Genomic DNA, 70,249 nt, shown 5'->3' with positions numbered 1-70,249 from the left:
ACTGTGAAACCATTCACAACTGGTCTCCTTTCAATGAACTCAAAACCACATCTCTTACAGCACACTGTGCTTTGGTGAATTTCAACAAGGTCTCATTGCCCTTGAACAAATTCCGTGTTAAAGTTCAAGGGGTGTGTGCGTGTATGTGGTATGGTTTCTCACAATTCATTCTTCGCAGTCACATGTAGAAGCAGGCTCTGAAACCGTTCACAATTGGTATTTAAAGTAGTCTTGAAAACGTTAGCTGTCATTTGAGGATTTGAGGCTCTTTTCATTCATGGGGGCAGTCGAATAACCTTACCGCCGTGCAATTCTTCATATTGCTTTAAAACACCTTAAAATACGACAGTTGTTTCATTTTGGCACTGCGTTGTATTATACTTTTCAGTGGAGTCCATGAGCTACAATATGCGATTAATTTTATTGATACCTGCTGTATAACCCTGCACTTAAACTGCCTTGTATCTGCAATACTTGAGACGGTGGTATCGGACCCTAATCTAACTGCCATATTAATTGTTCCAATTTGTTCTGCCCATTATTGAATTTAACCCGTATTTTCTCTTCTACTGGCTCGGTCTTTCTGAAGTTATTGAATATTATTGCAGTTACTGCGATTGGGTCTCAAGTTACCACACTTGAGCTCTTGTATAGCCTATAGGTTATATGTCATTTTCATTATAATTCTGTCATCTCTTGCATTTTATGATCAGCAGCTGAGGGCTATCAGCACACACAGACACCGTCAGGGTCATCGCCACCCAAGGGCTGTTGATGTACTGAACTCCTTGTAATACCTAGAGCTTAATATCTAGTGCCTGTAGTCTAATGTATTACACATAGTCACGGTAATGGAGGTGTAAATCCGTAGGCTGAAGAGAGAGACCGCAGTGGGATAAACACGCAAGTTATATGTCACGGAGAGAAGGTACAGTATTCATTTCCATTGAAGCTCAGCAGTGCCAATGAATTCATGGTATTGAAATATTGTGTTGACAAATGCTGGCTTCCAACTAGTAAACTAAAACACTGAAATGACCAATATTTACACATTCTGATGATTATGTGGTCAAAACGGGTTGCATGCCCCCTTTAACTAAACGTGTGTATTTGCTGATGCAATATTCAACGTGTCAAAAACCCCATTCCCACTGAAACGATTGCCGGCAATTTGGTGGCATTTTGTTGCTTTCAAAGTCTGTGTGAATCAGAATAGGGGCGCATTTTTGTGACCGCAACAGCACGAGGTCAAGCCACCTTTGAACAAGAACTATTGTCACACATATGGCATATGTTAAATACCATTACATCATGCAACATACAATATCTCAATACAGGCAAACGTGTTGCCCCCTCACACTGGGTTCGTTTCAAACGAAATCAGCTCGTTTGGAAACTAACTCGGGGTCGTTGTCGTGGTTCACTGTCGTGTTTTCTCAGGTCTCAGATCACTTGTGTTCATATTGCAATAATCAAGTGAGCTCGGATCGTTTTGTATTAATAAAACATGTGTACTTTTTACATGATTAGTGCACAAGAAATGGCAGCATAACGCCTACAATAACAAATACATACATATGACGGCAATGAAGTAACTGCAGTAGTCCAAACACATTTGACAGTCTACCTCTGTTACAGGCGAATAATAATACACGGGCGCGTCCGTCGTGGGCGCAGATCTGACCGGCAAAGCAATTCATTTTCACAATATGTGACGATTGCGTGTATCGTGAACGCATCCACTATTTAACACATACTGTATGCAGTTGCTGAACACAACAATAGGCTGCATATTATAATGAGTGTTGCGCTGCCGAATGCTGATTGGTTTGCCTATATACACATATACAATAACACAGTAGTGTGACGTCCCCTAAATATCCATCTAGGAGAATTTTACCGTTATTGCCATAACTTTAAACATAGTGCTACTTTAACTAATACATTAAATGCAGGGTTTTTATAGCAAGTCGTTATTTCTGACACTTATTGACACTGATCTGACACAAACAAACGTACAAAAAAGCCGCAAAATGATTGAAACAGGACTGGCTCACACACAGCATCTTTCTATTCAATTGTACACTCGGGTGTATACACGTTAACTTTAATTTGCATTCTACTCCATTTAGAAAACAATGAGAGAACAATCTTTTCTAACACCCTGGATGAGAGGAATCTAGCCCAATATCCAGTTGTTGTCAGATTACTGATGTTACCGTTAACAATAAGTACATGCATCAATGCATAAATGCGCGTGTTATCTAAACTCCACGTTCCTCTTCTTTCTGAATAAGAACCGAGAGCTCCCAGTGTCACATTCAAGTTTTTCCACCAGCATTGAAGTGAGTGTAGCCTAAATAATGAAATCGGCACAGCACAAAACCACGCTCACACAGCCGCAAAATCGGTTCCGTGGTCCCTGCTGGCTGCAGCTGTGCAGGACCCAACACACTGGACACGCTGGATCCGCGCCGCTGCTGGCGCTGCGCCACTTGTCGCCTCCTTTGATCAAGCCGCTCTCTCAGCCGGAACTCGGGCGCTCAGCGTGAAGCGAATTCCACGTGAAAATGTCGCGCTGTCTCCTCAGAGAGACGCGCTGAGCGGGATCATGTCAGTGTATAAAAGGAGGCGGTGTGGGCTGGGTAAGCATCGCGGATCTGTGAGCTAGCCTTGTATTGTGGCCGCAATGCTGCGTGCGAGGGTTTCGTGGTGTGGGCTGCTAGTGCTGTGTGTGGTCGCTGGGCTCTGCGACGCCGGGAGAGTTTCTAAGTGGGCGAGAGCCAAGCCTGCTGTCAGAGGGAAGCCTGCTGCCAGAGCCAAGCCTGTCGCCAGAGCCAAGGCCGTTGTGCGAGTGGACTCTTCTCTGTTCAAGCAGCAAGTCTCCCCCGTCGTGTGGGCGCAGTGTGGGGAGAGCGCGATCCAGGTGTCGGTGGAGAGAGACCTGTTCGGTACCGGCAGACTGATCCAGGCTGCGGATATCCAGTTGGGAGGCTGTGCGCTCAGCGGGCAGAACGACACGGTCCTGGTCTTCCAGTCGGAGCTGCAGGGTTGTGGCAGCGCCCTGTCGGTAAGTAGGGGAGGGGAATAAGGCTGCAGACTCGCACGGTGAATGGGTAAAACCATCCCGAGCTTAAGCGTTGCGCCTTTCACTTGTAGATGACCGAGGACGAGCTGGTGTACAGCTTCTCCCTAAACTACAACCCGTCCCCGATTGCCAACACTGGCATCGTGAGAACCGACCCTGCTGTTGTCCACATCGAGTGCGTCTACCTCCGGTGAGGACTCTGCCGCAGTACTGCTTCAGCCTAGCTGCTGTAGGATCGGTGTGTAATTGCTGTCTGCTCCCTAGGCTCCACAATGTGAGCAGCGATGCCCTGCAGCCAACCTGGGTCCCCTACACCTCCACCAAGTCTGCGGAGGATCTCCTGGACTTCTCCCTGCAGCTCATGACTGGTAGAGGCCAACCTAATGCAGCTCTAAGCCTCCCGTTTACCGGAGTGCTGCTCTGCTCTGCAGAGGCCTCATGCTGCTCCCTGTCTCGGCAGATGACTGGAGCTCCCCGAGACCCTCCAACGTGTACTTCCTGGGGGACGTCCTGAACATCCAAGCCTCCGTCAACCAGGCCAGCCACGTGCCCCTGCGGCTGTTTGTGGACAGCTGTGTGGCCACCTTGACCTCTGACCCGACCTCTTCTCCCAGTTATACTTTCATTGGGAACTATGGGTGAGTGAGATCCCATAGTCAAGCATGGCCAGTGTGCTTGCAGGTGTTGGCTCTCGACTCTGAGCGGGGCCATTATAATGGATTTCCTCCTGTGCCCAGTTGCCTGATTGATGCCAAGGTGACGGGCTCCAGTTCTCACTTCATGCCAAGACCTCAGGATGTCACGAAGCTGCAGCTGGTGCTTGATGCCTTCAGGTTCCACAATGAAGCCAACAGCTCCGTACGTCTCCCAGCCACTGTGCCTCTGTGCTTTTGTATCTTTGGCTTGTTTGGGCTCTGCTTTCTCAACCGTGTGGCTGCTTTGGCATTGAAGCAGCTCTCCCAAGGTGCACTAACCATGCCAATGTCTGTTCTGCTCAGATCTACTTGACCTGCCACCTGAAGGTGACTGCTGCTTCCCAGGCTGTGGACAACCTGGACAAGGCCTGCCAGCCTGTGGGCAACAGGTAGTGGGGTGGGGGTGGGAGGGTGCTCTAGGCCCTTGGTGTTCCCTTCCCGGTATCTGTACTGACCGCTGTATCCCTGTTGTAGCTGGAGCTCGGTGGATGGGAGTGATCAGGTCTGTAGCTGCTGTGACTCCAGCTGTAACCCTCTGTCTGGATCTAGGCTTATTGGGAGGTTTGGCAGGGACTTGGCTTTCAAGGAGGGTAAGGATGCTTTGCCTGGTTGTGAGTGTGGTACTGGGCTATAGAGTCTGGCTGGATCTAAGCCTCTCCACCTTCCAGAATGGGAAGGTGATGCCATGGTGTCTGTGCGTGTGCTGGAGAAGCCGCAGGATGCCGTCCCTCCAGTGGAGACGAATGCCCAGAGGTCTCCCCTGACTGCAGAGGACGGCAAAGCAGCAGGTACTGGGGCCTTTGCGTGGGGAATGTGCCTCTTGAATTGGAGCCAGAGGTTGTGGTCCCTTGCTGTAGTCTGGGTTTGACCTAAAGTGACTGACCTGTGCTTTCTTTGCAGGCATCTCTGCTGAGGTTGTGCTCCTGGCTGGTGTGGTGGCTGCTGTGGCTGTGTTGTGCATTGCTGTGCTGGGGACTGTGCTGTACAGGAGAGCAAGCCCACCCACGGCTTGACTGTGGTGTGACTGATCAATAAAGCTGAGAACAGACCATGACCCGTGTCTTTCCTCTTTGCTCTCCAAGTTCTGCATGATCTCAATCAATGGATGCTACAGATCATGTAAAGCTGTCCTTTAGCGCTCCGTTTGAGTGTTGCTGCTTTCCAGCATCTCTGCAGCTCTTGTGCAGAGAATTGGGCTCTGGAGGGTGAGACACGACTGCTTCGGGAGAAGGTTCAGTGTTTGGGAACATTGCACCCTAGTCACATGTGGTGGCAGGAAACTGTATTTTAGAACATGCAGGAGGAGGACGGGGATCGTTATGACCCCAGATGCCAGGGTTACAAACCATCACATGTGACCCTAAGCTACACGGTTAGATCAGATGTGTGTATGACGAATTCTTGGTCAAAAAGCATGGTTGCACGCTTAGGTATTCAATCCGAGCAAATGTGACTCAGCCTATGAGGGACTAACTTTCTGTTAAGCTAACGTCCTTGTATGGGAGAAACCTGTGCATCATTGTGCAATGAACAATGCCTGGGTCTGTCTGTGTATACCTAGAGGATGGTTTGATGCCATTATAGAGTGTTGGGTCTGTTCCGTCTAATCTGCTGCTTGATTTGAAGTGTATACATTTGTCACAGAGCGGCAATCCGAGCTAGGATTGTGTACCTTTGATTTAGGTGTATGTGGGGTCATAATGTTCTGATCCCAGAACTGTTCGTGCCTTATTTCTCTGCCGAAACACCGCAAATCCTTTGAAACTCCTGGAAACAAAAGGACGTAATGAAGATGAAACTGACATTGTCATTTTGGTACAGACTTCGGAGCCAGTGTCGTTTAAAATAGTCGAATCAATGTATTTTGACACAAACTAGTGAATATTTCGGGGTGCGAGCCGCATACGCCAGGCGCTCCTCCGAGCTGCACGAGTGAACCGAGGAGCGGTAAGAGCACTGCGCGCAATAGCCGCATTTCTCGAGGAAGAAAACCCCGTACAGGCTTTCTCTGAGGGTCATGTAGTTTGTAATGTACTCGTATACCATCCCAGTCACGACAGCAACAGGTGAGCGAGCATTCACTGAGTAGACGTTCATAATTGCGAGCACTCAGAACGGCCATTCCTCTCGTTGTTAATGTCTGACATTGCCCTGTTCACTGTTGAACAATCTCAGCGGCAGCCATTCTCGACTGGCATTTTTCCGGTTTGTGTTTCTCCTTGCTACGTTGTGCCTTATGCATTTATCTTCGATCAAGTGAAAGTTGTGGCCTTTTAAGGTCTAATCGGCTGACAGACTAAAAACAAACACTCTGTACACTAGGACAAATGGCTGATTTCGCAAGCCTGTAGCCCATGCTATGAAGACCCTACATAGGCGAGAAAGACATCGTTTGAAAGCTCCCGGTTTCTAGTTTCTCTATAGTCTCTAGTACATTTTGTAGTTTTGATAAACCTACAATTTACTACTTGGCTCGCGGACGATATGAAAATATTGGGGCGGAGTGTAAAGGGTTAAGTTTCACGTCAGTTAGTACGCATGTTACGGATGCTAAATAGTATGCGTTTTTGATATCAAAAATACAGTTAATGAAATCAACAATACAGTTGCTGATGTGAAAAATACAAATGTTGATATCACAAGTAGCAGATCATTCTTGATACCAACAATTGTATTTTTGATATCAGAAATTATGGACTAAATGTCACAGCGGCTTGCCATACATTTTCAGTGTGCACTCGGTGATGCTGGAAGTAATTGGTTCGTTGCAATCAGGGCATCAAATCGTGTCTCGTTACAAGGAAGACGTGATTTTGCACACTGTCCGTTTAAAGTATAACCCGAAGCTCAATTACAATAGGAATGTGTGAATCAACAGATAATCCATGTGGTTTTGCACTTCCGTTCTTTGGAAAAGCCAACACTGTCTCTGAAGAAAACCCGTTACAATGTCATGCACTTAATCTTCACTGCTACTGGTACGAGTGTCGCATGCAGACCGAATCTTCGAATGGTCGTATTCAATGTTTCTATTACTATTTAGGACCAAAAAACAAATGATAAAGGTATAGTTGTGCTCATTCAGCTTCACATGAGTCGGAACTGTCTCTAAAAAGCTGTGGAAGTCTTGGAGATGAGTGCTCAGTAGGTAGGGGAGCTGTGCGTTGAGAGCCAGGGCAGTGAAGTGAGCGCAGCGGGGCGCGGCGGGGTTGCCGACAGACAGTGATGTGGCATCTGACCGTGATTGTGTGGCAGCAAAGCGAGAGCTCCACCAAAGAGCCCGATTGGCCCGCTGGGGTGGCTGAAACCCTCGTGCACCCTGCTGCGCCAGGGCCAGCCCTCAGCCAATCAGGGCGCCGGATTATTTAAGGAGCGGAGCGCCGCTTCTCGGTAGTTCGTTGCCGAGTTGCACAATGGAGAGGTCTGGGATGAGCGTGCGGGTCTGGAGTCTTGTCTGTTTGCTGATGGCGGCTGCGGCGGATGTTTCTGTAGCCCAGGGTCAGAACTGCTTGGTTAGTGACAACGAGAAAATGGCGTGTGGTGCCCCTGCTATCAGTAGAGCCGACTGTGAAGCGAGTAACTGCTGCTTTGATCAGAGGGGAAGACAGCCCTGTTATTACAGCAATGAGGGTGAGTGTTCAGGGCAACATATCGTACAAAAGGCTCCTGAGCGCGTTGCTTTGCTAATCTTCTCCCCTCTCCCTCCAGTGACTGTGCAATGCACCACGGATGGTCAGTTTGTGGTTGTAGTACCCAGGAATGTGACCACGCCTCCGCTGAGCCTTGACACGGTCAGCCTGCTAGGGGGTCAGAGCGCCCCCTGCAGCCCTGTTGGCACCACTGCTGGCTTTGCCTTGTTCCAGTTCCCAGTCAGTGCCTGTGGAAGCACGCTGAAGGTGAGGAAGCGTTTCCCAGCTTTGCCCTGAGCATTGCAGCGCCTTGTGGTCATTGTCTCGGCTGCATAACGTGAGGGTCTGCCTCCCTCTTCCAGAGTGAGGGTGGCGATGTGGTGTACGAGAACACGATGTCCTCTAAACGCGATGTGCAGAACGGGCCTGATGGCTCCATCACCAGGGACAGCTACTATGAGTAAGTGGGGCTCCCCAGTGCCCGTCTCCTTGTGCCAGTACCCGACTAGGTCCAATGGCTGCCTGCTTCTCCTTCCAGGCTGACCTTCCTGTGCAAGTATTCGGGCAGTGAGCTTGTTCCCGTGGAGGCTGTAGTGTACACTGCAGCCCCGCCTCCTCCTTCAGTCGTGGCCCCGGGACCTCTCGGTGTGGAGCTCAGGATTGCAACGGGTACTGTGACGAGCCCTTGTACGTGGCCATGCTATGAACTGGTTTCCAATGCATGCTGGCTTCTTAAAGCTGCCTGTCGTTCCTCCTGTAGAAGCTGTGTATGACTCCTACTACGGTGATGGGGACTACCCCGTGACCAAGGTCCTGCGGGATCCTGTGTATGTTGAGGTTCGCATCCTGAATAGGACCGACCCCAACATTGTCCTGACGCTGGAAGACTGCTGGGCAACTTCCACCCCCAGCCCACTCGGCCAGCCCCAGTGGAGCCTGCTGGTTGCTGGGTAACTGGAGCCCTGTATCTCTTTCCGGCCGGCTCGTGTTGCTGGTTTAGGTAGACCTCTGAACCCAATTGTGGTGCTCTTTCCAGGTGTCCGTACAGAGACGACCAGTACCAGACCACCTTGGTTCCCGTGGCTGGCTCCTCAGGGCTGCCATACCCAACGCACTACAAGCGCTTCATCGTGCAGATGTTCACTTTTGTGGATGCTGGCTCCCAGCTCCCTCTGAAGGAGAAGGTAAGGGTCTATTGGCCAAGGAGTGCCATGGTCTTGACTGTATTCCCAATGGTGGCATTGTATTGTACTGCATCTCCTGCTTCCCCAGGTGTTCATCCACTGTAGTGCAGCAGTGTGCCAACCCAGTGCTACTGACAGCTGTGTCGCTCCATGCAGCCAGAGAATGAGTGAGTGGCTCGGTTCCAGTGTGAGCTGGAATGGCATCTTTCCCTAAGGCTCTGCCAGTGGAGGGCCTGCTTCTGTAATGCTGCTCTTGTCCCTTCAGGGAGAGCTGTTGCCCCGGTGCAGAGGGCCTCCAGGGAGACGGCAGTGGTGTCCAGTGGGGAAGTGATCCTGACTGCCTCTGAGCTCTCTGCTGTGGACAGGAGGGCTTCTCCCCGTGAAGGTGAGGAGGGGAGCTTTGACTGTCTGCTGGCGCTCCGTCCTCTGGTGTCTGCGCCCTTGTGAGCTCCCTGTCCCTCTCCTGTCTCCACAGTGTCCCAGGCCTTCGGCTATGCTGTGCTGACTGTGGCTGCCTTCACGGTGCTTGTGCTCTGTGCTGTACTGCTGGTGGCTGTGTGGAGATCCAAGCCCCACAGGCGGGAAACCCAACTGTAGCTGGATCAGGCTTTTGAATAAAACTGGACTGTGAAATATGTGACTCGATCAGTTTCTTATTGCCTTGCAAAGATCCTTCAGCCGTGTGCTCCACAGCCTGAGTCCAGGCCCTTGGTTCAGTGGGTGCTCTTCCCTCTAGTAAGGCACTCCAACAGGTGTGTAGTACTCCTGGCCCTACTGTACGTTTCACAGTGGTGGCCAGGGCCTTTGCTAGTGTGGTGAAAGGTGATGACAATTATAGGGGGCCCCACAACATCCAGCAGTTAGCCTATATATATATATGTGTCTATATACACCTGTTCTGTGAATAATTCTATTTTATATTAGTTGTATGCCTGAGAATTGAATGAAAACCACACAAACATGCAATTTGGTGACAAGCTTTCCAAGTATCTGCTCCTCTGCCCTCCCGAAAAATGGTTTGGCCGATCCGACGTTGTTATTAATTATGCAGTGACAAACAGCAGGGGGACCCAATGAATTGTAAGTCCCACCCCAGCTCGTGAACTGATCCAATCAGAGCTGCTGAGGTTAGCGGTGAAGTTAGTGGATGAGCAGGACACTGACTGACTGAAAATGTCTGGGAAAGGAAAACCTAAATCAGGGTACTAGTAACGCCATGAAAAGAAGGGGAGAGAGAGGCCAGGAGAATTGCTGTATCCCAGTCTATCAAGACGTTCTTTAAGACCGGTTAGTGTATTGTCATTTCTCTGCCAGATTTACTTTCGTGGGCATAGGAAAACTACCGGTCAGTATTGTCACATAATTTTCCTTACCGGCGCACACCGCCACCAACAGAATGATAATGTGGTTGAAATCCCCGTCTTTTTTACGCTGTTGTGAATAGAGTTGGTTTGTATAACACAGGGAAAATGGACACGAGTCACGACGCATGTCACAAGCATTACCGACCTGCCGGCTTTTGATGTATTTTAATACAGTCACGAAAACACGAATACAACACACTGCTCTTGGATGGATGTATTCGCTTTAATTAATATATTATGCAGTACCATATTATCTTCATTCAAAATGAACACTGAGTAATTTTAGTGGTATTTTTTTTAACATTTGACTGCATTCTTGTTAATTTCTGAATGTTTACTTTTTGATTTATGATTTATAACAGACTGATGGGAATAACTATTATAGGCCTATTGCTGGTCCATTTTTAAAATTGGTTTTGTAATTATTATTTAATAATTTCTTGGCTTTTGTTAGTTTTTAATTAGTTTGTATTGAATAATGGTATGAGGACTTTAAACAGTGTTTCATAAGTTATGGCTTAATGGCATTCTTTGGATGTAGTATTTATATAAACATTTAACTTTTAAAATTAAGGTTTACTTAAATTTAAAAGACTTAGAAGAAGGTCAGATTCACCCAGCTTGCCACTCATTAGTGAGCAAATATACACAGGATCTTACAGCAGGCTTTGAGAATGAAGTGAGGCATCTTAAGTCTGTGTATAATGTCATATTTGCAGACTGCCAGTCTCCTCTCGACCTGCTGAATTCAATCTACAGGATGCAGCTCCACAGCATTTTTGGAGAAGTGTGTGTTGCAGTGGGCATCTTCTGCACTCTGCCTGTCTCTGTTTCTGGTGCAGAAAGGGCTTTCAGCAAGTTGAAGCTTGTCAAGAAATCTCAGGTCTAACCAAACTCAAGAGAGGTTTTATAACCTTGCCTGACTTTCAATTGAAAGCCAGCTAAACAGACAGCTGGACTACAAAGACATCATAAGTGACTTTGCCAACAGAAAGGTCTGACAATGGGATTTTGGTTCATCCTACGTGAAGGGACGTGAAAGGTCATCAAAGGTTAAAGATCAATCAAACCGATATACATATACTAATGATTCGTATAATTTTCGTTGTTATTTAAATGTGCATTGCTGATTGAAATTTGTTTTAGTGTTTGCTATGTATTTGTTTTTATATTTAATGTTATATTTGTGTATTTTGCTTTTGCCGATGTTCAGTAAAGACCTTTATTTGCATTCATGTATGTTATCTGTTTTGTTATTTTGCAATAAACCCATATTAGGTTACAGTATACAGTATATGATATGGGTGGAGGGCGGTGGGGGCCCCGAATCCTCTTGCTACGGCCCTGGTGGTGGCAACAAGTGACCCCTCCATGTCTCCCCTCCCCATCAAACTTCCCTTTCATTTGTGAGGGGTTGCTGAGAGTATAGTCCTGACGTGGAGTAAACGTGGTCTCTTGCTTGCTCTGTATTGATCAGCATGTTGCCCAGATCCAAAGAAGAAATGCCAATAATGTTCCTGTAGCCAAGGAGGTGCCCTTGGCGCTGTAATGCCATGATCTGCTGTAGTGCCCAAGTACCCCCAGAAGGGGGAGGCAGCGACTGTCCTTTCTGTCGCTTGTGTTCACAGATACACTTGCTCACTGATACCCCGTTGCTCTAGAATCACTAAACGACGCTACTACGAGCTCGCTGAGTGGCACTCTACAAGCCGGCAGCCACATGGCCGAGGTAAACGGACTGTGAAACCATTCACAACTGGTCTCCTTTCAATGAACTCAAAACCACATCTCTTACAGCACACTGTGCTTTGGTGAATTTCAACAAGGTCTCATTGCCCTTGAACAAATTCCGTGTTAAAGTTCAAGGGGTGTGTGCGTGTATGTGGTATGGTTTCTCACAATTCATTCTTCGCAGTCACATGTAGAAGCAGGCTCTGAAACCGTTCACAATTGGTATTTAAAGTAGTCTTGAAAACGTTAGCTGTCATTTGAGGATTTGAGGCTCTTTTCATTCATGGGGGCAGTCGAATAACCTTACCGCCGTGCAATTCTTCATATTGCTTTAAAACACCTTAAAATACGACAGTTGTTTCATTTTGGCACTGCGTTGTATTATACTTTTCAGTGGAGTCCATGAGCTACAATATGCGATTAATTTTATTGATACCTGCTGTATAACCCTGCACTTAAACTGCCTTGTATCTGCAATACTTGAGACGGTGGTATCGGACCCTAATCTAACTGCCATATTAATTGTTCCAATTTGTTCTGCCCATTATTGAATTTAACCCGTATTTTCTCTTCTACTGGCTCGGTCTTTCTGAAGTTATTGAATATTATTGCAGTTACTGCGATTGGGTCTCAAGTTACCACACTTGAGCTCTTGTATAGCCTATAGGTTATATGTCATTTTCATTATAATTCTGTCATCTCTTGCATTTTATGATCAGCAGCTGAGGGCTATCAGCACACACAGACACCGTCAGGGTCATCGCCACCCAAGGGCTGTTGATGTACTGAACTCCTTGTAATACCTAGAGCTTAATATCTAGTGCCTGTAGTCTAATGTATTACACATAGTCACGGTAATGGAGGTGTAAATCCGTAGGCTGAAGAGAGAGACCGCAGTGGGATAAACACGCAAGTTATATGTCACGGAGAGAAGGTACAGTATTCATTTCCATTGAAGCTCAGCAGTGCCAATGAATTCATGGTATTGAAATATTGTGTTGACAAATGCTGGCTTCCAACTAGTAAACTAAAACACTGAAATGACCAATATTTACACATTCTGATGATTATGTGGTCAAAACGGGTTGCATGCCCCCTTTAACTAAACGTGTGTATTTGCTGATGCAATATTCAACGTGTCAAAAACCCCATTCCCACTGAAACGATTGCCGGCAATTTGGTGGCATTTTGTTGCTTTCAAAGTCTGTGTGAATCAGAATAGGGGCGCATTTTTGTGACCGCAACAGCACGAGGTCAAGCCACCTTTGAACAAGAACTATTGTCACACATATGGCATATGTTAAATACCATTACATCATGCAACATACAATATCTCAATACAGGCAAACGTGTTGCCCCCTCACACTGGGTTCGTTTCAAACGAAATCAGCTCGTTTGGAAACTAACTCGGGGTCGTTGTCGTGGTTCACTGTCGTGTTTTCTCAGGTCTCAGATCACTTGTGTTCATATTGCAATAATCAAGTGAGCTCGGATCGTTTTGTATTAATAAAACATGTGTACTTTTTACATGATTAGTGCACAAGAAATGGCAGCATAACGCCTACAATAACAAATACATACATATGACGGCAATGAAGTAACTGCAGTAGTCCAAACACATTTGACAGTCCAAACACATTTGACAGTCTACCTCTGTTACAGGCGAATAATAATACACGGGCGCGTCCGTCGTGGGCGCAGATCTGACCGGCAAAGCAATTCATTTTCACAATATGTGACGATTGCGTGTATCGTGAACGCATCCACTATTTAACACATACTGTATGCAGTTGCTGAACACAACAATAGGCTGCATATTATAATGAGTGTTGCGCTGCCGAATGCTGATTGGTTTGCCTATATACACATATACAATAACACAGTAGTGTGACGTCCCCTAAATATCCATCTAGGAGAATTTTACCGTTATTGCCATAACTTTAAACATAGTGCTACTTTAACTAATACATTAAATGCAGGGTTTTTATAGCAAGTCGTTATTTCTGACACTTATTGACACTGATCTGACACAAACAAACGTACAAAAAAGCCGCAAAATGATTGAAACAGGACTGGCTCACACACAGCATCTTTCTATTCAATTGTACACTCGGGTGTATACACGTTAACTTTAATTTGCATTCTACTCCATTTAGAAAACAATGAGAGAACAATCTTTTCTAACACCCTGGATGAGAGGAATCTAGCCCAATATCCAGTTGTTGTCAGATTACTGATGTTACCGTTAACAATAAGTACATGCATCAATGCATAAATGCGCGTGTTATCTAAACTCCACGTTCCTCTTCTTTCTGAATAAGAACCGAGAGCTCCCAGTGTCACATTCAAGTTTTTCCACCAGCATTGAAGTGAGTGTAGCCTAAATAATGAAATCGGCACAGCACAAAACCACGCTCACACAGCCGCAAAATCGGTTCCGTGGTCCCTGCTGGCTGCAGCTGTGCAGGACCCAACACACTGGACACGCTGGATCCGCGCCGCTGCTGGCGCTGCGCCACTTGTCGCCTCCTTTGATCAAGCCGCTCTCTCAGCCGGAACTCGGGCGCTCAGCGTGAAGCGAATTCCACGTGAAAATGTCGCGCTGTCTCCTCAGAGAGACGCGCTGAGCGGGATCATGTCAGTGTATAAAAGGAGGCGGTGTGGGCTGGGTAAGCATCGCGGATCTGTGAGCTAGCCTTGTATTGTGGCCGCAATGCTGCGTGCGAGGGTTTCGTGGTGTGGGCTGCTAGTGCTGTGTGTGGTCGCTGGGCTCTGCGACGCCGGGAGAGTTTCTAAGTGGGCGAGAGCCAAGCCTGCTGTCAGAGGGAAGCCTGCTGCCAGAGCCAAGCCTGTCGCCAGAGCCAAGGCCGTTGTGCGAGTGGACTCTTCTCTGTTCAAGCAGCAAGTCTCCCCCGTCGTGTGGGCGCAGTGTGGGGAGAGCGCGATCCAGGTGTCGGTGGAGAGAGACCTGTTCGGTACCGGCAGACTGATCCAGGCTGCGGATATCCAGTTGGGAGGCTGTGCGCTCAGCGGGCAGAACGACACGGTCCTGGTCTTCCAGTCGGAGCTGCAGGGTTGTGGCAGCGCCCTGTCGGTAAGTAGGGGAGGGGAATAAGGCTGCAGACTCGCACGGTGAATGGGTAAAACCATCCCGAGCTTAAGCGTTGCGCCTTTCACTTGTAGATGACCGAGGACGAGCTGGTGTACAGCTTCTCCCTAAACTACAACCCGTCCCCGATTGCCAACACTGGCATCGTGAGAACCGACCCTGCTGTTGTCCACATCGAGTGCGTCTACCTCCGGTGAGGACTCTGCCGCAGTACTGCTTCAGCCTAGCTGCTGTAGGATCGGTGTGTAATTGCTGTCTGCTCCCTAGGCTCCACAATGTGAGCAGCGATGCCCTGCAGCCAACCTGGGTCCCCTACACCTCCACCAAGTCTGCGGAGGATCTCCTGGACTTCTCCCTGCAGCTCATGACTGGTAGAGGCCAACCTAATGCAGCTCTAAGCCTCCCGTTTACCGGAGTGCTGCTCTGCTCTGCAGAGGCCTCATGCTGCTCCCTGTCTCGGCAGATGACTGGAGCTCCCCGAGACCCTCCAACGTGTACTTCCTGGGGGACGTCCTGAACATCCAAGCCTCCGTCAACCAGGCCAGCCACGTGCCCCTGCGGCTGTTTGTGGACAGCTGTGTGGCCACCTTGACCTCTGACCCGACCTCTTCTCCCAGTTATACTTTCATTGGGAACTATGGGTGAGTGAGATCCCATAGTCAAGCATGGCCAGTGTGCTTGCAGGTGTTGGCTCTCGACTCTGAGCGGGGCCATTATAATGGATTTCCTCCTGTGCCCAGTTGCCTGATTGATGCCAAGGTGACGGGCTCCAGTTCTCACTTCATGCCAAGACCTCAGGATGTCACGAAGCTGCAGCTGGTGCTTGATGCCTTCAGGTTCCACAATGAAGCCAACAGCTCCGTACGTCTCCCAGCCACTGTGCCTCTGTGCTTTTGTATCTTTGGCTTGTTTGGGCTCTGCTTTCTCAACCGTGTGGCTGCTTTGGCATTGAAGCAGCTCTCCCAAGGTGCACTAACCATGCCAATGTCTGTTCTGCTCAGATCTACTTGACCTGCCACCTGAAGGTGACTGCTGCTTCCCAGGCTGTGGACAACCTGGACAAGGCCTGCCAGCCTGTGGGCAACAGGTAGTGGGGTGGGGGTGGGAGGGTGCTCTAGGCCCTTGGTGTTCCCTTCCCGGTATCTGTACTGACCGCTGTATCCCTGTTGTAGCTGGAGCTCGGTGGATGGGAGTGATCAGGTCTGTAGCTGCTGTGACTCCAGCTGTAACCCTCTGTCTGGATCTAGGCTTATTGGGAGGTTTGGCAGGGACTTGGCTTTCAAGGAGGGTAAGGATGCTTTGCCTGGTTGTGAGTGTGGTACTGGGCTATAGAGTCTGGCTGGATCTAAGCCTCTCCACCTTCCAGAATGGGAAGGTGATGCCATGGTGTCTGTGCGTGTGCTGGAGAAGCCGCAGGATGCCGTCCCTCCAGTGGAGACGAATGCCCAGAGGTCTCCCCTGACTGCAGAGGACGGCAAAGCAGCAGGTACTGGGGCCTTTGCGTGGGGAATGTGCCTCTTGAATTGGAGCCAGAGGTTGTGGTCCCTTGCTGTAGTCTGGGTTTGACCTAAAGTGACTGACCTGTGCTTTCTTTGCAGGCATCTCTGCTGAGGTTGTGCTCCTGGCTGGTGTGGTGGCTGCTGTGGCTGTGTTGTGCATTGCTGTGCTGGGGACTGTGCTGTACAGGAGAGCAAGCCCACCCACGGCTTGACTGTGGTGTGACTGATCAATAAAGCTGAGAACAGACCATGACCCGTGTCTTTCCTCTTTGCTCTCCAAGTTCTGCATGATCTCAATCAATGGATGCTACAGATCATGTAAAGCTGTCCTTTAGCGCTCCGTTTGAGTGTTGCTGCTTTCCAGCATCTCTGCAGCTCTTGTGCAGAGAATTGGGCTCTGGAGGGTGAGACACGACTGCTTCGGGAGAAGGTTCAGTGTTTGGGAACATTGCACCCTAGTCACATGTGGTGGCAGGAAACTGTATTTTAGAACATGCAGGAGGAGGACGGGGATCGTTATGACCCCAGATGCCAGGGTTACAAACCATCACATGTGACCCTAAGCTACACGGTTAGATCAGATGTGTGTATGACGAATTCTTGGTCAAAAAGCATGGTTGCACGCTTAGGTATTCAATCCGAGCAAATGTGACTCAGCCTATGAGGGACTAACTTTCTGTTAAGCTAACGTCCTTGTATGGGAGAAACCTGTGCATCATTGTGCAATGAACAATGCCTGGGTCTGTCTGTGTATACCTAGAGGATGGTTTGATGCCATTATAGAGTGTTGGGTCTGTTCCGTCTAATCTGCTGCTTGATTTGAAGTGTATACATTTGTCACAGAGCGGCAATCCGAGCTAGGATTGTGTACCTTTGATTTAGGTGTATGTGGGGTCATAATGTTCTGATCCCAGAACTGTTCGTGCCTTATTTCTCTGCCGAAACACCGCAAATCCTTTGAAACTCCTGGAAACAAAAGGACGTAATGAAGATGAAACTGACATTGTCATTTTGGTACAGACTTCGGAGCCAGTGTCGTTTAAAATAGTCGAATCAATGTATTTTGACACAAACTAGTGAATATTTCGGGGTGCGAGCCGCATACGCCAGGCGCTCCTCCGAGCTGCACGAGTGAACCGAGGAGCGGTAAGAGCACTGCGCGCAATAGCCGCATTTCTCGAGGAAGAAAACCCCGTACAGGCTTTCTCTGAGGGTCATGTAGTTTGTAATGTACTCGTATACCATCCCAGTCACGACAGCAACAGGTGAGCGAGCATTCACTGAGTAGACGTTCATAATTGCGAGCACTCAGAACGGCCATTCCTCTCGTTGTTAATGTCTGACATTGCCCTGTTCACTGTTGAACAATCTCAGCGGCAGCCATTCTCGACTGGCATTTTTCCGGTTTGTGTTTCTCCTTGCTACGTTGTGCCTTATGCATTTATCTTCGATCAAGTGAAAGTTGTGGCCTTTTAAGGTCTAATCGGCTGACAGACTAAAAACAAACACTCTGTACACTAGGACAAATGGCTGATTTCGCAAGCCTGTAGCCCATGCTATGAAGACCCTACATAGGCGAGAAAGACATCGTTTGAAAGCTCCCGGTTTCTAGTTTCTCTATAGTCTCTAGTACATTTTGTAGTTTTGATAAACCTACAATTTACTACTTGGCTCGCGGACGATATGAAAATATTGGGGCGGAGTGTAAAGGGTTAAGTTTCACGTCAGTTAGTACGCATGTTACGGATGCTAAATAGTATGCGTTTTTGATATCAAAAATACAGTTAATGAAATCAACAATACAGTTGCTGATGTGAAAAATACAAATGTTGATATCACAAGTAGCAGATCATTCTTGATACCAACAATTGTATTTTTGATATCAGAAATTATGGACTAAATGTCACAGCGGCTTGCCATACATTTTCAGTGTGCACTCGGTGATGCTGGAAGTAATTGGTTCGTTGCAATCAGGGCATCAAATCGTGTCTCGTTACAAGGAAGACGTGATTTTGCACACTGTCCGTTTAAAGTATAACCCGAAGCTCAATTACAATAGGAATGTGTGAATCAACAGATAATCCATGTGGTTTTGCACTTCCGTTCTTTGGAAAAGCCAACACTGTCTCTGAAGAAAACCCGTTACAATGTCATGCACTTAATCTTCACTGCTACTGGTACGAGTGTCGCATGCAGACCGAATCTTCGAATGGTCGTATTCAATGTTTCTATTACTATTTAGGACCAAAAAACAAATGATAAAGGTATAGTTGTGCTCATTCAGCTTCACATGAGTCGGAACTGTCTCTAAAAAGCTGTGGAAGTCTTGGAGATGAGTGCTCAGTAGGTAGGGGAGCTGTGCGTTGAGAGCCAGGGCAGTGAAGTGAGCGCAGCGGGGCGCGGCGGGGTTGCCGACAGACAGTGATGTGGCATCTGACCGTGATTGTGTGGCAGCAAAGCGAGAGCTCCACCAAAGAGCCCGATTGGCCCGCTGGGGTGGCTGAAACCCTCGTGCACCCTGCTGCGCCAGGGCCAGCCCTCAGCCAATCAGGGCGCCGGATTATTTAAGGAGCGGAGCGCCGCTTCTCGGCAGTTCGTTGCCGAGTTGCACAATGGAGAGGTCTGGGATGAGCGTGCGGGTCTGGAGTCTTGTCTGTTTGCTGATGGCGGCTGCGGCGGATGTTTCTGTAGCCCAGGGTCAGAACTGCTTGGTTAGTGACAACGAGAAAATGGCGTGTGGTGCCCCTGCTATCAGTAGAGCCGACTGTGAAGCGAGTAACTGCTGCTTTGATCAGAGGGGAAGACAGCCCTGTTATTACAGCAATGAGGGTGAGTGTTCAGGGCAACATATCGTACAAAAGGCTCCTGAGCGCGTTGCTTTGCTAATCTTCTCCCCTCTCCCTCCAGTGACTGTGCAATGCACCACGGATGGTCAGTTTGTGGTTGTAGTACCCAGGAATGTGACCACGCCTCCGCTGAGCCTTGACACGGTCAGCCTGCTAGGGGGTCAGAGCGCCCCCTGCAGCCCTGTTGGCACCACTGCTGGCTTTGCCTTGTTCCAGTTCCCAGTCAGTGCCTGTGGAAGCACGCTGAAGGTGAGGAAGCGTTTCCCAGCTTTGCCCTGAGCATTGCAGCGCCTTGTGGTCATTGTCTCGGCTGCATAACGTGAGGGTCTGCCTCCCTCTTCCAGAGTGAGGGTGGCGATGTGGTGTACGAGAACACGATGTCCTCTAAACGCGATGTGCAGAACGGGCCTGATGGCTCCATCACCAGGGACAGCTACTATGAGTAAGTGGGGCTCCCCAGTGCCCGTCTCCTTGTGCCAGTACCCGACTAGGTCCAATGGCTGCCTGCTTCTCCTTCCAGGCTGACCTTCCTGTGCAAGTATTCGGGCAGTGAGCTTGTTCCCGTGGAGGCTGTAGTGTACACTGCAGCCCCGCCTCCTCCTTCAGTCGTGGCCCCGGGACCTCTCGGTGTGGAGCTCAGGATTGCAACGGGTACTGTGACGAGCCCTTGTACGTGGCCATGCTATGAACTGGTTTCCAATGCATGCTGGCTTCTTAAAGCTGCCTGTCGTTCCTCCTGTAGAAGCTGTGTATGACTCCTACTACGGTGATGGGGACTACCCCGTGACCAAGGTCCTGCGGGATCCTGTGTATGTTGAGGTTCGCATCCTGAATAGGACCGACCCCAACATTGTCCTGACGCTGGAAGACTGCTGGGCAACTTCCACCCCCAGCCCACTCGGCCAGCCCCAGTGGAGCCTGCTGGTTGCTGGGTAACTGGAGCCCTGTATCTCTTTCCGGCCGGCTCGTGTTGCTGGTTTAGGTAGACCTCTGAACCCAATTGTGGTGCTCTTTCCAGGTGTCCGTACAGAGACGACCAGTACCAGACCACCTTGGTTCCCGTGGCTGGCTCCTCAGGGCTGCCATACCCAACGCACTACAAGCGCTTCATCGTGCAGATGTTCACTTTTGTGGATGCTGGCTCCCAGCTCCCTCTGAAGGAGAAGGTAAGGGTCTATTGGCCAAGGAGTGCCATGGTCTTGACTGTATTCCCAATGGTGGCATTGTATTGTACTGCATCTCCTGCTTCCCCAGGTGTTCATCCACTGTAGTGCAGCAGTGTGCCAACCCAGTGCTACTGACAGCTGTGTCGCTCCATGCAGCCAGAGAATGAGTGAGTGGCTCGGTTCCAGTGTGAGCTGGAATGGCATCTTTCCCTAAGGCTCTGCCAGTGGAGGGCCTGCTTCTGTAATGCTGCTCTTGTCCCTTCAGGGAGAGCTGTTGCCCCGGTGCAGAGGGCCTCCAGGGAGACGGCAGTGGTGTCCAGTGGGGAAGTGATCCTGACTGCCTCTGAGCTCTCTGCTGTGGACAGGAGGGCTTCTCCCCGTGAAGGTGAGGAGGGGAGCTTTGACTGTCTGCTGGCGCTCCGTCCTCTGGTGTCTGCGCCCTTGTGAGCTGCCTGTCCCTCTCCTGTCTCCACAGTGTCCCAGGCCTTCGGCTATGCTGTGCTGACTGTGGCTGCCTTCACGGTGCTTGTGCTCTGTGCTGTACTGCTGGTGGCTGTGTGGAGATCCAAGCCCCACAGGCGGGAAACCCAACTGTAGCTGGATCAGGCTTTTGAATAAAACTGGACTGTGAAATATGTGACTCGATCAGTTTCTTATTGCCTTGCAAAGATCCTTCAGCCGTGTGCTCCACAGGCCCTTGGTTCAGTGGGTGCTCTTCCCTCTAGTAAGGCACTCCAACAGGTGTGTAGTACTCCTGGCCCTACTGTACGTTTCACAGTGGTGGCCAGGGCCTTTGCTAGTGTGGTGAAAGGTGATGACAATTATAGGGGGCCCCACAACATCCAGCAGTTAGCCTCTATATATATATGTATCTATATACACCTGTTCTGTGAATAATTCTATTTTATATTAGTTGTATGCCTGAGAATTGAATGAAAACCACACAAACATGCAATTTGGTGACAAGCTTTCCAAGTATCTGCTCCTCTGCCCTCCCGAAAAATGGTTTGGCCGATCCGACGTTGTTATTAATTATGCAGTGACAAACAGCAGGGGGACCCAATGAATTGTAAGTCCCACCCCAGCTCGTGAACTGATCCAATCAGAGCTGCTGAGGTTAGCGGTGAAGTTAGTGGATGAGCAGGACACTGACTGAAAATGTCTGGGAAAGGAAAACCTAAATCAGGGTACTAGTAACGCCATGAAAAGAAGGGGAGAGAGAGGCCAGGAGAATTGCTGTATCCCAGTCTATCAAGACGTTCTTTAAGACCGGTTAGTGTATTGTCATTTCTCTGCCAGATTTACTTTCGTGGGCATAGGAAAACTACCGGTCAGTATTGTCACATAATTTTCCTTACCGGCGCACACCGCCACCAACAGAATGATAATGTGGTTGAAATCCCCGTCTTTTTTACGCTGTTGTGAATAGAGTTGGTTTGTATAACACAGGGAAAATGGACACGAGTCACGACGCATGTCACAAGCATTACCGACCTGCCGGCTTTTGATGTATTTTAATACAGTCAAGAAAACACGAATACAACACACTGCTCTTGGATGGATGTATTCGCTTTAATTAATATATTATGCAGTACCATATTATCTTCATTCAAAATGAACACTGAGTAATTTTAGTGGTATTTTTTTTAACATTTGACTGCATTCTTGTTAATTTCTGAATGTTTACTTTTTGATTTATGATTTATAACAGACTGATGGGAATAACTATTATAGGCCTATTGCTGGTCCATTTTTAAAATTGGTTTTGTAATTATTATTTAATAATTTCTTGGCTTTTGTTAGTTTTTAATTAGTTTGTCTTGAATAATTGCATGAGGACTTTAAACAGTGTTTCGTAAGTTATGGCTTAATGGCATTCTTTGGATGTAGTATTTATATAAACATTTAACTTTTAAAATTAAGGTTTACTTAAATTTAAAAGACTTAGAAGAAGGTCAGATTCACCCAGCTTGCCACTCATTAGTGAGCAAATATACACAGGATCTTACAGCAGGCTTTGAGAATGAAGTGAGGCATCTTAAGTCTGTGTATAATGTCATATTTGCAGACTGCCAGTCTCCTCTCGACCTGCTGAATTCAATCTACAGGATGCAGCTCCACAGCATTTTTGGAGAAGTGTGTGTTGCAGTGGGCATCTTCTGCACTCTGCCTGTCTCTGTTTCTGGTGCAGAAAGGGCTTTCAGCAAGTTGAAGCTTGTCAAGAAATCTCAGGTCTAACCAAACTCAAGAGAGGTTTTATAACCTTGCCTGACTTTCAATTGAAAGCCAGCTAAACAGACAGCTGGACTACAAAGACATCATAAGTGACTTTGCCAACAGAAAGGTCTGACAATGGGATTTTGGTTCATCCTACGTGAAGGGACGTGAAAGGTCATCAAAGGTTAAAGATCAATCAAACCGATATACATATACTAATGATTCGTATAATTTTCGTTGTTATTTAAATGTGCATTGCTGATTGAAATTTGTTTTAGTGTTTGCTATGTATTTGTTTTTATATTTAATGTTATATTTGTGTATTTTGCTTTTGCCGATGTTCAGTAAAGACCTTTATTTGCATTCATGTATGTTATCTGTTTTGTTATTTTGCAATAAACCCATATTAGGTTACAGTATACAGTATATGATATGGGTGGAGGGCGGTGGGGGCCCCGAATCCTCTAGCTACGGCCCTGGTGGTGGCAACAAGTGACCCCTCCATGTCTCCCCTCCCCATCAAACTTCCCTTTCATTTGTGAGGGGTTGCTGAGAGTATAGTCCTGACGTGGAGTAAACGTGGTCTCTTGCTTGCTCTGTATTGATCAGCATGTTGCCCAGATCCAAAGAAGAAATGCCAATAATGTTCCTGTAGCCAAGGAGGTGCCCTTGGCGCTGTAATGCCATGATCTGCTGTAGTGCCCAAGTACCCCCAGAAGGGGGAGGCAGCGACTGTCCTTTCTGTCGCTTGTGTTCACAGATACACTTGCTCACTGATACCCCGTTGCTCTAGAATCACTAAACGACGCTACTACGAGCTCGCTGAGTGGCACTCTACAAGCCGGCAGCCACATGGCCGAGGTAAACGGACTGTGAAACCATTCACAACTGGTCTCCTTTCAATGAACTCAAAACCACATCTCTTACAGCACACTGTGCTTTGGTGAATTTCAACAAGGTCTCATTGCCCTTGAACAAATTCCGTGTTAAAGTTCAAGGGGTGTGTGCGTGTATGTGGTATGGTTTCTCACAATTCATTCTTCGCAGTCACATGTAGAAGCAGGCTCTGAAACCGTTCACAATTGGTATTTAAAGTAGTCTTGAAAACGTTAGCTGTCATTTGAGGATTTGAGGCTCTTTTCATTCATGGGGGCAGTCGAATAACCTTACCGCCGTGCAATTCTTCATATTGCTTTAAAACACCTTAAAATACGACAGTTGTTTCATTTTGGCACTGCGTTGTATTATACTTTTCAGTGGAGTCCATGAGCTACAATATGCGATTAATTTTATTGATACCTGCTGTATAACCCTGCACTTAAACTGCCTTGTATGTGAAATACTTGAGACGGTGGTATCGGACCCTAATCTAACTGCCATATTAATTGTTCCAATTTGTTCTGCCCATTATTGAATTTAACCCGTATTTTCTCTTCTACTGGCTCGGTCTTTCTGAAGTTATTGAATATTATTGCAGTTACTGCGATTGGGTCTCAAGTTACCACACTTGAGCTCTTGTATAGCCTATAGGTTATAAGTCATTTTCATTATAATTCTGTCATCTCTTGCATTTTATGATCAGCAGCTGAGGGCTATCAGCACACACAGACACCGTCAGGGTCATCGCCACCCAAGGGCTGTTGATGTACTGAACTCCTTGTAATACCTAGAGCTTAATATCTAGTGCCTGTAGTCTAATGTATTACACATAGTCACGGTAATGGAGGTGTAAATCCGTAGGCTGAAGAGAGAGACCGCAGTGGGATAAACACGCAAGTTATATGTCACGGAGAGAAGGTACAGTATTCATTTCCATTGAAGCTCAGCAGTGCCAATGAATTCATGGTATTGAAATATTGTGTTGACAAATGCTGGCTTCCAACTAGTAAACTAAAACACTGAAATGACCAATATTTACACATTCTGATGATTATGTGGTCAAAACGGGTTGCATGCCCCCTTTAACTAAACGTGTGTATTTGCTGATGCAATATTCAACGTGTCAAAAACCCCATTCCCACTGAAACGATTGCCGGCAATTTGGTGGCATTTTGTTGCTTTCAAAGTCTGTGTGAATCAGAATAGGGGCGCATTTTTGTGACCGCAACAGCACGAGGTCAAGCCACCTTTGAACAAGAACTATTGTCACACATATGGCATATGTTAAATACCATTACATCATGCAACATACAATATCTCAATACAGGCAAACGTGTTGCCCCCTCACACTGGGTTCGTTTCAAACGAAATCAGCTCGTTTGGAAACTAACTCGGGGTCGTTGTCGTGGTTCACTGTCGTGTTTTCTCAGGTCTCAGATCACTTGTGTTCATATTGCAATAATCAAGTGAGCTCGGATCGTTTTGTATTAATAAAACATGTGTACTTTTTACATGATTAGTGCACAAGAAATGGCAGCATAACGCCTACAATACCAATTACATACATATGACGGCAATGAAGTAACTGCAGTAGTCCAAACACATTTGACAGTCTACCTCTGTTACAAGCGAATAATAATACACGGGCGCGTCCGTCGTGGGCGCAGATCTGACCGGCAAAGCAATTCATTTTCACAATATGTGACGATTGCGTGTATCGTGAACGCATCCACTATTTAACACATACTGTATGCAGTTGCTGAACACAACAATAGGCTGCATATTATAATGAGTGTTGCGCTGCCGAATGCTGATTGGTTTGCCTATATACACATATACAATAACACAGTAGTGTGACGTCCCCTAAATATCCATCTAGGAGAATTTTACCGTTATTGCCATAACTTTAAACATAGTGCTACTTTAACTAATACATTAAATGCAGGGTTTTTATAGCAAGTCGTTATTTCTGACACTTATTGACACTGATCTGACACAAACAAACGTACAAAAAAGCCGCAAAATGATTGAAACAGGACTGGCTCACACACAGCATCTTTCTATTCAATTGTACACTCGGGTGTATACACGTTAACTTTAATTTGCATTCTACTCCATTTAGAAAACAATGAGAGAACAATCTTTTCTAACACCCTGGATGAGAGGAATCTAGCCCAATATCCAGTTGTTGTCAGATTACTGATGTTACCGTTAACAATAAGTACATGCATCAATGCATAAATGCGCGTGTTATCTAAACTCCACGTTCCTCTTCTTTCTGAATAAGAACCGAGAGCTCCCAGTGTCACATTCAAGTTTTTCCACCAGCATTGAAGTGAGTGTAGCCTAAATAATGAAATCGGCACAGCACAAAACCACGCTCACACAGCCGCAAAATCGGTTCCGTGGTCCCTGCTGGCTGCAGCTGTGCAGGACCCAACACACTGGACACGCTGGATCCGCGCCGCTGCTGGCGCTGCGCCACTTGTCGCCTCCTTTGATCAAGCCGCTCTCTCAGCCGGAACTCGGGCGCTCAGCGTGAAGCGAATTCCACGTGAAAATGTCGCGCTGTCTCCTCAGAGAGACGCGCTGAGCGGGATCATGTCAGTGTATAAAAGGAGGCTGTGTGGGCTGGGTAAGCATCGCGGATCTGTGAGCTAGCCTTGTATTGTGGCCGCAATGCTGCGTGCGAGGGTTTCGTGGTGTGGGCTGCTAGTGCTGTGTGTGGTCGCTGGGCTCTGCGACGCCGGGAGAGTTTCTAAGTGGGCGAGAGCCAAGCCTGCTGTCAGAGGGAAGCCTGCTGCCAGAGCCAAGCCTGTCGCCAGAGCCAAGGCCGTTGTGCGAGTGGACTCTTCTCTGTTCAAGCAGCAAGTCTCCCCCGTCGTGTGGGCGCAGTGTGGGGAGAGCGCGATCCAGGTGTCGGTGGAGAGAGACCTGTTCGGTACCGGCAGACTGATCCAGGCTGCGGATATCCAGTTGGGAGGCTGTGCGCTCAGCGGGCAGAACGACACGGTCCTGGTCTTCCAGTCGGAGCTGCAGGGTTGTGGCAGCGCCCTGTCGGTAAGTAGGGGAGGGGAATAAGGCTGCAGACTCGCACGGTGAATGGGTAAAACCATCCCGAGCTTAAGCGTTGCGCCTTTCACTTGTAGATGACCGAGGACGAGCTGGTGTACAGCTTCTCCCTAAACTACAACCCGTCCCCGATTGCCAACACTGGCATTGTGAGAACCGACCCTGCTGTTGTCCACATCGAGTGCGTCTACCTCCGGTGAGGACTCTGCCGCAGTACTGCTTCAGCCTAGCTGCTGTAGGATCGGTGTGTAATTGCTGTCTGCTCCCTAGGCTCCACAATGTGAGCAGCGATGCCCTGCAGCCAACCTGGGTCCCCTACACCTCCACCAAGTCTGCGGAGGATCTCCTGGACTTCTCCCTGCAGCTCATGACTGGTAGAGGCCAACCTAATGCAGCTCTAAGCCTCCCGTTTACCGGAGTGCTGCTCTGCTCTGCAGAGGCCTCATGCTGCTCCCTGTCTCGGCAGATGACTGGAGCTCCCCGAGACCCTCCAACGTGTACTTCCTGGGGGACGTCCTGAACATCCAAGCCTCCGTCAACCAGGCCAGCCACGTGCCCCTGCGGCTGTTTGTGGACAGCTGTGTGGCCACCTTGACCTCTGACCCGACCTCTTCTCCCAGTTATACTTTCATTGGGAACTATGGGTGAGTGAGATCCCATAGTCAAGCATGGCCAGTGTGCTTGCAGGTGTTGGCTCTCGACTCTGAGCGGGGCCATTATAATGGATTTCCTCCTGTGCCCAGTTGCCTGATTGATGCCAAGGTGACGGGCTCCAGTTCTCACTTCATGCCAAGACCTCAGGATGTCACGAAGCTGCAGCTGGTGCTTGATGCCTTCAGGTTCCACAATGAAGCCAACAGCTCCGTACGTCTCCCAGCCACTGTGCCTCTGTGCTTTTGTATCTTTGGCTTGTTTGGGCTCTGCTTTCTCAACCGTGTGGCTGCTTTGGCATTGAAGCAGCTCTCCCAAGGTGCACTAACCATGCCAATGTCTGTTCTGCTCAGATCTACTTGACCTGCCACCTGAAGGTGACTGCTGCTTCCCAGGCTGTGGACAACCTGGACAAGGCCTGCCAGCCTGTGGGCAACAGGTAGTGGGGTGGGGGTGGGAGGGTGCTCTAGGCCCTTGGTGTTCCCTTCCCGGTATCTGTACTGACCGCTGTATCCCTGTTGTAGCTGGAGCTCGGTGGATGGGAGTGATCAGGTCTGTAGCTGCTGTGACTCCAGCTGTAACCCTCTGTCTGGATCTAGGCTTATTGGGAGGTTTGGCAGGGACTTGGCTTTCAAGGAGGGTAAGGATGCTTTGCCTGGTTGTGAGTGTGGTACTGGGCTATAGAGTCTGGCTGGATCTAAGCCTCTCCACCTTCCAGAATGGGAAGGTGATGCCATGGTGTCTGTGCGTGTGCTGGAGAAGCCGCAGGATGCCGTCCCTCCAGTGGAGACGAATGCCCAGAGGTCTCCCCTGACTGCAGAGGACGGCAAAGCAGCAGGTACTGGGGCCTTTGCGTGGGGAATGTGCCTCTTGAATTGGAGCCAGAGGTTGTGGTCCCTTGCTGTAGTCTGGGTTTGACCTAAAGTGACTGACCTGTGCTTTCTTTGCAGGCATCTCTGCTGAGGTTGTGCTCCTGGCTGGTGTGGTGGCTGCTGTGGCTGTGTTGTGCATTGCTGTGCTGGGGACTGTGCTGTACAGGAGAGCAAGCCCACCCACGGCTTGACTGTGGTGTGACTGATCAATAAAGCTGAGAACAGACCATGACCCGTGTCTTTCCTCTTTGCTCTCCAAGTTCTGCATGATCTCAATCAATGGATGCTACAGATCATGTAAAGCTGTCCTTTAGCGCTCCGTTTGAGTGTTGCTGCTTTCCAGCATCTCTGCAGCTCTTCTCCAGAGAATTGGGCTCTGGAGGGTGAGACACGACTGCTTCGGGAGAAGGTTCAGTGTTTGGGAACATTGCACCCTAGTCACATGTGGTGGCAGGAAACTGTATTTTAGAACATGCAGGAGGAGGACGGGGATCGTTATGACCCCAGATGCCAGGGTTACAAACCATCACATGTGACCCTAAGCTACACGGTTAGATCAGATGTGTGTATGACGAATTCTTGGTCAAAAAGCATGGTTGCACGCTTAGGTATTCAATCCGAGCAAATGTGACTCAGCCTATGAGGGACTAACTTTCTGTTAAGCTAACGTCCTTGTATGGGAGAAACCTGTGCATCATTGTGCAATGAACAATGCCTGGGTCTGTCTGTGTATACCTAGAGGATGGTTTGATGCCATTATAGAGTGTTGGGTCTGTTCCGTCTAATCTGCTGCTTGATTTGAAGTGTATACATTTGTCACAGAGCGGCAATCCGAGCTAGGATTGTGTACCTTTGATTTAGGTGTATGTGGGGTCATAATGTTCTGATCCCAGAACTGTTCGTGCCTTATTTCTCTGCCGAAACACCGCAAATCCTTTGAAACTCCTGGAAACAAAAGGACGTAATGAAGATGAAACTGACATTGTCATTTTGGTACAGACTTCGGAGCCAGTGTCGTTTAAAATAGTCGAATCAATGTATTTTGACACAAACTAGTGAATATTTCGGGGTGCGAGCCGCATACGCCAGGCGCTCCTCCGAGCTGCACGAGTGAACCGAGGAGCGGTAAGAGCACTGCGCGCAATAGCCGCATTTCTCGAGGAAGAAAACCCCGTACAGGCTTTCTCTGAGGGTCATGTAGTTTGTAATGTACTCGTATACCATCCCAGTCACGACAGCAACAGGTGAGCGAGCATTCACTGAGTAGACGTTCATAATTGCGAGCACTCAGAACGGCCATTCCTCTCGTTGTTAATGTCTGACATTGCCCTGTTCACTGTTGAACAATCTCAGCGGCAGCCATTCTCGACTGGCATTTTTCCGGTTTGTGTTTCTCCTTGCTACGTTGTGCCTTATGCATTTATCTTCGATCAAGTGAAAGTTGTGGCCTTTCGTATTTTAAGGTCTAATCGGCTGACAGACTAAAAACAAACACTCTGTACACTAGGACAAATGGCTGATTTCGCAAGCCTGTAGCCCATGCTATGAAGACCCTACATAGGCGAGAAAGACATCGTTTGAAAGCTCCCGGTTTCTAGTTTCTCTATAGTCTCTAGTACATTTTGTAGTTTTGATAAACCTACAATTTACTACTTGGCTCGCGGACGATATGAAAATATTGGGGCGGAGTGTAAAGGGTTAAGTTTCACGTCAGTTAGTACGCATGTTACGGATGCTAAATAGTATGCGTTTTTGATATCAAAAATACAGTTGCTGATGTGAAAAATACAAATGTTGATATCACAAGTAGCAGATCATTCTTGATACCAACAATTGTATTTTTGATATCAGAAATTATGGACTAAATGTCACAGCGGCTTGCCATACATTTTCAGTGTGCACTCGGTGATGCTGGAAGTAATTGGTTCGTTGCAATCAGGGCATCAAATCGTGTCTCGTTACAAGGAGGACGTGATTTTGCACACTGTCCGTTTAAAGTATAACCCGAAGCTCAATTACAATAGAAATGTGTGAATCAACAGATAATCCATGTGGTTTTGCACTTCCGTTCTTTGGAAAAGCCAACACTGTCTCTGAAGAAAACCCGTTACAATGTCATGCACTTAATCTTCACTGCTACTGGTACGAGTGTCGCATGCAGACCGAATCTTCGAATGGTCGTATTCAATGTTTCTATTACTATTTAGGACCAAAAAACAAATGATAAAGGTATAGTTGTGCTCATTCAGCTTCACATGAGTCGGAACTGTCTCTAAAAAGCTGTGGAAGTCTTGGAGATGAGTGCTCAGTAGGTAGGGGAGCTGTGCGTTGAGAGCCAGGGCAGTGAAGTGAGCGCAGCGGGGCGCGGCGGGGTTGCCGACAGACAGTGATGTGGCATCTGACCGTGATTGTGTGGCAGCAAAGCGAGAGCTCCACCAAAGAGCCCGATTGGCCCGCTGGGGTGGCTGAAACCCTCGTGCACCCTGCTGCGCCAGGGCCAGCCCTCAGCCAATCAGGGCGCCGGATTATTTAAGGAGCGGAGCGCCGCTTCTCGGCAGTTCGTTGCCGAGTTGCACAATGGAGAGGTCTGGGATGAGCGTGCGGGTCTGGAGTCTTGTCTGTTTGCTGATGGCGGCTGCGGCGGATGTTTCTGTAGCCCAGGGTCAGAACTGCTTGGTTAGTGACAACGAGAAAATGGCGTGTGGTGCCCCTGCTATCAGTAGAGCCGACTGTGAAGCGAGTAACTGCTGCTTTGATCAGAGGGGAAGACAGCCCTGTTATTACAGCAATGAGGGTGAGTGTTCAGGGCAACATATCGTACAAAGGGCTCCTGAGCGCGTTGCTTTGCTAATCTTCTCCCCTCTCCCTCCAGTGACTGTGCAATGCACCACGGATGGTCAGTTTGTGGTTGTAGTACCCAGGAATGTGACCACGCCTCCGCTGAGCCTTGACACGGTCAGCCTGCTAGGGGGTCAGAGCGCCCCCTGCAGCCCTGTTGGCACCACTGCTGGCTTTGCCTTGTTCCAGTTCCCAGTCAGTGCCTGTGGAAGCACGCTGAAGGTGAGGAAGCGTTTCCCAGCTTTGCCCTGAGCATTGCAGCGCCTTGTGGTCATTGTCTCGGCTGCATAACGTGAGGGTCTGCCTCCCTCTTCCAGAGTGAGGGTGGCGATGTGGTGTACGAGAACACGATGTCCTCTAAACGCGATGTGCAGAACGGGCCTGATGGCTCCATCACCAGGGACAGCTACTATGAGTAAGTGGGGCTCCCCAGTGCCCGTCTCCTTGTGCCAGTACCCGACTAGGTCCAATGGCTGCCTGCTTCTCCTTCCAGGCTGACCTTCCTGTGCAAGTATTCGGGCAGTGAGCTTGTTCCCGTGGAGGCTGTAGTGTACACTGCAGCCCCGCCTCCTCCTTCAGTCGTGGCCCCGGGACCTCTCGGTGTGGAGCTCAGGATTGCAACGGGTACTGTGACGAGCCCTTGTACGTGGCCATGCTATGAACTGGTTTCCAATGCATGCTGGCTTCTTAAAGCTGCCTGTCGTTCCTCCTGTAGAAGCTGTGTATGACTCCTACTACGGTGATGGGGACTACCCCGTGACCAAGGTCCTGCGGGATCCTGTGTATGTTGAGGTTCGCATCCTGAATAGGACCGACCCCAACATTGTCCTGACGCTGGAAGACTGCTGGGCAACTTCCACCCCCAGCCCACTCGGCCAGCCCCAGTGGAGCCTGCTGGTTGCTGGGTAACTGGAGCCCTGTATCTCTTTCCGGCCGGCTCGTGTTGCTGGTTTAGGTAGACCTCTGAACCCAATTGTGGTGCTCTTTCCAGGTGTCCGTACAGAGACGACCAGTACCAGACCACCTTGGTTCCCGTGGCTGGCTCCTCAGGGCTGCCATACCCAACGCACTACAAGCGCTTCATCGTGCAGATGTTCACTTTTGTGGATGCTGGCTCCCAGCTCCCTCTGAAGGAGAAGGTAAGGGTCTATTGGCCAAGGAGTGCCATGGTCTTGACTGTATTCCCAATGGTGGCATTGTATTGTACTGCATCTCCTGCTTCCCCAGGTGTTCATCCACTGTAGTGCAGCAGTGTGCCAACCCAGTGCTACTGACAGCTGTGTCGCTCCATGCAGCCAGAGAATGAGTGAGTGGCTCGGTTCCAGTGTGAGCTGGAATGGCATCTTTCCCTAAGGCTCTGCCAGTGGAGGGCCTGCTTCTGTAATGCTGCTCTTGTCCCTTCAGGGAGAGCTGTTGCCCCGGTGCAGAGGGCCTCCAGGGAGACGGCAGTGGTGTCCAGTGGGGAAGTGATCCTGACTGCCTCTGAGCTCTCTGCTGTGGACAGGAGGGCTTCTCCCCGTGAAGGTGAGGAGGGGAGCTTTGACTGTCTGCTGGCGCTCCGTCCTCTGGTGTCTGCGCCCTTGTGAGCTGCCTGTCCCTCTCCTGTCTCCACAGTGTCCCAGGCCTTCGGCTATGCTGTGCTGACTGTGGCTGCCTTCACGGTGCTTGTGCTCTGTGCTGTACTGCTGGTGGCTGTGTGGAGATCCAAGCCCCACAGGCGGGAAACCCAACTGTAGCTGGATCAGGCTTTTGAATAAAACTGGACTGTGAAATATGTGACTCGATCAGTTTCTTATTGCCTTGCAAAGATCCTTCAGCCGTGTGCTCCACAGCCTGAGTCCAGGCCCTTGGTTCAGTGGGTGCTCTTCCCTCTAGTAAGGCACTCCAACAGGTGTGTAGTACTCCTGGCCCTACTGTACGTTTCACAGTGGTGGCCAGGGCCTTTGCTAGTGTGGTGAAAGGTGATGACAATTATAGGGGGCCCCACAACATCCAGCAGTTAGCCTCTATATATATATATATATATATATATGTATCTATATACACCTGTTCTGTGAATAATTCTATTTTATATTAGTTGTATGCCTGAGAATTGAATGAAAACCACACAAACATGCAATTTGGTGACAAGCTTTCCAAGTATCTGCTCCTCTGCCCTCCCGAAAAATGGTTTGGCCGATCCGACGTTGTTATTAATTATGCAGTGACAAACAGCAGGGGGACCCAATGAATTGTAAGTCCCACCCCAGCTCGTGAACTGATCCAATCAGAGCTGCTGAGGTTAGCGGTGAAGTTAGTGGATGAGCAGGACACTGACTGAAAATGTCTGGGAAAGGAAAACCTAAATCAGGGTACTAGTAACGCCATGAAAAGAAGGGGAGAGAGAGGCCAGGAGAATTGCTGTATCCCAGTCTATCAAGACGTTCTTTAAGACCGGTTAGTGTATTGTCATTTCTCTGCCAGATTTACTTTCGTGGGCATAGGAAAACTACCGGTCAGTATTGTCACATAATTTTCCTTACCGGCGCACACCGCCACCAACAGAATGATAATGTGGTTGAAATCCCCGTCTTTTTTACGCTGTTGTGAATAGAGTTGGTTTGTATAACACAGGGAAAATGGACACGAGTCACGACGCATGTCACAAGCATTACCGACCTGCCGGCTTTTGATGTATTTTAATACAGTCACGAAAACACGAATACAACACACTGCTCTTGGATGGATGTATTCGCTTTAATTAATATATTATGCAGTACCATATTATCTTCATTAAAAATGAACACTGAGTAATTTTAGTGGTATTTTTTTTAACATTTGACTGCATTCTTGTTAATTTCTGAATGTTTACTTTTTGATTTATGATTTATAACAGACTGATGGGAATAACTATTATAGGCCTATTGCTGGTCCATTTTTAAAATTGGTTTTGTAATTATTATTTAATAATTTCTTGGCTTTTGTTAGTTTTTAATTAGTTTGTATTGAATAATGGTATGAGGACTTTAAACAGTGTTTCATAAGTTATGGCTTAATGGCATTCTTTGGATGTAGTATTTATATAAACATTTAACTTTTAAAATTAAGGTTTACTTAAATTTAAAAGACTTAGAAGAAGGTCAGATTCACCCAGCTTGCCACTCATTAGTGAGCAAATATACACAGGATCTTACAGCAGGCTTTGAGAATGAAGTGAGGCATCTTAAGTCTGTGTATAATGTCATATTTGCAGACTGCCAGTCTCCTCTCGACCTGCTGAATTCAATCTACAGGATGCAGCTCCACAGCATTTTTGGAGAAGTGTGTGTTGCAGTGGGCATCTTCTGCACTCTGCCTGTCTCTGTTTCTGGTGCAGAAAGGGCTTTCAGCAAGTTGAAGCTTGTCAAGAAATCTCAGGTCTAACCAAACTCAAGAGAGGTTTTATAACCTTGCCTGACTTTCAATTGAAAGCCAGCTAAACAGACAGCTGGACTACAAAGACATCATAAGTGACTTTGCCAACAGAAAGGTCTGACAATGGGATTTTGGTTCATCCTACGTGAAGGGACGTGAAAGGTCATCAAAGGTTAAAGATCAATCAAACCGATATACATATACTAATGATTCGTATAATTTTCGTTGTTATTTAAATGTGCATTGCTGATTGAAATTTGTTTTAGTGTTTGCTATGTATTTGTTTTTATATTTAATGTTATATTTGTGTATTTTGCTTTTGCCGATGTTCAGTAAAGACCTTTATTTGCATTCATGTATGTTATCTGTTTTGTTATTTTGCAATAAACCCATATTAGGTTACAGTATACAGTATATGATATGGGTGGAGGGCGGTGGGGGCCCCGAATCCTCTAGCTACGGCCCTGGTGGTGGCAACAAGTGACCCCTCCATGTCTCCCCTCCCCATCAAACTTCCCTTTCATTTGTGAGGGGTTGCTGAGAGTATAGTCCTGACGTGGAGTAAACGTGGTCTCTTGCTTGCTCTGTATTGATCAGCATGTTGCCCAGATCCAAAGAAGAAATGCCAATAATGTTCCTGTAGCCAAGGAGGTGCCCTTGGCGCTGTAATGCCATGATCTGCTGTAGTGCCCAAGTACCCCCAGAAGGGGGAGGCAGCGACTGTCCTTTCTGTCGCTTGTGTTCACAGATACACTTGCTCACTGATACCCCGTTGCTCTAGAATCACTAAACGACGCTACTACGAGCTCGCTGAGTGGCACTCTACAAGCCGGCAGCCACATGGCCGAGGTAAACGGACTGTGAAACCATTCACAACTGGTCTCCTTTCAATGAACTCAAAACCACATCGCTTACAGCACACTGTGCTTTGGTGAATTTCAACAAGGTCTCATTGCCCTTGAACAAATTCCGTGTTAAAGTTCAAGGGGTGTGTGCGTGTATGTGGTATGGTTTCTCACAATTCATTCTTCGCAGTCACATGTAGAAGCAGGCTCTGAAACCGTTCACAGTTGGTATTTAAAGTAGTCTTGAAAACGTTAGCTGTCATTTGAGGATTTGAGGCTCTTTTCATTCATGGGGGCAGTCGAATAACCTTACCGCCGTGCAATTCTTCATATTGCTTTAAAACACCTTAAAATACGACAGTTGTTTCATTTTGGCACTGCGTTGTATTATACTTTTCAGTGGAGTCCATGAGCTACAATATGCGATTAATTTTATTGATACCTGCTGTATAACCCTGCACTTAAACTGCCTTGTATGTGAAATACTTGAGACGGTGGTATCGGACCCTAATCTAACTGCCATATTAATTGTTCCAATTTGTTCTGCCCATTATTGAATTTAACCCGTATTTTCTCTTCTACTGGCTCGGTCTTTCTGAAGTTATTGAATATTATTGCAGTTACTGCGATTGGGTCTCAAGTTACCACACTTGAGCTCTTGTATAGCCTATAGGTTATAAGTCATTTTCATTATAATTCTGTCATCTCTTGCATTTTATGATCAGCAGCTGAGGGCTATCAGCACACACAGACACCGTCAGGGTCATCGCCACCCAAGGGCTGTTGATGTACTGAACTCCTTGTAATACCTAGAGCTTAATATCTAGTGCCTGTAGTCTAATGTATTACACATAGTCACGGTAATGGAGGTGTAAATCCGTAGGCTGAAGAGAGAGACCGCAGTGGGATAAACACGCAAGTTATATGTCACGGAGAGAAGGTACAGTATTCATTTCCATTGAAGCTCAGCAGTGCCAATGAATTCATGGTATTGAAATATTGTGTTGACAAATGCTGGCTTCCAACTAGTAAACTAAAACACTGAAATGACCAATATTTACACATTCTGATGATTATGTGGTCAAAACGGGTTGCATGCCCCCTTTAACTAAACGTGTGTATTTGCTGATGCAATATTCAACGTGTCAAAAACCCCATTCCCACTGAAACGATTGCCGGCAATTTGGTGGCATTTTGTTGCTTTCAAAGTCTGTGTGAATCAGAATAGGGGCGCATTTTTGTGACCGCAACAGCACGAGGTCAAGCCACCTTTGAACAAGAACTATTGTCACACATATGGCATATGTTAAATACCATTACATCATGCAACATACAATATCTCAATACAGGCAAACGTGTTGCCCCCTCACACTGGGTTCGTTTCAAACGAAATCAGCTCGTTTGGAAACTAACTCGGGGTCGTTGTCGTGGTTCACTGTCGTGTTTTCTCAGGTCTCAGATCACTTGTGTTCATATTGCAATAATCAAGTGAGCTCGGATCGTTTTGTATTAATAAAACATGTGTACTTTTTACATGATTAGTGCACAAGAAATGGCAGCATAACGCCTACAATAACAAATACATACATATGACGGCAATGAAGTAACTGCAGTAGTCCAAACACATTTGACAGTCTACCTCTGTTACAAGCGAATAATAATACACGGGCGCGTCCGTCGTGGGCGCAGATCTGACCGGCAAAGCAATTCATTTTCACAATATGTGACGATTGCGTGTATCGTGAACGCATCCACTATTTAACACATACTGTATGCAGTTGCTGAACACAACAATAGGCTGCATATTATAATGAGTGTTGCGCTGCCGAATGCTGATTGGTTTGCCTATATACACATATACAATAACACAGTAGTGTGACGTCCCCTAAATATCCATCTAGGAGAATTTTACCGTTATTGCCATAACTTTAAACATAGTGCTACTTTAACTAATACATTAAATGCAGGGTTTTTATAGCAAGTCGTTATTTCTGACACTTATTGACACTGATCTGACACAAACAAACGTACAAAAAAGCCGCAAAATGATTGAAACAGGACTGGCTCACACACAGCATCTTTCTATTCAATTGTACACTCGGGTGTATACACGTTAACTTTAATTTGCATTCTACTCCATTTAGAAAACAATGAGAGAACAATCTTTTCTAACACCCTGGATGAGAGGAATCTAGCCCAATATCCAGTTGTTGTCAGATTACTGATGTTACCGTTAACAATAAGTACATGCATCAATGCATAAATGCGCGTGTTATCTAAACTCCACGTTCCTCTTCTTTCTGAATAAGAACCGAGAGCTCCCAGTGTCACATTCAAGTTTTTCCACCAGCATTGAAGTGAGTGTAGCCTAAATAATGAAATCGGCACAGCACAAAACCACGCTCACACAGCCGCAAAATCGGTTCCGTGGTCCCTGCTGGCTGCAGCTGTGCAGGACCCAACACACTGGACACGCTGGATCCGCGCCGCTGCTGGCGCTGCGCCACTTGTCGCCTCCTTTGATCAAGCCGCTCTCTCAGCCGGAACTCGGGCGCTCAGCGTGAAGCGAATTCCACGTGAAAATGTCGCGCTGTCTCCTCAGAGAGACGCGCTGAGCGGGATCATGTCAGTGTATAAAAGGAGGCGGTGTGGGCTGGGTAAGCATCGCGGATCTGTGAGCTAGCCTTGTATTGTGGCCGCAATGCTGCGTGCGAGGGTTTCGTGGTGTGGGCTGCTAGTGCTGTGTGTGGTCGCTGGGCTCTGCGACGCCGGGAGAGTTTCTAAGTGGGCGAGAGCCAAGCCTGCTGTCAGAGGGAAGCCTGCTGCCAGAGCCAAGCCTGTCGCCAGAGCCAAGGCCGTTGTGCGAGTGGACTCTTCTCTGTTCAAGCAGCAAGTCTCCCCCGTCGTGTGGGCGCAGTGTGGGGAGAGCGCGATCCAGGTGTCGGTGGAGAGAGACCTGTTCGGTACCGGCAGACTGATCCAGGCTGCGGATATCCAGTTGGGAGGCTGTGCGCTCAGCGGGCAGAACGACACGGTCCTGGTCTTCCAGTCGGAGCTGCAGGGTTGTGGCAGCGCCCTGTCGGTAAGTAGGGGAGGGGAATAAGGCTGCAGACTCGCACGGTGAATGGGTAAAACCATCCCGAGCTTAAGCGTTGCGCCTTTCACTTGTAGATGACCGAGGACGAGCTGGTGTACAGCTTCTCCCTAAACTACAACCCGTCCCCGATTGCCAACACTGGCATCGTGAGAACCGACCCTGCTGTTGTCCACATCGAGTGCGTCTACCTCCGGTGAGGACTCTGCCGCAGTACTGCTTCAGCCTAGCTGCTGTAGGATCGGTGTGTAATTGCTGTCTGCTCCCTAGGCTCCACAATGTGAGCAGCGATGCCCTGCAGCCAACCTGGGTCCCCTACACCTCCACCAAGTCTGCAGAGGATCTCCTGGACTTCTCCCTGCAGCTCATGACTGGTAGAGGCCAACCTAATGCAGCTCTAAGCCTCCCGTTTACCGGAGTGCTGCTCTGCTCTGCAGAGGCCTCATGCTGCTCCCTGTCTCGGCAGATGACTGGAGCTCCCCGAGACCCTCCAACGTGTACTTCCTGGGGGACGTCCTGAACATCCAAGCCTCCGTCAACCAGGCCAGCCACGTGCCCCTGCGGCTGTTTGTGGACAGCTGTGTGGCCACCTTGACCTCTGACCCGACCTCTTCTCCCAGTTATACTTTCATTGGGAACTATGGGTGAGTGAGATCCCATAGTCAAGCATGGCCAGTGTGCTTGCAGGTGTTGGCTCTCGACTCTGAGCGGGGCCATTATAATGGATTTCCTCCTGTGCCCAGTTGCCTGATTGATGCCAAGGTGACGGGCTCCAGTTCTCACTTCATGCCAAGACCTCAGGATGTCACGAAGCTGCAGCTGGTGCTTGATGCCTTCAGGTTCCACAATGAAGCCAACAGCTCCGTACGTCTCCCAGCCACTGTGCCTCTGTGCTTTTGTATCTTTGGCTTGTTTGGGCTCTGCTTTCTCAACCGTGTGGCTGCTTTGGCATTGAAGCAGCTCTCCCAAGGTGCACTAACCATGCCAATGTCTGTTCTGCTCAGATCTACTTGACCTGCCACCTGAAGGTGACTGCTGCTTCCCAGGCTGTGGACAACCTGGACAAGGCCTGCCAGCCTGTGGGCAACAGGTAGTGGGGTGGGGGTGGGAGGGTGCTCTAGGCCCTTGGTGTTCCCTTCCCGGTATCTGTACTGACCGCTGTATCCCTGTTGTAGCTGGAGCTCGGTGGATGGGAGTGATCAGGTCTGTAGCTGCTGTGACTCCAGCTGTAACCCTCTGTCTGGATCTAGGCTTATTGGGAGGTTTGGCAGGGACTTGGCTTTCAAGGAGGGTAAGGATGCTTTGCCTGGTTGTGAGTGTGGTACTGGGCTATAGAGTCTGGCTGGATCTAAGCCTCTCCACCTTCCAGAATGGGAAGGTGATGCCATGGTGTCTGTGCGTGTGCTGGAGAAGCCGCAGGATGCCGTCCCTCCAGTGGAGACGAATGCCCAGAGGTCTCCCCTGACTGCAGAGGACGGCAAAGCAGCAGGTACTGGGGCCTTTGCGTGGGGAATGTGCCTCTTGAATTGGAGCCAGAGGTTGTGGTCCCTTGCTGTAGTCTGGGTTTGACCTAAAGTGACTGACCTGTGCTTTCTTTGCAGGCATCTCTGCTGAGGTTGTGCTCCTGGCTGGTGTGGTGGCTGCTGTGGCTGTGTTGTGCATTGCTGTGCTGGGGACTGTGCTGTACAGGAGAGCAAGCCCACCCACGGCTTGACTGTGGTGTGACTGATCAATAAAGCTGAGAACAGACCATGACCCGTGTCTTTCCTCTTTGCTCTCCAAGTTCTGCATGATCTCAATCAATGGATGCTACAGATCATGTAAAGCTGTCCTTTAGCGCTCCGTTTGAGTGTTGCTGCTTTCCAGCATCTCTGCAGCTCTTGTGCAGAGAATTGGGCTCTGGAGGGTGAGACACGACTGCTTCGGGAGAAGGTTCAGTGTTTGGGAACATTGCACCCTAGTCACATGTGGTGGCAGGAAACTGTATTTTAGAACATGCAGGAGGAGGACGGGGATCGTTATGACCCCAGATGCCAGGGTTACAAACCATCACATGTGACCCTAAGCTACACGGTTAGATCAGATGTGTGTATGACGAATTCTTGGTCAAAAAGCATGGTTGCACGCTTAGGTATTCAATCCGAGCAAATGTGACTCAGCCTATGAGGGACTAACTTTCTGTTAAGCTAACGTCCTTGTATGGGAGAAACCTGTGCATCATTGTGCAATGAACAATGCCTGGGTCTGTCTGTGTATACCTAGAGGATGGTTTGATGCCATTATAGAGTGTTGGGTCTGTTCCGTCTAATCTGCTGCTTGATTTGAAGTGTATACATTTGTCACAGAGCGGCAATCCGAGCTAGGATTGTGTACCTTTGATTTAGGTGTATGTGGGGTCATAATGTTCTGATCCCAGAACTGTTCGTGCCTTATTTCTCTGCCGAAACACCGCAAATCCTTTGAAACTCCTGGAAACAAAAGGACGTAATGAAGATGAAACTGACATTGTCATTTTGGTACAGACTTCGGAGCCAGTGTCGTTTAAAATAGTCGAATCAATGTATTTTGACACAAACTAGTGAATATTTCGGGGTGCGAGCCGCATACGCCAGGCGCTCCTCCGAGCTGCACGAGTGAACCGATGAGCGGTAAGAGCACTGCGCGCAATAGCCGCATTTCTCGAGGAAGAAAACCCCGTACAGGCTTTCTCTGAGGGTCATGTAGTTTGTAATGTACTCGTATACCATCTCAGTCACGACAGCAACAGGTGAGCGAGCATTCACTGAGTAGACGTTCATAATTGCGAGCACTCAGAACGGCCATTCCTCTCGTTGTTAATGTCTGACATTGCCCTGTTCACTGTTGAACAATCTCAGCGGCAGCCATTCTCGACTGGCATTTTTCCGGTTTGTGTTTCTCCTTGCTACGTTGTGCCTTATGCATTTATCTTCGATCAAGTGAAAGTTGTGGCCTTTCGTATTTTAAGGTCTAATCGGCTGACAGACTAAAAACAAACACTCTGTACACTAGGACAAATGGCTGATTTCGCAAGCCTGTAGCCCATGCTATGAAGACCCTACATAGGCGAGAAAGACATCGTTTGAAAGCTCCCGGTTTCTAGTTTCTCTATAGTCTCTAGTACATTTTGTAGTTTTGATAAACCTACAATTTACTACTTGGCTCGCGGACGATATGAAAATATTGGGGCGGAGTGTAAAGGGTTAAGTTTCACGTCAATTAGTACGCATGTTACGGATGCTAAATAGTATGCGTTTTTGATATCAAAAATACAGTTGCTGATGTGAAAAATACAAATGTTGATATCACAAGTAGCAGATCATTCTTGATACCAACAATTGTATTTTTGATATCAGAAATTATGGACTAAATGTCACAGCGGCTTGCCATACATTTTCAGTGTGCACTCGGTGATGCTGGAAGTAATTGGTTCGTTGCAATCAGGGCATCAAATCGTGTCTCGTTACAAGGAGGACGTGATTTTGCACACTGTCCGTTTAAAGTATAACTCGAAGCTCAATTACAATAGGAATGTGTGAATCAACAGATAATCCATGTGGTTTTGCACTTCCGTTCTTTGGAAAAGCCAACACTGTCTCTGAAGAAAACCCGTTACAATGTCATGCACTTAATCTTCACTGCTACTGGTACGAGTGTCGCATGCAGACCGAATCCTCGAATGGTCGTATTCAATGTTTCTATTACTATTTAGGACCAAAAAACAAATGATAAAGGTATAGTTGTGCTCATTCAGCTTCACATGAGTCGGAACTGTCTCTAAAAAGCTGTGGAAGTCTTGGAGATGAGTGCTCAGTAGGTAGGGGAGCTGTGCGTTGAGAGCCAGGGCAGTGAAGTGAGCGCAGCGGGGCGCGGCGGGGTTGCCGACAGACAGTGATGTGGCATCTGACCGTGATTGTGTGGCAGCAAAGCGAGAGCTCCACCAAAGAGCCCGATTGGCCCGCTGGGGTGGCTGAAACCCTCGTGCACCCTGCTGCGCCAGGGCCAGCCCTCAGCCAATCAGGGCGCCGGATTATTTAAGGAGCGGAGCGCCGCTTCTCGGCAGTTCGTTGCCGAGTTGCACAATGGAGAGGTCTGGGATGAGCGTGCGGGTCTGGAGTCTTGTCTGTTTGCTGATGGCGGCTGCGGCGGATGTTTCTGTAGCCCAGGGTCAGAACTGCTTGGTTAGTGACAACGAGAAAATGGCGTGTGGTGCCCCTGCTATCAGTAGAGCCGACTGTGAAGCGAGTAACTGCTGCTTTGATCAGAGGGGAAGACAGCCCTGTTATTACAGCAATGAGGGTGAGTGTTCAGGGCAACATATCGTACAAAGGGCTCCTGAGCGCGTTGCTTTGCTAATCTTCTCCCCTCTCCCTCCAGTGACTGTGCAATGCACCACGGATGGTCAGTTTGTGGTTGTAGTACCCAGGAATGTGACCACGCCTCCGCTGAGCCTTGACACGGTCAGCCTGCTAGGGGGTCAGAGCGCCCCCTGCAGCCCTGTTGGCACCACTGCTGGCTTTGCCTTGTTCCAGTTCCCAGTCAGTGCCTGTGGAAGCACGCTGAAGGTGAGGAAGCGTTTCCCAGCTTTGCCCTGAGCATTGCAGCGCCTTGTGGTCATTGTCTCGGCTGCATAACGTGAGGGTCTGCCTCCCTCTTCCAGAGTGAGGGTGGCGATGTGGTGTACGAGAACACGATGTCCTCTAAACGCGATGTGCAGAACGGGCCTGATGGCTCCATCACCAGGGACAGCTACTATGAATAAGTGGGGCTCCCCAGTGCCCGTCTCCTTGTGCCAGTACCCGACTAGGTCCAATGGCTGCCTGCTTCTCCTTCCAGGCTGACCTTCCTGTGCAAGTATTCGGGCAGTGAGCTTGTTCCCGTGGAGGCTGTAGTGTACACTGCAGCCCCGCCTCCTCCTTCAGTCGTGGCCCCGGGACCTCTCAGTGTGGAGCTCAGGATTGCAACGGGTACTGTGACGAGCCCTTGTACGTGGCCATGCTATGAACTGGTTTCCAATGCATGCTGGCTTCTTAAAGCTCCCTGTCGTTCCTCCTGTAGAAGCTGTGTATGCCTCCTACTACGGTGATGGGGACTACCCCGTGACCAAGGTCCTGCGGGATCCTGTGTATGTTGAGGTTCGCATCCTGAATAGGACCGACCCCAACATTGTCCTGACGCTGGAAGACTGCTGGGCAACTTCCACCCCCAGCCCACTCGGCCAGCCCCAGTGGAGCCTGCTGGTTGCTGGGTAACTGGAGCCCTGTATCTCTTTCCGGCCGGCTCGTGTTGCTGGTTTAGGTAGACCTCTGAACCCAATTGTGGTGCTCTTTCCAGGTGTCCGTACAGAGACGACCAGTACCAGACCACCTTGGTTCCCGTGGCTGGCTCCTCAGGGCTGCCATACCCAACGCACTACAAGCGCTTCATCGTGCAGATGTTCACTTTTGTGGATGCTGGCTCCCAGCTCCCTCTGAAGGAGAAGGTAAGGGTCTATTGGCCAAGGAGTGCCATGGTCTTGACTGTATTCCCAATGGTGGCATTGTATTGTACTGCATCTCCTGCTTCCCCAGGTGTTCATCCACTGTAGTGCAGCAGTGTGCCAACCCAGTGCTACTGACAGCTGTGTCGCTCCATGCAGCCAGAGAATGAGTGAGTGGCTCGGTTCCAGTGTGAGCTGGAATGGCATCTTTCCCTAAGGCTCTGCCAGTGGAGGGCCTGCTTCTGTAATGCTGCTCTTGTCCCTTCAGGGAGAGCTGTTGCCCCGGTGCAGAGGGCCTCCAGGGAGACGGCAGTGGTGTCCAGTGGGGAAGTGATCCTGACTGCCTCTGAGCTCTCTGCTGTGGACAGGAGGGCTTCTCCCCGTGAAGGTGAGGAGGGGAGCTTTGACTGTCTGCTGGCGCTCCGTCCTCTGGTGTCTGCGCCCTTGTGAGCTGCCTGTCCCTCTCCTGTCTCCACAGTGTCCCAGGCCTTCGGCTATGCTGTGCTGACTGTGGCTGCCTTCACGGTGCTTGTGCTCTGTGCTGTACTGCTGGTGGCTGTGTGGAGATCCAAGCCCCACAGGCGGGAAACCCAACTGTAGCTGGATCAGGCTTTTGAATAAAACTGGACTGTGAAATATGTGACTCGATCAGTTTCTTATTGCCTTGCAAAGATCCTTCAGCCGTGTGCTCCACAGCCTGAGTCCAGGCCCTTGGTTCAGTGGGTGCTCTTCCCTCTAGTAAGGCACTCCAACAGGTGTGTAGTACTCCTGGCCCTACTGTACGTTTCACAGTGGTGGCCAGGGCCTTTGCTAGTGTGGTGAAAGGTGATGACAATTATAGGGGGCCCCACAACATCCAGCAGTTAGCCTATATATATATATGTATCTATATACACCTGTTCTGTGAATAATTCTATTTTATATTAGTTGTATGCCTGAGAATTGAATGAAAACCACACAAACATGCAATTTGGTGACAAGCTTTCCAAGTATCTGCTCCTCTGCCCTCCCGAAAAATGGTTTGGTCGATCCGACGTTGTTATTAATTATGCAGTGACAAACAGCAGGGGGACCCAATGAATTGTAAGTCCCACCCCAGCTCGTGAACTGATCCAATCAGAGCTGCTGAGGTTAGCGGTGAAGTTAGTGGATGAGCAGGACACTGACTGAAAATGTCTGGGAAAGGAAAACCTAAATCAGGGTACTAGTAACGCCATGAAAAGAAGGGGAGAGAGAGGCCAGGAGAATTGCTGTATCCCAGTCTATCAAGACGTTCTTTAAGACCGGTTAGTGTATTGTCATTTCTCTGCCAGATTTACTTTCGTGGGCATAGGAAAACTACCGGTCAGTATTGTCACATAATTTTCCTTACCGGCGCACACCGCCACCAACAGAATGATAATGTGGTTGAAATCCCCGTCTTTTTTACGCTGTTGTGAATAGAGTTGGTTTGTATAACACAGGGAAAATGGACACGAGTCACGACGCATGTCACAAGCATTACCGACCTGCCGGCTTTTGATGTATTTTAATACAGTCACGAAAACACGAATACAACACACTGCTCTTGGATGGATGTATTCGCTTTAATTAATATATTATGCAGTACCATATTATCTTCATTAAAAATGAACACTGAGTAATTTTAGTGGTATTTTTTTTAACATTTGACTGCATTCTTGTTAATTTCTGAATGTTTACTTTTTGATTTATGATTTATAACAGACTGATGGGAATAACTATTATAGGCCTATTGCTGGTCCATTTTTAAAATTGGTTTTGTAATTATTATTTAATAATTTCTTGGCTTTTGTTAGTTTTTAATTAGTTTGTATTGAATAATGGTATGAGGACTTTAAACAGTGTTTCATAAGTTATGGCTTAATGGCATTCTTTGGATGTAGTATTTATATAAACATTTAACTTTTAAAATTAAGGTTTACTTAAATTTAAAAGACTTAGAAGAAGGTCAGATTCACCCAGCTTGCCACTCATTAGTGAGCAAATATACACAGGATCTTACAGCAGGCTTTGAGAATGAAGTGAGGCATCTTAAGTCTGTGTATAATGTCATATTTGCAGACTGCCAGTCTCCTCTCGACCTGCTGAATTCAATCTACAGGATGCAGCTCCACAGCATTTTTGGAGAAGTGTGTGTTGCAGTGGGCATCTTCTGCACTCTGCCTGTCTCTGTTTCTGGTGCAGAAAGGGCTTTCAGCAAGTTGAAGCTTGTCAAGAAATCTCAGGTCTAACCAAACTCAAGAGAGGTTTTATAACCTTGCCTGACTTTCAATTGAAAGCCAGCTAAACAGACAGCTGGACTACAAAGACATCATAAGTGACTTTGCCAACAGAAAGGTCTGACAATGGGATTTTGGTTCATCCTACGTGAAGGGACGTGAAAGGTCATCAAAGGTTAAAGATCAATCAAACCGATATACATATACTAATGATTCGTATAATTTTCGTTGTTATTTAAATGTGCATTGCTGATTGAAATTTGTTTTAGTGTTTGCTATGTATTTGTTTTTATATTTAATGTTATATTTGTGTATTTTGCTTTTGCCGATGTTCAGTAAAGACCTTTATTTGCATTCATGTATGTTATCTGTTTTGTTATTTTGCAATAAACCCATATTAGGTTACAGTATACAGTATATGATATGGGTGGAGGGCGGTGGGGGCCCCGAATCCTCTAGCTACGGCCCTGGTGGTGGCAACAAGTGACCCCTCCATGTCTCCCCTCCCCATCAAACTTCCCTTTCATTTGTGAGGGGTTGCTGAGAGTATAGTCCTGACGTGGAGTAAACGTGGTCTCTTGCTTGCTCTGTATTGATCAGCATGTTGCCCAGATCCAAAGAAGAAATGCCAATAATGTTCCTGTAGCCAAGGAGGTGCCCTTGGCGCTGTAATGCCATGATCTGCTGTAGTGCCCAAGTACCCCCAGAAGGGGGAGGCAGCGACTGTCCTTTCTGTCGCTTGTGTTCACAGATACACTTGCTCACTGATACCCCGTTGCTCTAGAATCACTAAACGACGCTACTACGAGCTCGCTGAGTGGCACTCTACAAGCCGGCAGCCACATGGCCGAGGTAAACGGACTGTGAAACCATTCACAACTGGTCTCCTTTCAATGAACTCAAAACCACATCGCTTACAGCACACTGTGCTTTGGTGAATTTCAACAAGGTCTCATTGCCCTTGAACAAATTCCGTGTTAAAGTTCAAGGGGTGTGTGCGTGTATGTGGTATGGTTTCTCACAATTCATTCTTCGCAGTCACATGTAGAAGCAGGCTCTGAAACCGTTCACAGTTGGTATTTAAAGTAGTCTTGAAAACGTTAGCTGTCATTTGAGGATTTGAGGCTCTTTTCATTCATGGGGGCAGTCGAATAACCTTACCGCCGTGCAATTCTTCATATTGCTTTAAAACACCTTAAAATACGACAGTTGTTTCATTTTGGCACTGCGTTGTATTATACTTTTCAGTGGAGTCCATGAGCTACAATATGCGATTAATTTTATTGATACCTGCTGTATAACCCTGCACTTAAACTGCCTTGTATGTGAAATACTTGAGACGGTGGTATCGGACCCTAATCTAACTGCCATATTAATTGTTCCAATTTGTTCTGCCCATTATTGAATTTAACCCGTATTTTCTCTTCTACTGGCTCGGTCTTTCTGAAGTTATTGAATATTATTGCAGTTACTGCGATTGGGTCTCAAGTTACCACACTTGAGCTCTTGTATAGCCTATAGGTTATAAGTCATTTTCATTATAATTCTGTCATCTCTTGCATTTTATGATCAGCAGCTGAGGGCTATCAGCACACACAGACACCGTCAGGGTCATCGCCACCCAAGGGCTGTTGATGTACTGAACTCCTTGTAATACCTAGAGCTTAATATCTAGTGCCTGTAGTCTAATGTATTACACATAGTCACGGTAATGGAGGTGTAAATCCGTAGGCTGAAGAGAGAGACCGCAGTGGGATAAACACGCAAGTTATATGTCACGGAGAGAAGGTACAGTATTCATTTCCATTGAAGCTCAGCAGTGCCAATGAATTCATGGTATTGAAATATTGTGTTGACAAATGCTGGCTTCCAACTAGTAAACTAAAACACTGAAATGACCAATATTTACACATTCTGATGATTATGTGGTCAAAACGGGTTGCATGCCCCCTTTAACTAAACGTGTGTATTTGCTGATGCAATATTCAACGTGTCAAAAACCCCATTCCCACTGAAACGATTGTCGGCAATTTGGTGGCATTTTGTTGCTTTCAAAGTCTGTGTGAATCAGAATAGGGGCGCATTTTTGTGACCGCAACAGCACGAGGTCAAGCCACCTTTGAACAAGAACTATTGTCACACATATGGCATATGTTAAATACCATTACATCATGCAACATACAATATCTCAATACAGGCAAACGTGTTGCCCCCTCACACTGGGTTCGTTTCAAACGAAATCAGCTCGTTTGGAAACTAACTCGGGGTCGTTGTCGTGGTTCACTGTCGTGTTTTCTCAGGTCTCAGATCACTTGTGTTCATATTGCAATAATCAAGTGAGCTCGGATCGTTTTGTATTAATAAAACATGTGTACTTTTTACATGATTAGTGCACAAGAAATGGCAGCATAACGCCTACAATAACAAATACATACATATGACGGCAATGAAGTAACTGCAGTAGTCCAAACACATTTGACAGTCTACCTCTGTTACAAGCGAATAATAATACACGGGCGCGTCCGTCGTGGGCGCAGATCTGACCGGCAAAGCAATTCATTTTCACAATATGTGACGATTGCGTGTATCGTGAACGCATCCACTATTTAACACATACTGTATGCAGTTGCTGAACACAACAATAGGCTGCATATTATAATGAGTGTTGCGCTGCCGAATGCTGATTGGTTTGCCTATATACACATATACAATAACACAGTAGTGTGACGTCCCCTAAATATCCATCTAGGAGAATTTTACCGTTATTGCCATAACTTTAAACATAGTGCTACTTTAACTAATACATTAAATGCAGGGTTTTTATAGCAACTCGTTATTTCTGACACTTATTGACACTTATCTGACACAAACAAACGTACAAAAAAGCCGCAAAATGATTGAAACAGGACTGGCTCACACACAGCATCTTTCTATTCAATTGTACACTCGGGTGTATACACGTTAACTTTAATTTGCATTCTACTCCATTTAGAAAACAATGAGAGAACAATCTTTTCTAACACCCTGGATGAGAGGAATCTAGCCCAATATCCAGTTGTTGTCAGATTACTGATGTTACCGTTAACAATAAGTACATGCATCAATGCATAAATGCGCGTGTTATCTAAACTCCACGTTCCTCTTCTTTCTGAATAAGAACCGAGAGCTCCCAGTGTCACATTCAAGTTTTTCCACCAGCATTGAAGTGAGTGTAGCCTAAATAATGAAATCGGCACAGCACAAAACCACGCTCACACAGCCGCAAAATCGGTTCCGTGGTCCCTGCTGGCTGCAGCTGTGCAGGACCCAACACACTGGACACGCTGGATCCGCGCCGCTGCTGGCGCTGCGCCACTTGTCGCCTCCTTTGATCAAGCCGCTCTCTCAGCCGGAACTCGGGCGCTCAGCGTGAAGCGAATTCCACGTGAAAATGTCGCGCTGTCTCCTCAGAGAGACGCGCTGAGCGGGATCATGTCAGTGTATAAAAGGAGGCGGTGTGGGCTGGGTAAGCATCGCGGATCTGTGAGCTAGCCTTGTATTGTGGCCGCAATGCTGCGTGCGAGGGTTTCGTGGTGTGGGCTGCTAGTGCTGTGTGTGGTCGCTGGGCTCTGCGACGCCGGGAGAGTTTCTAAGTGGGCGAGAGCCAAGCCTGCTGTCAGAGGGAAGCCTGCTGCCAGAGCCAAGCCTGTCGCCAGAGCCAAGGCCGTTGTGCGAGTGGACTCTTCTCTGTTCAAGCAGCAAGTCTCCCCCGTCGTGTGGGCGCAGTGTGGGGAGAGCGCGATCCAGGTGTCGGTGGAGAGAGACCTGTTCGGTACCGGCAGACTGATCCAGGCTGCGGATATCCAGTTGGGAGGCTGTGCGCTCAGCGGGCAGAACGACACGGTCCTGGTCTTCCAGTCGGAGCTGCAGGGTTGTGGCAGCGCCCTGTCGGTAAGTAGGGGAGGGGAATAAGGCTGCAGACTCGCACGGTGAATGGGTAAAACCATCCCGAGCTTAAGCGTTGCGCCTTTCACTTGTAGATGACCGAGGACGAGCTGGTGTACAGCTTCTCCCTAAACTACAACCCGTCCCCGATTGCCAACACTGGCATCGTGAGAACCGACCCTGCTGTTGTCCACATCGAGTGCGTCTACCTCCGGTGAGGACTCTGCCGCAGTACTGCTTCAGCCTAGCTGCTGTAGGATCGGTGTGTAATTGCTGTCTGCTCCCTAGGCTCCACAATGTGAGCAGCGATGCCCTGCAGCCAACCTGGGTCCCCTACACCTCCACCAAGTCTGCAGAGGATCTCCTGGACTTCTCCCTGCAGCTCATGACTGGTAGAGGCCAACCTAATGCAGCTCTAAGCCTCCCGTTTACCGGAGTGCTGCTCTGCTCTGCAGAGGCCTCATGCTGCTCCCTGTCTCGGCAGATGACTGGAGCTCCCCGAGACCCTCCAACGTGTACTTCCTGGGGGACGTCCTGAACATCCAAGCCTCCGTCAACCAGGCCAGCCACGTGCCCCTGCGGCTGTTTGTGGACAGCTGTGTGGCCACCTTGACCTCTGACCCGACCTCTTCTCCCAGTTATACTTTCATTGGGAACTATGGGTGAGTGAGATCCCATAGTCAAGCATGGCCAGTGTGCTTGCAGGTGTTGGCTCTCGACTCTGAGCGGGGCCATTATAATGGATTTCCTCCTGTGCCCAGTTGCCTGATTGATGCCAAGGTGACGGGCTCCAGTTCTCACTTCATGCCAAGACCTCAGGATGTCACGAAGCTGCAGCTGGTGCTTGATGCCTTCAGGTTCCACAATGAAGCCAACAGCTCCGTACGTCTCCCAGCCACTGTGCCTCTGTGCTTTTGTATCTTTGGCTTGTTTGGGCTCTGCTTTCTCAACCGTGTGGCTGCTTTGGCATTGAAGCAGCTCTCCCAAGGTGCACTAACCATGCCAATGTCTGTTCTGCTCAGATCTACTTGACCTGCCACCTGAAGGTGACTGCTGCTTCCCAGGCTGTGGACAACCTGGACAAGGCCTGCCAGCCTGTGGGCAACAGGTAGTGGGGTGGGGGTGGGAGGGTGCTCTAGGCCCTTGGTGTTCCCTTCCCGGTATCTGTACTGACCGCTGTATCCCTGTTGTAGCTGGAGCTCGGTGGATGGGAGTGATCAGGTCTGTAGCTGCTGTGACTCCAGCTGTAACCCTCTGTCTGGATCTAGGCTTATTGGGAGGTTTGGCAGGGACTTGGCTTTCAAGGAGGGTAAGGATGCTTTGCCTGGTTGTGAGTGTGGTACTGGGCTATAGAGTCTGGCTGGATCTAAGCCTCTCCACCTTCCAGAATGGGAAGGTGATGCCATGGTGTCTGTGCGTGTGCTGGAGAAGCCGCAGGATGCCGTCCCTCCAGTGGAGACGAATGCCCAGAGGTCTCCCCTGACTGCAGAGGACGGCAAAGCAGCAGGTACTGGGGCCTTTGCGTGGGGAATGTGCCTCTTGAATTGGAGCCAGAGGTTGTGGTCCCTTGCTGTAGTCTGGGTTTGACCTAAAGTGACTGACCTGTGCTTTCTTTGCAGGCATCTCTGCTGAGGTTGTGCTCCTGGCTGGTGTGGTGGCTGCTGTGGCTGTGTTGTGCATTGCTGTGCTGGGGACTGTGCTGTACAGGAGAGCAAGCCCACCCACGGCTTGACTGTGGTGTGACTGATCAATAAAGCTGAGAACAGACCATGACCCGTGTCTTTCCTCTTTGCTCTCCAAGTTCTGCATGATCTCAATCAATGGATGCTACAGATCATGTAAAGCTGTCCTTTAGCGCTCCGTTTGAGTGTTGCTGCTTTCCAGCATCTCTGCAGCTCTTGTGCAGAGAATTGGGCTCTGGAGGGTGAGACACGACTGCTTCGGGAGAAGGTTCAGTGTTTGGGAACATTGCACCCTAGTCACATGTGGTGGCAGGAAACTGTATTTTAGAACATGCAGGAGGAGGACGGGGATCGTTATGACCCCAGATGCCAGGGTTACAAACCATCACATGTGACCCTAAGCTACACGGTTAGATCAGATGTGTGTATGACGAATTCTTGGTCAAAAAGCATGGTTGCACGCTTAGGTATTCAATCCGAGCAAATGTGACTCAGCCTATGAGGGACTAACTTTCTGTTAAGCTAACGTCCTTGTATGGGAGAAACCTGTGCATCATTGTGCAATGAACAATGCCTGGGTCTGTCTGTGTATACCTAGAGGATGGTTTGATGCCATTATAGAGTGTTGGGTCTGTTCCGTCTAATCTGCTGCTTGATTTGAAGTGTATACATTTGTCACAGAGCGGCAATCCGAGCTAGGATTGTGTACCTTTGATTTAGGTGTATGTGGGGTCATAATGTTCTGATCCCAGAACTGTTCGTGCCTTATTTCTCTGCCGAAACACCGCAAATCCTTTGAAACTCCTGGAAACAAAAGGACGTAATGAAGATGAAACTGACATTGTCATTTTGGTACAGACTTCGGAGCCAGTGTCGTTTAAAATAGTCGAATCAATGTATTTTGACACAAACTAGTGAATATTTCGGGGTGCGAGCCGCATACGCCAGGCGCTCCTCCGAGCTGCACGAGTGAACCGAGGAGCGGTAAGAGCACTGCGCGCAATAGCCGCATTTCTCGAGGAAGAAAACCCCGTACAGGCTTTCTCTGAGGGTCATGTAGTTTGTAATGTACTCGTATACCATCCCAGTCACGACAGCAACAGGTGAGCGAGCATTCACTGAGTAGACGTTCATAATTGCGAGCACTCAGAACGGCCATTCCTCTCGTTGTTAATGTCTGACATTGCCCTGTTCACTGTTGAACAATCTCAGCGGCAGCCATTCTCGACTGGCATTTTTCCGGTTTGTGTTTCTCCTTGCTACGTTGTGCCTTATGCATTTATCTTCGATCAAGTGAAAGTTGTGGCCTTTCGTATTTTAAGGTCTAATCGGCTGACAGACTAAAAACAAACACTCTGTACACTAGGACAAATGGCTGATTTCGCAAGCCTGTAGCCCATGCTATGAAGACCCTACATAGGCGAGAAAGACATCGTTTGAAAGCTCCCGGTTTCTAGTTTCTCTATAGTCTCTAGTACATTTTGTAGTTTTGATAAACCTACAATTTACTACTTGGCTCGCGGACGATATGAAAATATTGGGGCGGAGTGTAAAGGGTTAAGTTTCACGTCAATTAGTACGCATGTTACGGATGCTAAATAGTATGCGTTTTTGATATCAAAAATACAGTTGCTGATGTGAAAAATACAAATGTTGATATCACAAGTAGCAGATCATTCTTGATACCAACAATTGTATTTTTGATATCAGAAATTATGGACTAAATGTCACAGCGGCTTGCCATACATTTTCAGTGTGCACTCGGTGATGCTGGAAGTAATTGGTTCGTTGCAATCAGGGCATCAAATCGTGTCTCGTTACAAGGAGGACGTGATTTTGCACACTGTCCGTTTAAAGTATAACTCGAAGCTCAATTACAATAGGAATGTGTGAATCAACAGATAATCCATGTGGTTTTGCACTTCCGTTCTTTGGAAAAGCCAACACTGTCTCTGAAGAAAACCCGTTACAATGTCATGCACTTAATCTTCACTGCTACTGGTACGAGTGTCGCATGCAGACCGAATCCTCGAATGGTCGTATTCAATGTTTCTATTACTATTTAGGACCAAAAAACAAATGATAAAGGTATAGTTGTGCTCATTCAGCTTCACATGAGTCGGAACTGTCTCTAAAAAGCTGTGGAAGTCTTGGAGATGAGTGCTCAGTAGGTAGGGGAGCTGTGCGTTGAGAGCCAGGGCAGTGAAGTGAGCGCAGCGGGGCGCGGCGGGGTTGCCGACAGACAGTGATGTGGCATCTGACCGTGATTGTGTGGCAGCAAAGCGAGAGCTCCACCAAAGAGCCCGATTGGCCCGCTGGGGTGGCTGAAACCCTCGTGCACCCTGCTGCGCCAGGGCCAGCCCTCAGCCAATCAGGGCGCCGGATTATTTAAGGAGCGGAGCGCCGCTTCTCGGCAGTTCGTTGCCGAGTTGCACAATGGAGAGGTCTGGGATGAGCGTGCGGGTCTGGAGTCTTGTCTGTTTGCTGATGGCGGCTGCGGCGGATGTTTCTGTAGCCCAGGGTCAGAACTGCTTGGTTAGTGACAACGAGAAAATGGCGTGTGGTGCCCCTGCTATCAGTAGAGCCGACTGTGAAGCGAGTAACTGCTGCTTTGATCAGAGGGGAAGACAGCCCTGTTATTACAGCAATGAGGGTGAGTGTTCAGGGCAACATATCGTACAAAGGGCTCCTGAGCGCGTTGCTTTGCTAATCTTCTCCCCTCTCCCTCCAGTGACTGTGCAATGCACCACGGATGGTCAGTTTGTGGTTGTAGTACCCAGGAATGTGACCACGCCTCCGCTGAGCCTTGACACGGTCAGCCTGCTAGGGGGTCAGAGCGCCCCCTGCAGCCCTGTTGGCACCACTGCTGGCTTTGCCTTGTTCCAGTTCCCAGTCAGTGCCTGTGGAAGCACGCTGAAGGTGAGGAAGCGTTTCCCAGCTTTGCCCTGAGCATTGCAGCGCCTTGTGGTCATTGTCTCGGCTGCATAACGTGAGGGTCTGCCTCCCTCTTCCAGAGTGAGGGTGGCGATGTGGTGTACGAGAACACGATGTCCTCTAAACGCGATGTGCAGAACGGGCCTGATGGCTCCATCACCAGGGACAGCTACTATGAGTAAGTGGGGCTCCCCAGTGCCCGTCTCCTTGTGCCAGTACCCGACTAGGTCCAATGGCTGCCTGCTTCTCCTTCCAGGCTGACCTTCCTGTGCAAGTATTCGGGCAGTGAGCTTGTTCCCGTGGAGGCTGTAGTGTACACTGCAGCCCCGCCTCCTCCTTCAGTCGTGGCCCCGGGACCTCTCAGTGTGGAGCTCAGGATTGCAACGGGTACTGTGACGAGCCCTTGTACGTGGCCATGCTATGAACTGGTTTCCAATGCATGCTGGCTTCTTAAAGCTCCCTGTCGTTCCTCCTGTAGAAGCTGTGTATGCCTCCTACTACGGTGATGGGGACTACCCCGTGACCAAGGTCCTGCGGGATCCTGTGTATGTTGAGGTTCGCATCCTGAATAGGACCGACCCCAACATTGTCCTGACGCTGGAAGACTGCTGGGCAACTTCCACCCCCAGCCCACTCGGCCAGCCCCAGTGGAGCCTGCTGGTTGCTGGGTAACTGGAGCCCTGTATCTCTTTCCGGCCGGCTCGTGTTGCTGGTTTAGGTAGACCTCTGAACCCAATTGTGGTGCTCTTTCCAGGTGTCCGTACAGAGACGACCAGTACCAGACCACCTTGGTTCCCGTGGCTGGCTCCTCAGGGCTGCCATACCCAACGCACTACAAGCGCTTCATCGTGCAGATGTTCACTTTTGTGGATGCTGGCTCCCAGCTCCCTCTGAAGGAGAAGGTAAGGGTCTATTGGCCAAGGAGTGCCATGGTCTTGACTGTATTCCCAATGGTGGCATTGTATTGTACTGCATCTCCTGCTTCCCCAGGTGTTCATCCACTGTAGTGCAGCAGTGTGCCAACCCAGTGCTACTGACAGCTGTGTCGCTCCATGCAGCCAGAGAATGAGTGAGTGGCTCGGTTCCAGTGTGAGCTGGAATGGCATCTTTCCCTAAGGCTCTGCCAGTGGAGGGCCTGCTTCTGTAATGCTGCTCTTGTCCCTTCAGGGAGAGCTGTTGCCCCGGTGCAGAGGGCCTCCAGGGAGACGGCAGTGGTGTCCAGTGGGGAAGTGATCCTGACTGCCTCTGAGCTCTCTGCTGTGGACAGGAGGGCTTCTCCCCGTGAAGGTGAGGAGGGGAGCTTTGACTGTCTGCTGGCGCTCCGTCCTCTGGTGTCTGCGCCCTTGTGAGCTGCCTGTCCCTCTCCTGTCTCCACAGTGTCCCAGGCCTTCGGCTATGCTGTGCTGACTGTGGCTGCCTTCACGGTGCTTGTGCTCTGTGCTGTACTGCTGGTGGCTGTGTGGAGATCCAAGCCCCACAGGCGGGAAACCCAACTGTAGCTGGATCAGGCTTTTGAATAAAACTGGACTGTGAAATATGTGACTCGATCAGTTTCTTATTGCCTTGCAAAGATCCTTCAGCCGTGTGCTCCACAGCCTGAGTCCAGGCCCTTGGTTCAGTGGGTGCTCTTCCCTCTAGTAAGGCACTCCAACAGGTGTGTAGTACTCCTGGCCCTACTGTACGTTTCACAGTGGTGGCCAGGGCCTTTGCTAGTGTGGTGAAAGGTGATGACAATTATAGGGGGCCCCACAACATCCAGCAGTTAGCCTATATATATATATGTATCTATATACACCTGTTCTGTGAATAATTCTATTTTATATTAGTTGTATGCCTGAGAATTGAATGAAAACCACACAAACATGCAATTTGGTGACAAGCTTTCCAAGTATCTGCTCCTCTGCCCTCCCGAAAAATGGTTTGGTCGATCCGACGTTGTTATTAATTATGCAGTGACAAACAGCAGGGGGACCCAATGAATTGTAAGTCCCACCCCAGCTCGTGAACTGATCCAATCAGAGCTGCTGAGGTTAGCGGTGAAGTTAGTGGATGAGCAGGACACTGACTGAAAATGTCTGGGAAAGGAAAACCTAAATCAGGGTACTAGTAACGCCATGAAAAGAAGGGGAGAGAGAGGCCAGGAGAATTGCTGTATCCCAGTCTATCAAGACGTTCTTTAAGACCGGTTAGTGTATTGTCATTTCTCTGCCAGATTTACTTTCGTGGGCATAGGAAAACTACCGGTCAGTATTGTCACATAATTTTCCTTACCGGCGCACACCGCCACCAACAGAATGATAATGTGGTTGAAATCCCCGTCTTTTTTACGCTGTTGTGAATAGAGTTGGTTTGTATAACACAGGGAAAATGGACACGAGTCACGACGCATGTCACAAGCATTACCGACCTGCCGGCTTTTGATGTATTTTAATACAGTCAAGAAAACACGAATACAACACACTGCTCTTGGATGGATGTATTCGCTTTAATTAATATATTATGCAGTACCATATTATCTTCATTCAAAATGAACACTGAGTAATTTTAGTGGTATTTTTTTTAACATTTGACTGCATTCTTGTTAATTTCTGAATGTTTACTTTTTGATTTATGATTTATAACAGACTGATGGGAATAACTATTATAGGCCTATTGCTGGTCCATTTTTAAAATTGGTTTTGTAATTATTATTTAATAATTTCTTGGCTTTTGTTAGTTTTTAATTAGTTTGTCTTGAATAATTGCATGAGGACTTTAAACAGTGTTTCGTAAGTTATGGCTTAATGGCATTCTTTGGATGTAGTATTTATATAAACATTTAACTTTTAAAATTAAGGTTTACTTAAATTTAAAAGACTTAGAAGAAGGTCAGATTCACCCAGCTTGCCACTCATTAGTGAGCAAATATACACAGGATCTTACAGCAGGCTTTGAGAATGAAGTGAGGCATCTTAAGTCTGTGTATAATGTCATATTTGCAGACTGCCAGTCTCCTCTCGACCTGCTGAATTCAATCTACAGGATGCAGCTCCACAGCATTTTTGGAGAAGTGTGTGTTGCAGTGGGCATCTTCTGCACTCTGCCTGTCTCTGTTTCTGGTGCAGAAAGGGCTTTCAGCAAGTTGAAGCTTGTCAAGAAATCTCAGGTCTAACCAAACTCAAGAGAGGTTTTATAACCTTGCCTGACTTTCAATTGAAAGCCAGCTAAACAGACAGCTGGACTACAAAGACATCATAAGTGACTTTGCCAACAGAAAGGTCTGACAATGGGATTTTGGTTCATCCTACGTGAAGGGACGTGAAAGGTCATCAAAGGTTAAAGATCAATCAAACCGATATACATATACTAATGATTCGTATAATTTTCGTTGTTATTTAAATGTGCATTGCTGATTGAAATTTGTTTTAGTGTTTGCTATGTATTTGTTTTTATATTTAATGTTATATTTGTGTATTTTGCTTTTGCCGATGTTCAGTAAAGACCTTTATTTGCATTCATGTATGTTATCTGTTTTGTTATTTTGCAATAAACCCATATTAGGTTACAGTATACAGTATATGATATGGGTGGAGGGCGGTGGGGGCCCCGAATCCTCTAGCTACGGCCCTGGTGGTGGCAACAAGTGACCCCTCCATGTCTCCCCTCCCCATCAAACTTCCCTTTCATTTGTGAGGGGTTGCTGAGAGTATAGTCCTGACGTGGAGTAAACGTGGTCTCTTGCTTGCTCTGTATTGATCAGCATGTTGCCCAGATCCAAAGAAGAAATGCCAATAATGTTCCTGTAGCCAAGGAGGTGCCCTTGGCGCTGTAATGCCATGATCTGCTGTAGTGCCCAAGTACCCCCAGAAGGGGGAGGCAGCGACTGTCCTTTCTGTCGCTTGTGTTCACAGATACACTTGCTCACTGATACCCCGTTGCTCTAGAATCACTAAACGACGCTACTACGAGCTCGCTGAGTGGCACTCTACAAGCCGGCAGCCACATGGCCGAGGTAAACGGACTGTGAAACCATTCACAACTGGTCTCCTTTCAATGAACTCAAAACCACATCGCTTACAGCACACTGTGCTTTGGTGAATTTCAACAAGGTCTCATTGCCCTTGAACAAATTCCGTGTTAAAGTTCAAGGGGTGTGTGCGTGTATGTGGTATGGTTTCTCACAATTCATTCTTCGCAGTCACATGTAGAAGCAGGCTCTGAAACCGTTCACAGTTGGTATTTAAAGTAGTCTTGAAAACGTTAGCTGTCATTTGAGGATTTGAGGCTCTTTTCATTCATGGGGGCAGTCGAATAACCTTACCGCCGTGCAATTCTTCATATTGCTTTAAAACACCTTAAAATACGACAGTTGTTTCATTTTGGCACTGCGTTGTATTATACTTTTCAGTGGAGTCCATGAGCTACAATATGCGATTAATTTTATTGATACCTGCTGTATAACCCTGCACTTAAACTGCCTTGTATCTGCAATACTTGAGACGGTGGTATCGGACCCTAATCTAACTGCCATATTAATTGTTCCAATTTGTTCTGCCCATTATTGAATTTAACCCGTATTTTCTCTTCTACTGGCTCGGTCTTTCTGAAGTTATTGAATATTATTGCAGTTACTGCGATTGGGTCTCAAGATACCACACTTGAGCTCTTGTATAGCCTATAGGTTATAAGTCATTTTCATTATAATTCTGTCATCTCTTGCATTTTATGATCAGCAGCTGAGGGCTATCAGCAAACACAGACACCGTCAGGGTCATCGCCACCCAAGGGCTGTTGATGTACTGAACTCCTTGTAATACCTAGAGCTTAATATCTAGTGCCTGTAGTCTAATGTATTACACATAGTCACGGTAATGGAGGTGTAAATCCGTAGGCTGAAGAGAGAGACCGCAGTGGGATAAACACGCAAGTTATATGTCACGGAGAGAAGGTACAGTATTCACTTCCATTGAAGCTCAGCAGTGCCAATGAATTCATGGTATTGAAATATTGTGTTGACAAATGCTGGCTTCCAACTAGTAAACTAAAACACTGAAATGACCTATTTACACATTCTGATGATTATGTGGTCAAAACGGGTTGCATGCCCCCTTTAACAAAACGTGTGTATTTCCTGCCGCAATATTCAACGTGTCAAAAACCCCATTCTCACTGAAAAGATTGCCGGATTTGGTGGCATTTTGTTGCTTTCAAAGTCTGTGTGAATCAGAATAGGGGCGCATTTTTGTGACCGCAACAGCAGGAGGTCATGCCACCTTTGAACAAGAACTATTGTCACACATATGGCATATGTTAAATACCATTACATCATGCAACATACAATATCTCAATACAGGCAAACGTGTTGCCCCCTCACACTGGGTTCGTTTCAAACGAAATCAGCTCGTTTGGAAACTAACTCGGGGTCGTTTTCGTGGTTCACTGTCGTGTTTTCTCAGGTCTCAGATCACTTGTGTTCATATTGCAATAATCAAGTGAGCTCGGATCGTTTTGTATTAATAAAACATGTGTACTTTTTACATGATTAGTGCACAAGAAATGGCAGCATAACGCCTACAATACCAATTACATACATATGACGGCAATGAAGTAACTGCAGTAGTCCAAACACATTTGACAGTCTACCTCTGTTACAGGCGAATAATAATACACGGGCGCGTCCGTCGTGGGCGCAGATCTGACCGGCAAAGCAATTCATTTTCACAATATGTGACGATTGCGTGTATCGTGAACGCATCCACTATTTAACACATACTGTATGCAGTTGCTGAACACAACAATAGGCTGCATATTATAATGAGTGTTGCGCTGCCGAATGCTGATTGGTTTGCCTATATACACATATACAATAACACAGTAGTGTGACGTCCCCTAAATATCCATCTAGGAGAATTTTACCGTTATTGCCATAACTTTAAACATAGTGCTACTTTAACTAATACATTAAATGCAGGGTTTTTATAGCAAGTCGTTATTTCTGACACTTATTGACACTTATCTGACACAAACAAACGTACAAAAAAGCCGCAAAATGATTGAAACAGGACTGGCTCACACACAGCATCTTTCTATTCAATTGTACACTCGGGTGTATACACGTTAACTTTAATTTGCATTCTACTCCATTTAGAAAACAATGAGAGAACAATCTTTTCTAACACCCTGGATGAGAGGAATCTAGCCCAATATCCAGTTGTTGTCAGATTACTGATGTTACCGTTAACAATAAGTACATGCATCAATGCATAAATGCGCGTGTTATCTAAACTCCACGTTCCTCTTCTTTCTGAATAAGAACCGAGAGCTCCCAGTGTCACATTCAAGTTTTTCCACCAGCATTGAAGTGAGTGTAGCCTAAATAATGAAATCGGCACAGCACAAAACCACGCTCACACAGCCGCAAAATCGGTTCCGTGGTCCCTGCTGGCTGCAGCTGTGCAGGACCCAACACACTGGACACGCTGGATCCGCGCCGCTGCTGGCGCTGCGCCACTTGTCGCCTCCTTTGATCAAGCCGCTCTCTCAGCCGGAACTCGGGCGCTCAGCGTGAAGCGAATTCCACGTGAAAATGTCGCGCTGTCTCCTCAGAGAGACGCGCTGAGCGGGATCATGTCAGTGTATAAAAGGAGGCTGTGTGGGCTGGGTAAGCATCGCGGATCTGTGAGCTAGCCTTGTATTGTGGCCGCAATGCTGCGTGCGAGGGTTTCGTGGTGTGGGCTGCTAGTGCTGTGTGTGGTCGCTGGGCTCTGCGACGCCGGGAGAGTTTCTAAGTGGGCGAGAGCCAAGCCTGCTGTCAGAGGGAAGCCTGCTGCCAGAGCCAAGCCTGTCGCCAGAGCCAAGGCCGTTGTGCGAGTGAACTCTTCTCTGTTCAAGCAGCAAGTCTCCCCCGTCGTGTGGGCGCAGTGTGGGGAGAGCGCGATCCAGGTGTCGGTGGAGAGAGACCTGTTCGGTACCGGCAGACTGATCCAGGCTGCGGATATCCAGTTGGGAGGCTGTGCGCTCAGCGGGCAGAACGACACGGTCCTGGTCTTCCAGTCGGAGCTGCAGGGTTGTGGCAGCGCCCTGTCGGTAAGTAGGGGAGGGGAATAAGGCTGCAGACTCGCACGGTGAATGGGTAAAACCATCCCGAGCTTAAGCGTTGCGCCTTTCACTTGTAGATGACCGAGGACGAGCTGGTGTACAGCTTCTCCCTAAACTACAACCCGTCCCCGATTGCCAACACTGGCATCGTGAGAACCGACCCTGCTGTTGTCCACATCGAGTGCGTCTACCTCCGGTGAGGACTCTGCCGCAGTACTGCTTCAGCCTAGCTGCTGTAGGATCGGTGTGTAATTGCTGTCTGCTCCCTAGGCTCCACAATGTGAGCAGCGATGCCCTGCAGCCAACCTGGGTCCCCTACACCTCCACCAAGTCTGCGGAGGATCTCCTGGACTTCTCCCTGCAGCTCATGACTGGTAGAGGCCAACCTAATGCAGCTCTAAGCCTCCCGTTTACCGGAGTGCTGCTCTGCTCTGCAGAGGCCTCATGCTGCTCCCTGTCTCGGCAGATGACTGGAGCTCCCCGAGACCCTCCAACGTGTACTTCCTGGGGGACGTCCTGAACATCCAAGCCTCCGTCAACCAGGCCAGCCACGTGCCCCTGCGGCTGTTTGTGGACAGCTGTGTGGCCACCTTGACCTCTGACCCGACCTCTTCTCCCAGTTATACTTTCATTGGGAACTATGGGTGAGTGAGATCCCATAGTCAAGCATGGCCAGTGTGCTTGCAGGTGTTGGCTCTCGACTCTGAGCGGGGCCATTATAATGGATTTCCTCCTGTGCCCAGTTGCCTGATTGATGCCAAGGTGACGGGCTCCAGTTCTCACTTCATGCCAAGACCTCAGGATGTCACGAAGCTGCAGCTGGTGCTTGATGCCTTCAGGTTCCACAATGAAGCCAACAGCTCCGTACGTCTCCCAGCCACTGTGCCTCTGTGCTTTTGTATCTTTGGCTTGTTTGGGCTCTGCTTTCTCAACCGTGTGGCTGCTTTGGCATTGAAGCAGCTCTCCCAAGGTGCACTAACCATGCCAATGTCTGTTCTGCTCAGATCTACTTGACCTGCCACCTGAAGGTGACTGCTGCTTCCCAGGCTGTGGACAACCTGGACAAGGCCTGCCAGCCTGTGGGCAACAGGTAGTGGGGTGGGGGTGGGAGGGTGCTCTAGGCCCTTGGTGTTCCCTTCCCGGTATCTGTACTGACCGCTGTATCCCTGTTGTAGCTGGAGCTCGGTGGATGGGAGTGATCAGGTCTGTAGCTGCTGTGACTCCAGCTGTAACCCTCTGTCTGGATCTAGGCTTATTGGGAGGTTTGGCAGGGACTTGGCTTTCAAGGAGGGTAAGGATGCTTTGCCTGGTTGTGAGTGTGGTACTGGGCTATAGAGTCTGGCTGGATCTAAGCCTCTCCACCTTCCAGAATGGGAAGGTGATGCCATGGTGTCTGTGCGTGTGCTGGAGAAGCCGCAGGATGCCGTCCCTCCAGTGGAGACGAATGCCCAGAGGTCTCCCCTGACTGCAGAGGACGGCAAAGCGGCAGGTACTGGGGCCTTTGCGTGGGGAATGTGCCTCTTGAATTGGAGCCAGAGGTTGTGGTCCCTTGCTGTAGTCTGGGTTTGACCTAAAGTGACTGACCTGTGCTTTCTTTGCAGGCATCTCTGCTGAGGTTGTGCTCCTGGCTGGTGTGGTGGCTGCTGTGGCTGTGTTGTGCATTGCTGTGCTGGGGACTGTGCTGTACAGGAGAGCAAGCCCACCCACGGCTTGACTGTGGTGTGACTGATCAATAAAGCTGAGAACAGACCATGACCCGTGTCTTTCCTCTTTGCTCTCCAAGTTCTGCATGATCTCAATCAATGGATGCTACAGATCATGTAAAGCTGTCCTTTAGCGCTCCGTTTGAGTGTTGCTGCTTTCCAGCATCTCTGCAGCTCTTGTGCAGAGAATTGGGCTCTGGAGGGTGAGACACGACTGCTTCGGGAGAAGGTTCAGTGTTTGGGAACATTGCACCCTAGTCACATGTGGTGGCAGGAAACTGTATTTTAGAACATGCAGGAGGAGGACGGGGATCGTTATGACCCCAGATGCCAGGGTTACAAACCATCACATGTGACCCTAAGCTACACGGTTAGATCAGATGTGTGTATGACGAATTCTTGGTCAAAAAGCATGGTTGCACGCTTAGGTATTCAATCCGAGCAAATGTGACTCAGCCTATGAGGGACTAACTTTCTGTTAAGCTAACGTCCTTGTATGGGAGAAACCTGTGCATCATTGTGCAATGAACAATGCCTGGGTCTGTCTGTGTATACCTAGAGGATGGTTTGATGCCATTATAGAGTGTTGGGTCTGTTCCGTCTAATCTGCTGCTTGATTTGAAGTGTATACATTTGTCACAGAGCGGCAATCCGAGCTAGGATTGTGTACCTTTGATTTAGGTGTATGTGGGGTCATAATGTTCTGATCCCAGAACTGTTCGTGCCTTATTTCTCTGCCGAAACACCGCAAATCCTTTGAAACTCCTGGAAACAAAAGGACGTAATGAAGATGAAACTGACATTGTCATTTTGGTACAGACTTCGGAGCCAGTGTCGTTTAAAATAGTCGAATCAATGTATTTTGACACAAACTAGTGAATATTTCGGGGTGCGAGCCGCATACGCCAGGCGCTCCTCCGAGCTGCACGAGTGAACCGAGGAGCGGTAAGAGCACTGCGCGCAATAGCCGCATTTCTCGAGGAAGAAAACCCCGTACAGGCTTTCTCTGAGGGTCATGTAGTTTGTAATGTACTCGTATACCATCCCAGTCACGACAGCAACAGGTGAGCGAGCATTCACTGAGTAGACGTTCATAATTGCGAGCACTCAGAACGGCCATTCCTCTCGTTGTTAATGTCTGACATTGCCCTGTTCACTGTTGAACAATCTCAGCGGCAGCCATTCTCGACTGGCATTTTTCCGGTTTGTGTTTCTCCTTGCTACGTTGTGCCTTATGCATTTATCTTCGATCAAGTGAAAGTTGTGGCCTTTCGTATTTTAAGGTCTAATCGGCTGACAGACTAAAAACAAACACTCTGTACACTAGGACAAATGGCTGATTTCGCAAGCCTGTAGCCCATGCTATGAAGACCCTACATAGGCGAGAAAGACATCGTTTGAAAGCTCCCGGTTTCTAGTTTCTCTATAGTCTCTAGTACATTTTGTAGTTTTGATAAACCTACAATTTACTACTTGGCTCGCGGACGATATGAAAATATTGGGGCGGAGTGTAAAGGGTTAAGTTTCACGTCAATTAGTACGCATGTTACGGATGCTAAATAGTATGCGTTTTTGATATCAAAAATACAGTTGCTGATGTGAAAAATACAAATGTTGATATCACAAGTAGCAGATCATTCTTGATACCAACAATTGTATTTTTGATATCAGAAATTATGGACTAAATGTCACAGCGGCTTGCCATACATTTTCAGTGTGCACTCGGTGATGCTGGAAGTAATTGGTTCGTTGCAATCAGGGCATCAAATCGTGTCTCGTTACAAGGAGGACGTGATTTTGCACACTGTCCGTTTAAAGTATAACTCGAAGCTCAATTACAATAGGAATGTGTGAATCAACAGATAATCCATGTGGTTTTGCACTTCCGTTCTTTGGAAAAGCCAACACTGTCTCTGAAGAAAACCCGTTACAATGTCATGCACTTAATCTTCACTGCTACTGGTACGAGTGTCGCATGCAGACCGAATCTTCGAATGGTCGTATTCAATGTTTCTATTACTATTTAGGACCAAAAAACAAATGATAAAGGTATAGTTGTGCTCATTCAGCTTCACATGAGTCGGAACTGTCTCTAAAAAGCTGTGGAAGTCTTGGAGATGAGTGCTCAGTAGGTAGGGGAGCTGTGCGTTGAGAGCCAGGGCAGTGAAGTGAGCGCAGCGGGGCGCGGCGGGGTTGCCGACAGACAGTGATGTGGCATCTGACCGTGATTGTGTGGCAGCAAAGCGAGAGCTCCACCAAAGAGCCCGATTGGCCCGCTGGGGTGGCTGAAACCCTCGTGCACCCTGCTGCGCCAGGGCCAGCCCTCAGCCAATCAGGGCGCCGGATTATTTAAGGAGCGGAGCGCCGCTTCTCGGTAGTTCGTTGCCGAGTTGCACAATGGAGAGGTCTGGGATGAGCGTGCGGGTCTGGAGTCTTGTCTGTTTGCTGATGGCGGCTGCGGCGGATGTTTCTGTAGCCCAGGGTCAGAACTGCTTGGTTAGTGACAACGAGAAAATGGCGTGTGGTGCCCCTGCTATCAGTAGAGCCGACTGTGAAGCGAGTAACTGCTGCTTTGATCAGAGGGGAAGACAGCCCTGTTATTACAGCAATGAGGGTGAGTGTTCAGGGCAACATATCGTACAAAGGGCTCCTGAGCGCGTTGCTTTGCTAATCTTCTCCCCTCTCCCTCCAGTGACTGTGCAATGCACCACGGATGGTCAGTTTGTGGTTGTAGTACCCAGGAATGTGACCACGCCTCCGCTGAGCCTTGACACGGTCAGCCTGCTAGGGGGTCAGAGCGCCCCCTGCAGCCCTGTTGGCACCACTGCTGGCTTTGCCTTGTTCCAGTTCCCAGTCAGTGCCTGTGGAAGCACGCTGAAGGTGAGGAAGCGTTTCCCAGCTTTGCCCTGAGCATTGCAGCGCCTTGTGGTCATTGTCTCGGCTGCATAACGTGAGGGTCTGCCTCCCTCTTCCAGAGTGAGGGTGGCGATGTGGTGTACGAGAACACGATGTCCTCTAAACGCGATGTGCAGAACGGGCCTGATGGCTCCATCACCAGGGACAGCTACTATGAGTAAGTGGGGCTCCCCAGTGCCCGTCTCCTTGTGCCAGTACCCGACTAGGTCCAATGGCTGCCTGCTTCTCCTTCCAGGCTGACCTTCCTGTGCAAGTATTCGGGCAGTGAGCTTGTTCCCGTGGAGGCTGTAGTGTACACTGCAGCCCCGCCTCCTCCTTCAGTCGTGGCCCCGGGACCTCTCAGTGTGGAGCTCAGGATTGCAACGGGTACTGTGACGAGCCCTTGTACGTGGCCATGCTATGAACTGGTTTCCAATGCATGCTGGCTTCTTAAAGCTCCCTGTCGTTCCTCCTGTAGAAGCTGTGTATGCCTCCTACTACGGTGATGGGGACTACCCCGTGACCAAGGTCCTGCGGGATCCTGTGTATGTTGAGGTTCGCATCCTGAATAGGACCGACCCCAACATTGTCCTGACGCTGGAAGACTGCTGGGCAACTTCCACCCCCAGCCCACTCGGCCAGCCCCAGTGGAGCCTGCTGGTTGCTGGGTAACTGGAGCCCTGTATCTCTTTCCGGCCGGCTCGTGTTGCTGGTTTAGGTAGACCTCTGAACCCAATTGTGGTGCTCTTTCCAGGTGTCCGTACAGAGACGACCAGTACCAGACCACCTTGGTTCCCGTGGCTGGCTCCTCAGGGCTGCCATACCCAACGCACTACAAGCGCTTCATCGTGCAGATGTTCACTTTTGTGGATGCTGGCTCCCAGCTCCCTCTGAAGGAGAAGGTAAGGGTCTATTGGCCAAGGAGTGCCATGGTCTTGACTGTATTCCCAATGGTGGCATTGTATTGTACTGCATCTCCTGCTTCCCCAGGTGTTCATCCACTGTAGTGCAGCAGTGTGCCAACCCAGTGCTACTGACAGCTGTGTCGCTCCATGCAGCCAGAGAATGAGTGAGTGGCTCGGTTCCAGTGTGAGCTGGAATGGCATCTTTCCCTAAGGCTCTGCCAGTGGAGGGCCTGCTTCTGTAATGCTGCTCTTGTCCCTTCAGGGAGAGCTGTTGCCCCGGTGCAGAGGGCCTCCAGGGAGACGGCAGTGGTGTCCAGTGGGGAAGTGATCCTGACTGCCTCTGAGCTCTCTGCTGTGGACAGGAGGGCTTCTCCCCGTGAAGGTGAGGAGGGGAGCTTTGACTGTCTGCTGGCGCTCCGTCCTCTGGTGTCTGCGCCCTTGTGAGCTGCCTGTCCCTCTCCTGTCTCCACAGTGTCCCAGGCCTTCGGCTATGCTGTGCTGACTGTGGCTGCCTTCACGGTGCTTGTGCTCTGTGCTGTACTGCTGGTGGCTGTGTGGAGATCCAAGCCCCACAGGCGGGAAACCCAACTGTAGCTGGATCAGGCTTTTGAATAAAACTGGACTGTGAAATATGTGACTCGATCAGTTTCTTATTGCCTTGCAAAGATCCTTCAGCCGTGTGCTCCACAGCCTGAGTCCAGGCCCTTGGTTCAGTGGGTGCTCTTCCCTCTAGTAAGGCACTCCAACAGGTGTGTAGTACTCCTGGCCCTACTGTACGTTTCACAGTGGTGGCCAGGGCCTTTGCTAGTGTGGTGAAAGGTGATGACAATTATAGGGGGCCCCACAACATCCAGCAGTTAGCCTATATATATATATGTATCTATATACACCTGTTCTGTGAATAATTCTATTTTATATTAGTTGTATGCCTGAGAATTGAATGAAAACCACACAAACATGCAATTTGGTGACAAGCTTTCCAAGTATCTGCTCCTCTGCCCTCCCGAAAAATGGTTTGGTCGATCCGACGTTGTTATTAATTATGCAGTGACAAACAGCAGGGGGACCCAATGAATTGTAAGTCCCACCCCAGCTCGTGAACTGATCCAATCAGAGCTGCTGAGGTTAGCGGTGAAGTTAGTGGATGAGCAGGACACTGACTGAAAATGTCTGGGAAAGGAAAACCTAAATCAGGGTACTAGTAACGCCATGAAAAGAAGGGGAGAGAGAGGCCAGGAGAATTGCTGTATCCCAGTCTATCAAGACGTTCTTTAAGACCGGTTAGTGTATTGTCATTTCTCTGCCAGATTTACTTTCGTGGGCATAGGAAAACTACCGGTCAGTATTGTCACATAATTTTCCTTACCGGCGCACACCGCCACCAACAGAATGATAATGTGGTTGAAATCCCCGTCTTTTTTACGCTGTTGTGAATAGAGTTGGTTTGTATAACACAGGGAAAATGGACACGAGTCACGACGCATGTCACAAGCATTACCGACCTGCCGGCTTTTGATGTATTTTAATACAGTCAAGAAAACACGAATACAACACACTGCTCTTGGATGGATGTATTCGCTTTAATTAATATATTATGCAGTACCATATTATCTTCATTCAAAATGAACACTGAGTAATTTTAGTGGTATTTTTTTTAACATTTGACTGCATTCTTGTTAATTTCTGAATGTTTACTTTTTGATTTATGATTTATAACAGACTGATGGGAATAACTATTATAGGCCTATTGCTGGTCCATTTTTAAAATTGGTTTTGTAATTATTATTTAATAATTTCTTGGCTTTTGTTAGTTTTTAATTAGTTTGTCTTGAATAATTGCATGAGGACTTTAAACAGTGTTTCGTAAGTTATGGCTTAATGGCATTCTTTGGATGTAGTATTTATATAAACATTTAACTTTTAAAATTAAGATTTACTTAAATTTAAAAGACTTAGAAGAAGGTCAGATTCACCCAGCTTGCCACTCATTAGTGAGCAAATATACACAGGATCTTACAGCAGGCTTTGAGAATGAAGTGAGGCATCTTAAGTCTGTGTATAATGTCATATTTGCAGACTGCCAGTCTCCTCTCGACCTGCTGAATTCAATCTACAGGATGCAGCTCCACAGCATTTTTGGAGAAGTGTGTGTTGCAGTGGGCATCTTCTGCACTCTGCCTGTCTCTGTTTCTGGTGCAGAAAGGGCTTTCAGCAAGTTGAAGCTTGTCAAGAAATCTCAGGTCTAACCAAACTCAAGAGAGGTTTTATAACCTTGCCTGACTTTCAATTGAAAGCCAGCTAAACAGACAGCTGGACTACAAAGACATCATAAGTGACTTTGCCAACAGAAAGGTCTGACAATGGGATTTTGGTTCATCCTACGTGAAGGGACGTGAAAGGTCATCAAAGGTTAAAGATCAATCAAACCGATATACATATACTAATGATTCGTATAATTTTCGTTGTTATTTAAATGTGCATTGCTGATTGAAATTTGTTTTAGTGTTTGCTATGTATTTGTTTTTATATTTAATGTTATATTTGTGTATTTTGCTTTTGCCGATGTTCAGTAAAGACCTTTATTTGCATTCATGTATGTTATCTGTTTTGTTATTTTGCAATAAACCCATATTAGGTTACAGTATACAGTATATGATATGGGTGGAGGGCGGTGGGGGCCCCGAATCCTCTAGCTACGGCCCTGGTGGTGGCAACAAGTGACCCCTCCATGTCTCCCCTCCCCATCAAACTTCCCTTTCATTTGTGAGGGGTTGCTGAGAGTATAGTCCTGACGTGGAGTAAACGTGGTCTCTTGCTTGCTCTGTATTGATCAGCATGTTGCCCAGATCCAAAGAAGAAATGCCAATAATGTTCCTGTAGCCAAGGAGGTGCCCTTGGCGCTGTAATGCCATGATCTGCTGTAGTGCCCAAGTACCCCCAGAAGGGGGAGGCAGCGACTGTCCTTTCTGTCGCTTGTGTTCACAGATACACTTGCTCACTGATACCCCGTTGCTCTAGAATCACTAAACGACGCTACTACGAGCTCGCTGAGTGGCACTCTACAAGCCGGCAGCCACATGGCCGAGGTAAACGGACTGTGAAACCATTCACAACTGGTCTCCTTTCAATGAACTCAAAACCACATCGCTTACAGCACACTGTGCTTTGGTGAATTTCAACAAGGTCTCATTGCCCTTGAACAAATTCCGTGTTAAAGTTC

General features: G+C 48.3%; 3 protein-coding genes and 1 long non-coding RNA gene across 4 annotated transcripts; all 4 read left to right on the top strand.

The window, feature by feature from the left end:
* Window positions 1–42,242: 42,242 nt before the first annotated feature.
* LOC136766964 (zona pellucida sperm-binding protein 4-like) lies at window positions 42,243–44,269 on the top strand. The gene is made up of 9 exons (XM_066720942.1): window positions 42,243–42,489; window positions 42,568–42,755; window positions 42,851–42,948; window positions 43,027–43,157; window positions 43,249–43,438; window positions 43,525–43,672; window positions 43,761–43,839; window positions 43,938–44,057; window positions 44,148–44,269. The coding sequence occupies exons 1-9, from the start codon at window positions 42,273–42,275 to the stop codon at window positions 44,267–44,269; spliced, it is 1,293 nt and encodes a 430-aa protein (XP_066577039.1). The 5' UTR covers window positions 42,243–42,272.
* Window positions 44,270–53,920: 9,651 nt separating this feature from the next.
* Window positions 53,921–55,948, top strand: LOC136766963 (zona pellucida sperm-binding protein 4-like). The gene is made up of 9 exons (XM_066720941.1): window positions 53,921–54,168; window positions 54,247–54,434; window positions 54,530–54,627; window positions 54,706–54,836; window positions 54,928–55,117; window positions 55,204–55,351; window positions 55,440–55,518; window positions 55,617–55,736; window positions 55,827–55,948. Exons 1-9 carry the CDS (start codon window positions 53,952–53,954, stop codon window positions 55,946–55,948), a joined length of 1,293 nt encoding a protein of 430 aa, XP_066577038.1. The 5' UTR covers window positions 53,921–53,951.
* A 6,952-nt stretch (window positions 55,949–62,900) lies between these two features.
* On the top strand, window positions 62,901–63,281 carry LOC136766989 (uncharacterized). The gene is made up of 2 exons (XR_010821791.1): window positions 62,901–63,015; window positions 63,128–63,281. It is a non-coding gene; the product is annotated as an uncharacterized LOC136766989 (long non-coding RNA).
* Window positions 63,282–65,626: 2,345 nt separating this feature from the next.
* LOC136766962 (zona pellucida sperm-binding protein 4-like) lies at window positions 65,627–67,623 on the top strand. The gene is made up of 9 exons (XM_066720940.1): window positions 65,627–65,843; window positions 65,922–66,109; window positions 66,205–66,302; window positions 66,381–66,511; window positions 66,603–66,792; window positions 66,879–67,026; window positions 67,115–67,193; window positions 67,292–67,411; window positions 67,502–67,623. Exons 1-9 carry the CDS (start codon window positions 65,627–65,629, stop codon window positions 67,621–67,623), a joined length of 1,293 nt encoding a protein of 430 aa, XP_066577037.1.
* Window positions 67,624–70,249: the final 2,626 nt, after the last annotated feature.

Source organism: Amia ocellicauda, chromosome 13 (genome assembly GCF_036373705.1).
Source record: "Amia ocellicauda isolate fAmiCal2 chromosome 13, fAmiCal2.hap1, whole genome shotgun sequence".
Taxonomy (NCBI): Eukaryota; Metazoa; Chordata; class Actinopteri; order Amiiformes; family Amiidae; genus Amia; species Amia ocellicauda.
The sequence above is the reverse complement of the archived record's forward strand: the minus strand, read 5'-3'. Positions and strand labels throughout refer to the sequence as shown.

Coding starts and splice junctions, on each gene's coding strand:
- LOC136766964 (XM_066720942.1), top strand. CDS start 42,273: ATGGAGAGGTCTGGGATGAGCGTGCGGGTCTGGAGTCTTGTCTGTTTG. Junction 42,490..42,567: donor CTGTTATTACAGCAATGAGG/GTGAGTGTTCAG, acceptor CTCTCCCTCCAG/TGACTGTGCAATGCACCACG. Junction 43,158..43,248: donor GGAGCTCAGGATTGCAACGG/GTACTGTGACGA, acceptor TTCCTCCTGTAG/AAGCTGTGTATGCCTCCTAC.
- LOC136766963 (XM_066720941.1), top strand. CDS start 53,952: ATGGAGAGGTCTGGGATGAGCGTGCGGGTCTGGAGTCTTGTCTGTTTG. Junction 54,628..54,705: donor ACCAGGGACAGCTACTATGA/GTAAGTGGGGCT, acceptor TTCTCCTTCCAG/GCTGACCTTCCTGTGCAAGT. Junction 55,519..55,616: donor TCCATGCAGCCAGAGAATGA/GTGAGTGGCTCG, acceptor TTGTCCCTTCAG/GGAGAGCTGTTGCCCCGGTG.
- LOC136766962 (XM_066720940.1), top strand. CDS start 65,627: ATGGAGAGGTCTGGGATGAGCGTGCGGGTCTGGAGTCTTGTCTGTTTG. Junction 66,512..66,602: donor GGAGCTCAGGATTGCAACGG/GTACTGTGACGA, acceptor TTCCTCCTGTAG/AAGCTGTGTATGCCTCCTAC. Junction 67,027..67,114: donor AGCTCCCTCTGAAGGAGAAG/GTAAGGGTCTAT, acceptor CTGCTTCCCCAG/GTGTTCATCCACTGTAGTGC.